This window comes from Oncorhynchus clarkii, chromosome 9 (genome assembly GCF_045791955.1).
Source record: "Oncorhynchus clarkii lewisi isolate Uvic-CL-2024 chromosome 9, UVic_Ocla_1.0, whole genome shotgun sequence".
Taxonomy (NCBI): Eukaryota; Metazoa; Chordata; class Actinopteri; order Salmoniformes; family Salmonidae; genus Oncorhynchus; species Oncorhynchus clarkii.
In genome coordinates this window covers 66,776,799-66,848,887 of record NC_092155.1, presented here as the reverse complement: position 1 = coordinate 66,848,887, position 72,089 = coordinate 66,776,799, and the positions used below count along the sequence as shown (strand labels likewise).

The 72,089-nt window shown below is 41.1% G+C and overlaps 3 protein-coding genes and 1 long non-coding RNA gene across 4 annotated transcripts; all 4 read left to right on the top strand.

The window, feature by feature from the left end:
* Positions 1-15,094: 15,094 nt before the first annotated feature.
* Positions 15,095-16,592, top strand: LOC139416806 (homeobox protein Hox-C6a-like). Its single transcript, XM_071165881.1, has 2 exons — positions 15,095-15,516; positions 16,095-16,592. The coding sequence occupies exons 1-2, from the start codon at positions 15,114-15,116 to the stop codon at positions 16,391-16,393; spliced, it is 702 nt and encodes a 233-aa protein (XP_071021982.1). The 5' UTR covers positions 15,095-15,113; the 3' UTR covers positions 16,394-16,592.
* Positions 16,593-18,194: 1,602 nt separating this feature from the next.
* On the top strand, positions 18,195-20,040 carry LOC139416804 (homeobox protein Hox-C5a-like). The gene is made up of 2 exons (XM_071165880.1): positions 18,195-18,681; positions 19,759-20,040. Exons 1-2 carry the CDS (start codon positions 18,195-18,197, stop codon positions 19,974-19,976), a joined length of 705 nt encoding a protein of 234 aa, XP_071021981.1. The 3' UTR covers positions 19,977-20,040.
* Positions 20,041-43,972: 23,932 nt separating this feature from the next.
* On the top strand, positions 43,973-45,956 carry LOC139416796 (homeobox protein Hox-C4a). Its single transcript, XM_071165872.1, has 2 exons — positions 43,973-44,453; positions 45,030-45,956. The coding sequence occupies exons 1-2, from the start codon at positions 44,012-44,014 to the stop codon at positions 45,395-45,397; spliced, it is 810 nt and encodes a 269-aa protein (XP_071021973.1). The 5' UTR covers positions 43,973-44,011; the 3' UTR covers positions 45,398-45,956.
* Positions 45,957-47,957: 2,001 nt separating this feature from the next.
* LOC139416814 (uncharacterized) lies at positions 47,958-71,615 on the top strand. The gene is made up of 3 exons (XR_011635130.1): positions 47,958-48,107; positions 71,138-71,239; positions 71,435-71,615. It is a non-coding gene; the product is annotated as an uncharacterized lncRNA (long non-coding RNA).
* The last annotated feature ends 474 nt before the right edge of the window (positions 71,616-72,089 follow it).

The following is a 72,089-nucleotide window of genomic DNA, read 5'->3' as shown; positions in this document are numbered from 1 at the left end:
TTCAGGAAATAATGGCTGTATTTTGAATACTACTGTAATCCCACCCCACATAATACCGTATTTTTGGGGCACCCACAACCTTTTGACCATTAGTGGGTGCATGGTATTGTTGTTTCTGGCTCAATAGCATATTTTGAGACATGCATTGTCAGAGGCTATATTTGTTGCACACGTGAGTGAGAATGCAGTACCAATTTAGCTCCTATGTGGTTATCGTGCCCACCAACTTAAAATGTATAGGGGAAAGATTGGAGCGGCAGCAAGCCTTGAACCTTAACATTTGCCCTGTAGTCGCTACCGGTTTATAAGCCTTTGTTAAGGTCTATAAAAGTGCATGTGATATATAAACCAAATATACATTTTTATCAACTGGGTTGTTCAATCCCTGAATGCTGATTGGCTGACAGCCGTGGTATATCAGACCATGTACCATAGGCATGACAAAACATTTATTTTACTGCTCTAATTACACTGGTAACCAGTTTGTAATAGCAATAAGGCACCTTGGGGGTTTGTGGTATATGGCCAATATAGCACAAAACACAAATAGGGCTGTATCCAGGCACTCCGTGTTGGGTCTTGCATAAGAGCAGCCCTTGGCCGTAGTATATTGGCCAGACACCACACCACCTTTGGCCATATTGCTTAAATATGCTGCAATGTTAGTAAACACGTTACCTAGCAGCCAACCTGCTTGCACCAATCCCTCGCAATTACAGTAAAATAATGTGAAATACAAACTCCTCCCCTCAATTTCATTCATTCCGATTATTGTAGCCTTGCCTTTTTTTCAGTATAATGCAGTCAATTGTATTGTATTGTAGTATGTGTCGTTACACAGTACTTGCTGTGATACCATGTTTATATTACAGTAAGTGTAATATGAAATGCAGAATTTTACATGCCACCGAGGTGCCTGTAAGCTACTGTCAAAATCACAGTAACCCCATTTACAGTGTAGTTTACAGAGCAGACAAGGGCTGCCCAATCCTCTTACTGGAGATCTACCGTCCTGTGTGTTTTCAATCCAACCCTAATTTAACACACCTGATTCTACTAATTAGCTGATCAACAAGACCTTAACTAGCAGAATCAGATATGCTAAATTAGGGTTGGACTGAAAACCTACAGGACAGTAGACCTCCAGGAAGAGGGTTGGGCAGCCCTGGACTAGACAATACCCTCAAAACATTTTAGAGGAATGGCACACTGTTGATTATTATTGTGCCAATACCCATTAGACTACACTATAAAAAGTAATTGTCAAACTCATTAAAGAAATTGAGTAGTGGCTACTCAAACATCTCCAACAGTCAGTAGAACTCAAATCATAAAAGTTGTACTAACTCAGATGTCAACAAGATTTCTTATCACTTCATGTTTTTGAGTACAGTTAACAACTATTAGGTTATTGAGTAAGTATAACTTCATTTATTTGTGTTCTGCTAATCTAAAGTGATTGAGATTTTACAAGTCATAATTATTTCATATTTTAAAGTAAATCTAATGTTTATTAAATAAGTTGCTCTTGCTTGATTCTATTATGTTTTGCATCTGTACTTAAATTAGTAAAGTAAGAGTCAAACACATTGATATTTTAGTAAAAAACACTTCTGTGTTGTGCTGATATAGAATTATTACGTATTTGCAAGTTATGAATATACTAGTGCTACGCGGTTAATGTATACATGTTTTTATTTATGATACTTTCACACAATGTTGTATGCATGTTTAAAGAAAGAAATGTATATTTCTAAAATAGTATTAAGCATGTGTTATGCTACAAGTTGTAATTGATCATGATGAATAGATATCAAAACCGTCAGGCAAATTGATGTTGAATAACGAGACAAGTCATTTCCACCATCAACAAGGTGTGTAGCACTCTTAATGATAGAGGCTAATGCAGCTTCCTGTAATAATTTCGTCCTCTCTCCAGTTACTGCTAGAGGAATGAGCACTGTGCTCAACAATGCCTGCTATAAAGTGGAACAAAATGACAAATGGTCAAATACATAAAACAATGTTAAACATTAAGACACGACCACTGAAAATTACTAATCAGAATTTAAAATCAGAACCAAAACACTTCATTACTTAAGTATTGAACACTGAAATACTTTCAGTTCAGTGGAGGCTGCTGAGGGGAGGACAGCTCATAATAATAGCTGAAATGGAGTAAATGGAATGGCATCAAACACATGGAAACCATGTTTCATATATTTAATACCATTCCACTGATTCCGTTCCAGCCATTACTATGAGCCCGTTCTCCCCAATTAAGATGCAACCAACCTCCTGTGTTTGAGTTGGGTTAGTCAAATGATTCTTGGCAACAGGTTTCCACGACAATGGAAAATTGTTAGCAAAACAAATTACTTTTTACAGTGGAGCTCTGATGCAATATTGCCACTTAACTTGAAGTTGTACTCGTAGCCTGCATATTTCTCCATAGTCCACTTTGACGGCCAGAAGCTTCTCAGTGTCACAGCCCCTTGACTTATTTCACATTTTGTTGTGTTAAATCCGGAATTCAATTTTTTAGAGATTTTTTTTTTGAGCATTAGGGCAATTATTTTGAGATACTAGCTCTATTGTTGACTGTGTCTCCAAGAGACCGATAGAACAATTCTCATTGTACATGGTACTGGAAAACTATCGCTCAAAACATGTCGAGCCACAGAGTGTTTGTCTCTTGGTAATATGAGTGATGGATTTCTAACTCTGAATGAAATGATTTATTACACCTACTGGTCATTTCAATGTAAATGGTGATTAAAATGTTACTAGATGTAACTGCAGAGTCATTATATCAATAACTAATATGGTTCAGACTTCCCTGTTCACATTACACAGTGGAACAGGTCAAGTGTAGCCCTATTTTGTTGTGTTACAGCCTGAATTTACAATTTATTATATTGAGATTGTGTGTCACTGACACACAATACACCATAATGTCTAAGTGGAATTACGTATTAAGACATTTTTACAAATTAATTAAAAATGATAAGCTAGATGGCTAGATGGGTAAAACAAATATACATACATGTATTTGCCTTTGAGCATGGTGATGTTATTAAATAAATGTTGGATGGTGTATCAATACATCCAGTCACTACAAAGATACATGCAGGCATCCTTCCTGACCCAGTTGCTGAAGAGGAAGGAAACCTCTCAGTGATTTCACCATGAGGCCAATGGTGACTTTAAAACAATTACAGTTTAATGGCTGTGATAGGAGAAAACTGAGGATGGATCCACAACATTGTACTTACTCCATGATGGGGATCCCGAGTGGTGCAGCTGTCTAAGGAACTGCATCTTAGTGCTAGAGGCATTTACTACAGACTCTGGTTCAATTCCAGTCCCATAGGGTGGTGCACAATTAGCCCAGCATCATCTGGCATTAGGGTTTGGTTGGGTAGGCTGTCATTGTAAATACGAATTTGTTCTTAACTGGCTTGCCTAGTTAAATAAAGATTTAAAAAACAAACATAGATAACAGAATGAAAAGAAGGAAGCCTGTACAGAATAAATATATTTGAAAACATGCATCCTGTTCGAAATAAGGTGCTAAATAAAAACTGCCAAATATTTGTGAAAGAAATTAACTTTATGTCCTGAATACAACGCGTTATGTTTAGGGCATATCCACACACATCACTGAGTACCACTCTTCATATTTTCAATCATGGTGGTGGCTGCATCATGTTGTGGGTATGCTTGTCGTCAGCAAGGACTACAGAGTTTTATTTAGGATAAAAATAAATGGAATAGAGCTAAGCATAGGAGGAAAACCTGGTTCAATCTGCTTTTCAACAGACACTGGGGGACAAATTCACCTTTCAGCAGGACAATAACTGAAAACACAAGCTCAAATAGACACCGGAGTTGCTTACCAAGACGACATTGAATGTTCTTGAGTGGCTTACTTACAGTTTTGACTTAAATTGGTCTGAAAGTCTATGGCAAGGCTTGAAAATATCTGTCTAGCAATGATCAACAAACAACTTGACAGAGGTTGAAAATGTTAAAAAATAATGTGAAAATGTTGCACAATCCAGGTGTGCAAAGCTCTTAGAGACTTGCCCAGAAAGACACAGCTGTGATCGCCGACAAAAGCGATTTTAACATGTAGTGACTCAAGATATATTAGTGTTTATTTGTCATTATCATTATGTTTTTTTTTTATTGTATTTTTTTTTACAAATGTTAGTATTTTTCTTCCACTTTGAAATGATTTAGTATTCTGTGAACATCCTTGACAAAACAAGACAAATCAATTTAATCCCACCTTGTAACACAACAAAATGTGGAAAAGTCAAGGGGTGTGAATACTTTCTGAATGCATCAAAAAAGGGTTCCACTATGTTTACAACCCTGTTATGGCGTTATAGAACCCTTTTTATGGTTCTTTATAGAACCCTTTTTATGGTTCTTTATAGAACCTTTATGGATAATGCTTTCTCAATCTCAACGTTTCTTTGTAGAACCATGCTGGGTCTCGTTTAATAGCTATATTATATTGTTTAAATTCCATAGGTTCATCATTGTGTTTATTAACACGTTTAATCAGGTGTGCTAGCTCTGGAACAGCTGGAGGTCCTTGAGGAGAGAACTAGGAACTACTGACTAGTCAACTGTTCTCAATAGACACAAGACCATACTTTCACAACACACCGTCACTGGCCTCAGTCATATCAAATATAGTACAGCGCAACACAACAGATTGGATTAACTGCAATCGCCCCCACATTTTAATTATCACTTAAAGATGAGAAAAACCCTTTTTTGAAATGCAAAGAAGCATTGAAGGGCTCTAAGTGTTCTTTGGGTCAGTATGGTTCCACATAGAACCATCACCCTTCCTAAAGAACCCTTGAGGAACCCTCACTTTTTTGCGTGTAAGGTGACCAATGTATTTGTATACATTCATACATAACTTAAAATAAAATAAAAACACTTAATGCACTCTGCACTTGACAGTATCACTGATTTATTGAGGTTAAATATTGACCATGGCCTCAAAGCCTTCTTCAGAGCATTCATATACATAAACATGAAATACATTTATACATACATACCTCCACATGCATAAACATTCATTGAAGTTGCAGGAAATGTATCGCCTCTCACCACCCTCAAAAGAGGTAAGGTTTACAGACTGCTCCTCACCATACTGTTAATCATAATTATGATGGCTGCAGGCTGATTTCCCAGAGACAGCAGTGACTTACTTTAGATTTATGTGTGAACACGTGTGGAACATTGGAATTTAGATGTTATCAATCATAACTTTTAAATATGGAGTTAAGACAAACCCCAGTCTTCTGCATTTGGACCATTGAGTATGGTTCTATGAATACAGGGACTGAAGGTCCAACAGTGGAGAAGCAATGGTTCAGCCCATAGAATCAGAGAAAATAATAGTCCTTCTATATTGCTTCATCAGAGAAAGACATTCTTATTTTTTTCTGTTCCAATCCTCCCAAAGACAAACACACCGCACATTGGGAGGAGCACAGGGTCAGCTGCAGTGTAGCATGCCAGGAGTTAGCTAGGGGTTAGTAAGTGTCTTGCTCAAGGGCACAAAGGCAGCCAATTGTAGCTTGGTTCTGAAACTAGCAGCCCTCCAGTTGTGGGTTAGTCTCTCCTATTGCCTGGCCCGGGATTCGAACCTTTGGGATAACATCATTGTTTATGCATTGGTGAATGGATCATATAAAACTGCAGTGTTGGAGACAACAACATCAGAAGGAGTCTGTTAATTCTTGAGAGATTAGAGCTCCCACATCTTGAATAGAAATGTGTTTATGAACCAATCTGGTAATGTTATATTGTTATTTAGGAAACAAGTGTGTCATACATTTGCTTTCTACTGTTTGATCAAATGTTCTCAGAGAAAGATAAAATCCCCGTAAAACAAGGCCTATTCCACAGGGATTAGTTTTGAGTCCGGGGTTGAGGCCCATACCTATTCTGCACTCCCTATTGTAGGACTTGAACTGTGTGCTACTGTACAGCTTTGGTAATGTATGGAGATGTATAGGAATCACCCGCATCAGAATGTGTTTGCCGTTTTCTTTTCATAACAGGAGTACTGCTATAAGATGTGTTTGGGGCATCTCGAGTAACCTGGCTATCTCGAACCATTTATTTATTTAACCTTTATTTAACTAGGCAAGTCAGTTAAGAACAAATTCTTATTTACAATGACGGCCTAAATGTTATAACCAGTTACTACATGGAAATCAACCTCAATATACACCATCATAACTAGTCTCATACTAAAAATAAATATTGTTTAACTTAATTAATTGCAGCAATATGCATCACCTCAATAAAAATTGGATGTAAACATGTAAACAACAGTAGTCCAAAACACAAATTATATTCAAATATTATCCCAAAATGTAATTCAAAATGCATCTTAAACATTCAAAACTGATACTTCACGATTTCGTTTCTGTGTTGATATGTTTCTGTAAATCGAAAACAAAAGAAGAATGAGGAGGATAATATTTTAAAGGCCCATAGCCTATTCTCTAAAGCCTACTACTATAAGATACCTACTTAATAAGTTATTGCACAACTTGTTTTTCTCAAATAAAATGATGCTCTCGAATGAAACGGCTATTCAATAAAAATTCAGGAACTTACATGAATGCACATTGTAAAATGTAGTTCGAATCTTCTCGGTTGTCATTCCAAAAGTAGCACAAAAAATATAGGCCTCTCAGTGTTTTCATCTTTTTTCGTATCCTACTGATAAATGACTTGGCATTAGGTAAGGTTATTTCTTTTAAAACTATTATTGCATGCTTGTAGCGTATTGAAAATACAGGAAGCTTCCGTGCAATGAACAATTATCCGTAAGAATTGTCTGACCGTCGGGCTTTTGTGTGTATACTTTTAACAGATTCCCGTTTAGGTTTAGTCTACTTGCCATAAACTTTAATAGTGCTATAAATGGGGCTAGCTATATCCGGAAACACGGTGTTTCTCTTTTTATGGTGTGCAATGTCGACTCATCCTGCGACATGGCACATGGCCTGCACAGACAAGATGCAACTTGCCTCGGTGTATGTATATAATGTATTTATATCTTAATCATAGCTGTGGAATTTACAAAATAATCTATCTTTCTTTCTTATCTCACAGAGAGACTAATGATATAGCCTTTGTCTATGTTAAGCGACAAGACTAGATCTATTTGGAATGCCAAGAGGATGGAAAATATTGTAGGTCTGAAAAAATGTAATCAAATATTGTAGGCGTATAGTATACCTACTGCGAAACAAATCAAACGTGTTTCTCTCCAATATCACCGCCTGCTCTTTTGAATTATCCGAGAAATGTACTCTTTCAACTTTAAATGCCATAAGACCTGGGCTAGATCTTCACATTACCTCATCTTTATTCGGAACCTTTCTATTTTACAGTATCCTAAAAGAGGTCTGCCTACTGACTTGGTTTGCTCAAATGGGCCTATATCCCTAGTTCCGTCTGATTTTCAGATTTACACTTCACTGCAATGTTCTGTCTAACATTTTCAGCGAATAGGCCTAAATGTTTAAATTCACATGTGAAGCTTTTCCAATCTTCTATATGTTCTTGGACGGAAAGGCTGAATCAAGCTTTTGGGTGTGGGAAATATCTAACACTTACCCTATATGAAGTATTCATGAGAATATGAAAAACGAAAGGATATCATTTTCACACGTTATAGGTCTGTGTCGTTTCTCTAAATTAGGAGTATTGTAGGCCTGTGCATATAGTAGCATATCTTTGAATCGAATGAATAAAGATTAATCGAATTAATTGATCCTGAGCATAAACCTACTATATTGAAGGTGTTGATTGAGGTGCATGGCCTCAAACTATATCTACTTAACTAATAGGCTGTCTGTGTGTGTGTGTGTGTGTGTGTGTGTGTTTGTGTTTGTGTTTGTGTTTTGTGTTTGTGAAGCTTCCAATAGTTTATTCATTGCCAATGTTCACATTGGTGGATACATTGAGATATTGATATAAAGTAGCATATTGGGGAATACTCTCACATCATTGAGGTGGAACAGGTATTTGCATTGCTTCCGTTTTGCTCTTTATTAAACCAGAAATATTAAGAAAATATTTAGGTCTAGAGAACTTTATCCTCAAGAAGGAGAAAAATACTAGGATGTGCAATACATTCCTAGTTGTTTTGGGGATACATTTACAGCTGAGTAATCAACGTTTACGACTAAATCCATTCTGGGATTGGTTGCAGCGAGCCACGTGGCACACCCGCTCGGTGAACATGAACTTTATGCTGTTCTCTATTCCTCGGATCTCACGTTATATAAGCAGCTCTCCCAGCAGGGGCTTAGAAATGATATCGCCAATACATTATTTTCCTTCAGTATAGACTAAATAGCAGTTAAGCTTTTGGATATGGAACGCATTTGGTCTAGGCTACATTCCCTTCCCGACGTGCTCCTGCCTCGTCGTTGGAAATGGCTTCACGACAGTCACAGCCTTTACCAGCCCCTGTCTACGGTAGCCTATCCTAGAGGAACAATAACCCAACGGTTGCACAAAGAGAGAAAAAGAAAGCAGCGGACAGTAAATTATGCTGGTTACCAAATTGTTCAATTTAGTTTTTGCTTTTCGATCCGTCGGCAGATTTGGAGACATTTGCCAAGCGCGGTGTAGCGGCGTAGAGGTCCATTTGCCAGGATCACCGACATACCCTTCCACTGGACCAGTGATCCTGCGTCACGGTCACTACAAACAACTCCGAGAACGCAGATGCAGGTAAGATAGCGATTCCGTGATCCTTCCTCACTGGCTTGAATCTGGATATGAACCGTATCTGTTAGAAGGGGCATTTGAGACGTTATGCCATTCAGGCTATATGGTATCAGATAAGTGAGGGGAAAGACATTGGATATGAATGCTATTGATGTATATTTTGCGTATTCGTGACCTGACCTGCAGGCTACTGTAACCTCAGTTGTTTCCCTATAGTAGGCAAGACTGCCTCCGCTTGTAAATTGATACTTCAGTAGTGCACTGTTCAGAAAATCAATGACGCACCGTCTAGATGTAATCATATGTTATGCTAGAGTGTGGTTTGTTTTGTCGAAGATAGCTTGCCTTGGGTGGGTAAATATTGCGAGAGGATCCACTGGGGGGACCATGTTGTTTTGTGGTAAGCAGCGCGCGCTATGTTCATTTGGGGCTTGAATCTTTCTTTGCCATTCTTCCAGATTATAGAGATGACATTGAACTGTGTTTTGGACACACACACACACACACACACACACACACACACACACACACACACACACACACACACACACGACTGTTGTTCACTGCTATTAACAGTGCCCCCTTGTGCCTACCGCTTCCACGGCGGGGGCGAGGGGTAGTGTAGGGGGAGTAGTGGGGTAGTTGGTATTGGGGAGTATTTGGTATTTTATTAGGATCTCCATTAGCTGTTGCGAATGATGCAGCTACTCTTCCTGGGGTCTAAACACAGCATGGAACATTACATAATACAGAACATTAATAGGCATGAACAGCTCGAGGACAGAACTACATCTGTTAGTAAGTCTGTAGGCTGGCTGTATACCACAATAGTGTGGATATAACTTCATATAGAGCTGAAATATGTGCATACCAAAATGACTGAACCTGTCACCAGCATGCACGCAGCTTGGAATATCGTATGAAATATTTCAACCGTCCCCATTTTGAAATGATGTCGGTATTTGTGGGTTGTGAGACGGCCTATGAGTAGAAAATAAACCTGTTATTTTCTGATACAATAATAAAGCTGTACACAACAACAAGGATTCAATATTTAATTATATTAATTGAAGGAACACCAGCAACAGCAAACATGGTCAAAATCATAATAACAAAAATAACAATAAATCATTATCAAAATAATCGTCATGATCACATTCCCTATAAACAATCATATGCACACACATAGGGCAGAGTCCTTGCTTAAGATATCCACGCCTAACTAGTCTACAACTTGCGCGTAAATCAAATTGCTAAGGTTTACGCACGAGCTTCGTTAAACTTCCTGCAGGAGATTTTACGCATGAGCGTCATCATTTTTGGATCACCAATAGTCTATACTGAGCTCCATATGATATAAGCCTTTACCTGTGCATAGGGGGGGGGGGGGGGGGTTGTGTTACATATTGTGTCTTTTCTATGTATTTCTATAGCCTAAAGTAAAGCCATTATTGGGAAAAGAGGAGTATTTGATCACTTCAGATGTTGTATTAGGCTAATTGAAACTAGAGCATGTCAATAGACATGCTCGCAGGTGCGTTTAATTCATACTGGCACCTATCAAATGTCAGGTCATTGTGCGCGAACCTTTTTTTCCCCATGGTTTCCTATTGTGCTTGTCATGGGGGATACATCTTAGCTCTTCAGTGGGTTATCCTTGAGAGAGAGAGAGAGAGAGAGAGACAGAGTGAGAGAAATATATTTCAAATAAAAAATTCATAACACAGAAGCCATATATTACTAACATGCGAACTCGCTTCCCCAACCCCTTGTAACTAACGTTACACTTCAAAATCTTACATCAACGATTGACCCAACTCACTTGTAAAAATTAAAAGAGTGTATAATATTCCAGATGTCAGTTTGCAGATATACACTGGCTTTATTAATGCAGAAAATAGTGATTTATTGTTTGTCTGTATTTGGCTGCTTTTTTAAAGGTTTATCAAAAAACCCAATGGATATCACACATTTTTATATTTAGAAAATATAGCAAACGCCTATGGGGTTATTTTTATTGTGGATTTGAAACTTATAATAGGGCCACGCGCTGTACAGTCAAATGTTTTAATGTCTATTACACATTGTTATTGAATCAGCAATCAAAATAGAATATATTTGCTAATTAACATGATTTACGATGTGTTTTACTCACCTTAAACAGCCTCATCTCTCATTAGCCTTGTGCATGACAGGCATAAAGCCTATACCCCACTGGGCTAAAACTGGTTAAATCAATGTTGTTTCCACGTCATTTCAACTCCCCCCAAAAATCTGTGATGACGTTGCATCAACGTGGGAAACGAATTGGATTTGGTAAGGGTATTTCGTATTTTTTGTCATCCAACTTTTAACCTAAATCCAATGAAATTGTGAATTTTTTGTTGTTGAATTTACGATAGTTAACAACTCAACCAAATGTAAATCAAAACTAGACGTTGAACTGACTTCTGTGCCCAGTGGGAAGCGAGTAGACATACTCTTTATACCCAATCTCCGCAATATGTTAACATTATCTCATCAAAGTTTGTTCAGAGCTAGCATTGAGTATTAACTCCTCATGTTACAGTAAGAGATAGCGGATACAAAAGCATTGCTTCAGGCCCACATGATCAACACATGTTCCTTTGTGCTTCAAATTGTTGAACATGGAAAACTGAACACTGTACTGTATGTAGCCTTGTCTATAACTCAACATAATTTTGATATTTTCTATTTTATTATGTTGTTACAGCTTAAGATCAAATGTTGCAACAGTAGGCTATTACAACCAACAAGCTCTCAGTCTCACTGCAGAAATATACGTTATTGTACTTATGTCAAATTTCGAAATTGCTCCAAAGTCAACATTTGAATTGTTTTTGACACCCCGAGTTGCTCCTCCTGATTACAACTACAAGTGTGTGACACCATTATTTGGCCCAATTGGACTGTTCTGGCTTGTTTCCTCATTTACTACTACTACTAAGAATGATCATTAAAATAATGATATCGTTTTGAGTAAATTATTAGTATTATTATCGGCAGCAGTAGTAGGCCTAGTAGATAATAGGGTAGTAAGCTACACGCATATAGCCTATAAAGTGCAACAGTGCAGATGTTCCTCTTCAAAGAAATACAGGCCAAACGGGCTCTTTCCTCTCTGCTTCAAAAGCACGTAATTTGTGGGCTGCCATAAACCACTTAGGCATAGGCACACAGCTCATTCTCCCAGCTCACATCACTATACCGCATACCAACAGCTCTTGTGAATTATGCAATGGAACTACCACAAACTCCAGGGTATAAAAACAAAAATCATCATAGTTGGTTTATAAACAATTATGTAAAATACTTCGGTCATATAGGGGTAAAATGTATAGAGCCTATAAAGGGTATAAAAAGTGAAATACCGATGTAGTGAGTGCAGTCATATCATTGAGGTTCACACTCAGTCATCTCATCAGTCACAGTTGACAACACATTGAAGTACGTGATGTTGATACATTGTGAGAATTGCTGATTTCGGTCGTGCGCTCGGCTATATGGCTATCATCATTTGCTAGACACCCAGACTTATGTAGCCCAAGCAGTAGTCCTATACAGTCTGCGACCATTTTGGCTTAGTTGAGTGTAGGAGGAGAATCCTAATTCTATTCACAGAATGGGGACACTATTTATGCACTTTCAACTGCCTTTCATTTCCTCAAGTAGTTAACACAATAACACACATGTAATACTGTTTACAATTAGAGGTTTTTGAGATGAAATATTCCTTCTTGGTTTTCCTATTTTTTCTCTCCCTGTTTGCCAGTCTGCGGATGTCACATATGGCCACTAATCCAGTGGGAAACATTTATTGCACCACAGACTTCCTCGTCTTTGTTCTGTCCTCGCTTTTATGGCCTGTTTAGGCCAGAACAGGAGCATAGACCTACATCTGCAAGTTAAAGATTCGTTTTGTCGTAGTTTGTATAGATATCCCCTTGTCAAATACATTTGTATACATTTGTAGTTTCAATACTGTGAAATATCAATGTATTGTCAATACTATATATTATTACTATTGATTATTGAAAACAATTTGGAAATATCGTCAATGTTTAGCTCGTTCTCTAATCAACGTTTTGTTATCGAATAGCTTGAAGGTTGTTTGAACAATCAAATGAATCAATCTGAATTGATTTACGTGCAGGTCTGTGTTGAAGCTGCAGATGGAAAAGGCTTTGCAGTAGTCTATTGTTGAATGAACTTTGCCACACACGGAGAACAAAAGACTTCAATGTGGAATATTGGTATTCTATCTGCAAGATCATAACAGTTGTGTCGAGTTTGTACCCCATTTTATCCGGGTATTCATTCAATGATTAATGACTCTTGTTAATGATAAATTAATGACTCAATTCCCTCAGTTATGCACGAGCTCATGTCATAGGCCTACATATAACACAATTATAAGTCTATTTTTGATTTGATTTGCCGACGCCAATGGCAACATTTAGTAGTGCTGAGGTCCGACACATAACGAAAAGAACATTACAAACCTCATACTTTACAATTTACATACATATGGTGTAGAGCGTAAGTACTGGGCTATTTCAAAATATACATCCTTGTTTAAGATATAGCCTACATCATGTCACCGATACTAAAATCATATAAATACCGTTCATTTATGTAATATTTGTGTGAAGGCAACACACATAACATATATTTAAGCAATAACGTGTGGTATATGGACAATATACCACGGCCAAGGGCTTTACTTAAACACGACGCAACGCGGAGTGCCTGAATACAGCCCTTAGCTGTGGTATGTTGGCCATATACCACAAACTCCCCAGGTGCCTTATTGCTATTATAAACTTATTACCAACATAATTAGAACAGTAAAAAAAATGTTTTTATCATTCCCGTGGTATATGGTCAGATATACCATAGCTTTCAGCCAATCAGCATTCAGGGCTCTAACCACCCGGTTTATAATATGCAATTTGGGACTGATATTACAGTATTTGGTGAGAGAGTATTGTGGTTAGGTGAATAAATACCTAGCTCTAAATTTCTAAGATGTGATTGTATCCGTAAAAGTGCGCTGTGTATACATCCTCTGACATAGCCTGATCAATGCTGTACTCACGGTTGATTGTGGGATTATCAGGATAGAAGGTGGAAACAGTTAATAGCGTAGTAACTTTAAATAAAAAATATTCTAGTATTTTTCTTTGAGATTATAATCCAACACATTCGTTTCAGAGGCTCGAGATTTATACATAGAGTTATTTATTGGTGAGCTGGGCAGCGTCAGTTGGTTTTATTGCCCATCACAGAGGAGACCCTAAACGCATTCTTAGCATCCCCGACCTTCCCCCTAACAATCGGAATGACCAGTTCAGAGCCGAGGCGCGATACTTACCTACGTCATGTAATGCATTTCATACACGATCTAAATCATGGAAAGAATGTAAGAAATTCTTGCTTCAGCAAAAACACAAGAACCAACAAAGCACGCGAGTTTTATGAGAGTGCTACCGATACATAAACGTCTAAATGTACAACTCACCCTGAAATGGTGTACAGTGCTCAGGTCAAACAATTACATTATACAAATATATTTGTACATTGTACTTGTTAGTGACATTTACAATATGCAAAATATGTGCTTGCAAACTACCTTCTCTCTCAATTCAATTCAATTCAAGGGCTCTCTCTCTCTCTCTCTCTCTCTCTCTCTCTCTCACACACACACACACACACACACACACACACACACACACACACACACACAATATTCCACTATTCCCCATAAGCAGGCTAAACAGATGTAAAGATATCAATTGAGTTGTCCCATTTATAAAATGACATAAACTGTATTCTGGTTTTGGACAGGCAGCAGTTTGATATTGCTGACAGATACACGTCACTTATATGTTTATATTGTCTTGTTTTCTTGCTGAGTAGCAAGACCCACTAACTTCATGCATGTGTTTTCTGACTGTGTTGTTAGAGCTAAAGCTGGTTATCTAAAAGCTACGGTTTCCTTTTAACTCCTTGCTCTCAATTGGTGGAGAAGGGTCAGCTGACATTGTCATATTTTCCCTCTCGGAGCCTCAGCTAAAACACTCGGGTTAGTGCGTCTTACTGGAAATTAATAATATTGAAATCTCAAGGAACCGTCCATTTTACAGAAGCAGATAACGTATAAAAGGAAGGTTTTGCAAAGGTGTGTGATATAGACAGAGTATAAAGAGAGACGGGAAGGGGGGGCTACTGAGAGAGGGAAGTGAAGAGAAAAAAAGACCGATAAAGTGGGGAGAGTTAAAGGAGAGGGTTACAGGCAAGGTATGAATTCGTATTTCGCAAACCCGTCGCTCTCCTGCCATTTATCCGGTGGTCAAGATGTTTTGCCAAACGTGTCCTTAAATTCCACAACTTATGACACAGTGAGACATTTTTCCTCGTATGGGGCCGCTGTGAACCAGAATCGAATATACTCAAATCCTTTCTATTCTCCCCAAGACAATGTTGTTTTTGGGCCGAGCCGGGCATCCTATGAGTATGGATCTAATGTGTTTCTTCAAGACAAGGATGGGGGTCTTGCCAGTTGCAGACAAACAAGCAGAGGGCTGAATGCACAAAGCCACAGTGCTCAGGAGTACAGCTTGGATCACGCCAGAGGAGGATCGCAGGAGCAGAAAGCTAACGTCCAGATTTACCCCTGGATGCAGCGAATGAACTCTCACAGCGGTGAGTTTTACTACAACAAATAAATTAAGTAAATGGGTCAGTTTTACGATATGTCTTAGCAACAGAGCAACTTCGTTTTTATGGCCCCATAAAACATCATTGTATCGTCTCGCCCTGGTGAAAGGCCTCCTTTCTGAGTATGCGTAACTATTCTAAGAGTTGCCCCAAATTGTATGTTTTGTTTAACCTGAATCTTATATATTTAATTTAAACAATTTGCATAAACTATGTATATTTTACAAACAGACGTTGGACATTCATATTACGTATCATGGTTTGGAGAACCGCTTGTTTATTTCACTGCATGCCAGATGCGTTACTACCCGGAGCAGAAATAGGCTATTTTGGACATGAATCGCTGCCATCACATTGTCAGTACCTTTGTAATGTCTAATCTAGATTATGGTGATTAAATCATCTGATATCAGAAACATTTACAGATTGGTTATGTGTGTGTGTGTGTGTGTGTGTGTGTGTGTGTGTGTGTGTGTGTGTGTGTGTGTGTGTGTGTGTGTGTGTGTGTGTGTGTGTGTGTAATCCACTACTTTGTTTTCTTTTCTTTTCTTTTAACTGCACAGGAGTTGGATTTGGATCAGACAGACGCAGAGGACGCCAGATATACTCCCGTTACCAAACACTGGAACTGGAGAAAGAGTTCCATTTTAACCGCTATCTAACCAGACGTAGACGTATCGAAATAGCAAACGCTCTCTGTTTGACAGAACGTCAGATCAAAATTTGGTTCCAGAACCGTCGTATGAAATGGAAGAAAGAGAGCATTCTAACGTCTACGGTGACAGGGAGTGAATCAACAGGGACCTCCGTGGAGGAAGGAGACGGTGTGGAGAAGGAAGAGGGAAAAAATAAAAATAAATGAAAGAAAGACATTTAAAACGAAATCATGAAACTACAACTAAACTACCTAGCCATTCTAGGACCAGAAACTCTAATGCATGATATTATTCTGCTATTTGCCCACCCCCCATCTATGTATCGGTTTGGATCACTTCAACCAATTCACATAGGTCATTCATAGGCATGGTTTACAAACACAATATGCATAAGCATTCCAAATGTGAAGGAAATGCGAAGGCACACTTATTTTGTTTTTGATAATATAGGTATTTGAAGCTTTACTTTCCCATGAATCCCATCGTAATTTTGTGTTGTGCAATATGCATCTAGCAAATATCCTGAAAGCTCTCATGGGGTGAACAACACTACCTAAATTGTAGATATTCCTGTATATATTCTATGTACGCTTATGTGTACCCTGTGTAGCTCAAATGGACGTTCTCATAAAGTGGCACTTACCACTGTTTAGCCTAATAACCGTTTTGGGTTACCCAAGACTACCTAATAAAGAGAACAAATAATACACGAGCAATCACGTTGTTTAGGTTTGTGAATTTATGTTTGATCATAATTGTGTATCATTGAATAAAATGTTTTCAAAACATGTCCGTCCCTGTCTTTTGTACAATTCTGAGCAACGGGTCATCACAATACCGATCACTAACCTCCACTACAATCCAGATACGACAGTGATGTTGTTCTGCACAATTTGTGTGTTTAGTCTGGCAAAGTATTTCATGTATTACAGGTAGCCTACAAAGTATTAAGTGAATGGCTCTTTCCATGTATGAATATTACTTGACATATTACTGTTTAAGAAAGCATCCGTATTGTTTCTATAGTCATAATAGCCAATCCACATTTCCAAATGAAGAAGCAACGGAAACAAGTTTTGGATACCAAAATAAACTCAAACATAAGCCATAAGCCATATTGTACTATAAAGCTGATAGCTAGTCCAACCTTTAGGCAATCGGCCTATAAACAATGGCTTAGAGATTCTTTATGCTGCTCAATAAACGTTGATATGGGCAGTTTGGGCACAGGGACCTATTTCTTCCGCACTTCCGGGATGACTATCAACCCGATTTAAACCAAATTAAGAGAAACCTACATAGCATAATGGCGCCTCAAATAGCACAGCATTTTAATATAATAATAATTATAATAATAATAATTATTATTATTATGATAGCCGACTATGGAGCATTTGTCGTTTTGTAATGCTCAATCAGTGTTACTGTTGCTGTTCATAGTGCCTCTATGGGGCAAACCGCCCCACCCCCACTAGAGGCTGGTACGCTATGTAATGCAGCAGGGCAAGGGAAGTGGGCCTATGGAGGGGCATAGATGAGATGACCGCCCTGGTCTGCCCTACACCAGACACCAGATGACGCTATTGTCTTACAGTCTCGCCCTTTTCCTCACCCAGACCCCACCACGGTCCCCAACAGCCCAAAGCACAACGTTTACCGGGCACATTCCCCCTATTCATCAATATACCCCCGGGAATATCGAGCCAATGCATGACTGGCCAACATCAGCACGTGATCCTATTCAGATTCCCCATATTTGGGCATTGCACGTCGAATCAAGAAAAAAACATATATGAATGCCACCACCTATAAACCGTGGTATTAAAAAAAAAGATACCCCTTGAACTTCCAAAGAGCTTCCTATGAATAGCAACAACTAATATAAATAACAATATAACAGCAAAATATTTAGCCCAGGCTACTCTCGGATACAATATGTATTGTTAGTCTATTGCCGTTTTTACTTCATGAATCCCTTGCGCACGGTTTTTGTGTGTTTCGTGTAAGATGAGCTCGTACGTAGCAAACAACATTTTTAAGGAGCAAACGCACGAGGCATCCTCCTTTAACACCATGAATAGTTTTGGCAGTTATGGCTCTCTCTCTTCCCTCCATCAAGCCAATTATGCCTATAACGGAGGTCTTCATTTCAACGGAACATTCACCTCCTCCGATTCCACTGCGAACTCTCTGAAACGAGAAGAGATGGAAACTAGCCTGCGAGGCAATACGGACACTCAACCTCCACCACGACTACAGTCTTGCTCAGCTGCGAGCTCCCGGAACTCCGTGCAAAACTGCCTTCGTGATGGGATACTGAGCAAAGGGACTGGAAGGCCAATGGAAGTGGTCGAAAACCCCATGACTGAAGAAAACGCAATCAAAGTCGAAACTATGCAACCCGTGAAATGCCAAAACCATTCGAAGAAGCACCAAGACAGTCAACAGCAACCGCAGATTTTTCCCTGGATGACAAAACTACACTTGAGCCACGGTAAACTGAAAAAAAGTCTATAGCCAACTTAAAGCCTACTACTTCCCTCACTCACTCACTCTCTCTCGCTTGCTATCCTGCTTTGTCCATTCACCGTTTTTCGTCTTGAGTTTTATAGGCCAAACGCAGGAAATAATAAAACTGGCGGTCATAAATTTTATGACAAAGGCGTCTATTGCTCGTAAACCTGTTCTGTTACTGTGAAGAGGTGATCTGCCACGGTTAGATTTATGGCTGCATAATTGGATAAGAGAAACAAAAATATTAGAAAACGATAAACGAGTATTCTTTTTTACGTTAATGTATTAATGCTTTTCAGCTCCTAACAGGTTATTATACTCTAAGATGAGTATAGGCTATAGCCTAGTTGAACTCGGAGGAAAAGTATGTGCCCTGACCTCCGTGTGAACTTTTCACCTTGGAAAGCTCCAGATATAATTGAAAGATGGTATTCATGTCCAAAATCCACTATTGCCCATTAGGCTATAGCCTACTGCTGGAGTTACCACTAAATATTACCACTGCATTTGGTGGTTTATTAAAGACTTTTAAAGACCAAAATTATAGTTCTGCGAGTGTTCTTCCTTATAATATTTATCTGGATTTCCCAGTGCAGCAAATGCTGTTTTTTTTGTTTTCCAAGAATCATTTGAAATGAACAAACGCCAGAATAAATAAGCTTTTGTATTCAATAAAATATAATTAGAAGAACATTCATTTCACTGTTACTTTACACCTTTTACACCTGCAAGGGACGAATACAATTTCATTTCATTCATCCAGAGCTTTTGTCCCATGATTTCAATTTCATTATTTCGTTCAAGCAGTTAATTTGAATTGAAATAGTTTCACTTCTTTGGGGCTTAGTCACTTGAACGTTTCATCATTTGTAAACGATTTGAATCATTTTAGATGCTGCAACTCAAAATAGAGAGGCAGTATCTTCATCTCACGTCATTCGACATTAACCTTGACCTCAGGTTATTTTTTATATGAATTAAGATTTTATAATATTCGATAACTCTTGAATTTTATTAAAATGTAGGCTAATGCATATGTTCTCTAATACCACTTCAGAATCATCTGACGGTAAACGCTCTCGAACCAGTTACACCCGCTACCAGACTCTGGAGTTGGAAAAAGACTTCCATTTCAACCACTACCTCACCCGTCGCAGGCGCATTGACCTCGCCAATTCCCTCTGTCTGAACGAGAGACAAATCAAAATTTGGTTCCAGAATCGACGTATGAAGTGGAAGAAGGATTCGAAACTGAAATCAAAGGACTCAATATAAACATGGAGTTGATGACTGATCTGGAGACGAACTGCTAAAAGAAGTATGCAGAGGGAGACCATTATTCGAAACGTGAAGGCCGTTTTCATAAATCAGCACTTGTGTTACGGACTATTACATTATTAGCATATTACGTGTTTGTAACTTTACATGTGGACTTTTATTCTTTGCTTGATGGATGTAAAAATGGAAGGAAAATATTGAACAAAAATATAGTAATGTGTTGTCTAAATGTAAAGATTGTGTAAAGAAAGACCTTTGGAAGTCTTAGGGAGGAGCTGTGGACTATAAGGCTACTCCCTCTTTCCTGTTTCAATGCAAATACATTAACATTCTGCCTATTCTTTTATCCTTGAGATAATCATTAAGAACATGCCAGTGAGTGGTAATACAATCAAAGCGAGGAGACCTAACTGTTCGTGTCTCTTATAATGACGAAACATTTTTTATTTTATTAAATGTCTTAAAATTCATATTTGGGCGCTGAGTGACTTTGTTGTATTCGGGCTTACAGCAAACAGACGGTTGACTTTTTGAACTATGGATTATGACCAACCAAATATGTAAGACTTTCGTGATGGTATTTGAGGACAGCACCCATACCTATAGGCCTACCATTCCATGTCTTATATATATGTTCGCAGTTGTCTGAACCAATCGAAACAGTGTACATATTGAATAATCTGCCACCCCCATAGATGCACAATAATTGCATATGTACAGAAGGCCTATTGTACAATTGTCTGAATAAGTTTGTGATTCAATCAAAACGCTTACAGGTGTTGAGAAAACGTTTGAATAAACCTCCCATACCGTATTACCAGCACATTCGTGTCGCAGTTTTGTATCATTACACATGTATAGGCACTTAGTATTAAGAAATAGATTCGAGGTCCCACACGTCTATTCAAAACATTTACAGTAGGCCTATCTATCCCTGGCAGACAGACGCATGCACATACACGTTTAAGCCCCCAATAAAACTGTATTACTGTGTTTCCACCTCTCCACCACAGATATAAAATGGTTCCTGTTTTAACATGATAGAGCCAGAGAGCATAGCTAGCTGCTTCTAAATTCATATGGGTTGAGATGTATAGGCTAACTTTCTCCATAGGCCTAGCCACTCACAGACTTGGATGTTTCAGTGGCCTACTCACGGACCAAATGTAAAGCTATGGTTATGAAATATGTTAAGAGTATGCTATATGTTTATATTCAGTCTATATCAAAAGTTGTTTTTTTAAAAGCTAACAAAAAAACGGATTATTAATATAGCTTTAAGTAGAAATTTTATCATGTGAGTCAATATTGTACGCTAGTGTAGTAGACAAAACCATAAGTTGAAACACAGCTATGCATTGACCTGTATTTGGCACACTGCTGGCCTAACTATTGCAGATTTTAGCCTAGTTTCACTGCTATATAAATACAACAGAGCATGGACTGATATCTCAATGGCACTTTCGGGCCTAACCGTGCTACATTGTTATATAGGGCTATCGCATTCCCCTTTTAGTGTCTCTTTCTTTTAGTATTTTAAAGTTTGAAATGTCATTTATGCCAATTGCCTCGAGCAGGGCCTGTGAATGGTGCACAGGGAGCACGTGGTGCCATTAAAGTGGGGTTTATGGCCTGGAAAAACTGACAAACCTTCGATATATACACATCATATATAATCTTGTCCTGGATCGCAGCTGCTGGCTTCTATTACCTGAGGAAGAAAGGGCTTTGTCTCAGTTAGTGTGGATTACCCTGGCCAGGACTAGTCCGTCTGTAGTGGTGGTGCTGATCTCTCGGTCACAAATGGATCCTTAAATGCTCCGGTAAGTTTATCATATATTTACTAACATGCATGTTGCGTCAACCTATAGCGTTTCTTTTGTATTTGATGTTGTGGTTCGGTTGGCTTGATGTTTTCGATACAACAGAATTTGTTCAATTGTTTTTGTGGTACACATTCCTTATAATTATTATAACCAATCGTAATGTTATATCTGGCTCTGCTTGCTGTTTGTTTGTCCGTAGAGGAGATATGTCTTCCAATAGATTACAAACATGTTAATGTATGGATCATGCATGGTCCCTAACCCACTAGTAAAATAGAGTTACTTCTGAAAGACAGTTCTGTTCTAGCTTTGGGTTCTGGGTTCTAATTTACTCTCCTCTCATTCATTAGGCATACGATACATCTTTAAACAGAACACAATTTATTAATTTAGATAATGGTCTGCACATTGTCAAATGCTTCATGTTACTGTTACACAGTTGTCAGATAACCAAAATAAGAGTTTGTGTGTGTGTGTGTGTCAGTGTGTGTGTGTGTGTTGATGTCCTATCATACAGTACTAACTGAAGCTACTATGTACAGCTATGCTCCCACAAAAATGCAGTCAGGTTTCAGAGCTGGGATGTGTGTATAAATTACAAGTTCATACTTGTGCTTGAATAAACATAGCAACCCACTTTTCAGGATTGTCTTGGTAAGATATTGCTAAATCACACTGTTGACAGAGAAACTGATGAGTGTATCATGTTCACTGCTCAATGGTTTGACTATCTTTAACTTTGTAGGCCAGTCCAATTGATACCTGTCATGGTATAGCAGTCCATTGGATAAATGTCATCCATCCCCTGCCATCCCATAATCAACACACAGATGTTATACTGTTTATTTTTGTAGTTGAGGAATGGAATGTTAACATAGAAATTGTTCTGGAAGGTTCTGGAAGCCAACATTTGTTTAAGAGCAGCGTGACAAGTTAAATCTCAATTGTTACATTGTATCTCACATCACCTAATATAGAACTGGCAGGATTTTCCATAGACCGTCAGGACAGAGCAGCTACGTCTGGTAAGACAAGGTGCGAGGGTGTCCAATATTAAAGAAGTCTCGAGGTATTGCTCGCCGTGATGGCGCCGACAGCGATGGTCGCCTCGCTTCGCATTCTTAGGAAACTATGCAGTATTTTGTTTTTGAATCTATTATTTCTTACACTCTTACCCCAGGAAATATTAAGTCTTATTACATAGAGCCGGGAGGAACTATTGGATATAAGAGCAACGCCAACTTACCAACATTACGACCAGGAATACGACTTTCCCGACTTTTCCTCTGTTTGGACCACCACCCAGGACAATGGATCGGATCCCAGTAGACACGAGACATATATGGCAGGGTCTACAGTCAATCACGGATTACAAAAATAAAACCAGCCCCATCTCGGACACCGATGTCTTGCTCCCAGACGAACTTAACAACTTCTTTGCTCGCTTTGAGGACAATACAGTGCCACTGACAGGGCCAGCTACCAAAACCTGCGGGCTCTCCTTCACCGCAGCCAACGTGAGTAAAACATTTAAATGTGTTAACCATCGCAAGGCTGCCGGCCCAGACGGCATCCCTAGCCGCATCCTCAGAGCATGCGCAGACCAGCTGGCTGGTGTGTTTACGGACATATTCATTCAATCCATATCCCACTCTGCTATTCCCACATGCTTCAAGAGGGCATGTTCCCAAGAAAGCTAAGGTAAACTGAGCTAAATGGCTATCGCCCCGTAGCACTGACTTAAGTCATCATGAAGTGCTTTGAGAGACTAGTCAAGGATCATATCACCTCCCCCCTACCTGACACCCTAGACGCACTCCAATTTTCTTACCACCCCAATAGGTCCACAGACGATGCAATCGCAATCACACTGCACACTGCCCTAACCTATCTGGACAAGAGGAATACCTATGTAAGAATGTTGTTCATCAAGAATGCTGTTCATCAATTACATCAAGTACCCTCCAAACTCGTCCTTAAGCTCGAGACCCTGGGTCTCGACCCCGCCCTGTGAAACTGGGTCCTGGACTTCCTGACGGGCCGCCCCCAGATGGTGAGGGTAGGAAACAACATCTCCACCCCACTGATCCTCAACACTGGGGCCCCACAAGGGTGCGTTCTCAGCCCTCTCTGTTCACCCATGACTGTGTGGCCATGCACGCCTCCAACTCAATCGTCAAGTTTGCAGACGACACTTCAGTGGTAGGCTTGATTACCGACAACAACGAGACGGCCTACAGGGAGGAAGTGAGGGCCCTTGGAGTGTGGTGTCAGGAAAATAACTTCACACTCAACGTCAACAAAACAAAGGAGATAATCGTGGACTTCAGGAAACAGCAGAGGGAGCACCCCCCTATCCACATTGATGGGACAGTAGTGGAGAAGGTGGAAAGTTTTAAGTTCCTCGGCAGACAATTCACGGACAAACTGAAATGGTCCACCCAGACAGACAGCATGGTGAAGAAGGTGCAACAGCGTCTCTTTAAACCTCAGGAGGCTGAAGAAATTTGGCATGTCACCTAAAACCCTCACAAACTTCTACAGATGCACAATTGAGAGCATCCTGTCCGACTGTAGCACCGTCTGGTATGGCAACTGCTCCGCCCACAACCGTAAGGCTCTCCAGAGGGTAGTGAGTTCTTCACAACACATCACCGGTGGCAAACTACCTGCCCCCCAGGACACCTACACCACCCAATGTCACAGAAGGACAAAAATATAATCAAGGACAACAACCAGGTGAGCCATTGCCTGTTCACCCTGTTATCATCCAGAAGGCGAGGTCAGTACAGGTGCATCAAAGCTGGGATCGAGAGACGGTAAAACAGCTTCTATCTCAAGGCCATCTGACTGTTAAACAGCCATCACCAACATTGAGTGGCTGCTGAAAACATACTGACTCAAATCTCTAGCCACTTTAATAATTAAAAATTGGATGTAATAAATGTATCACTAGTCACTTTAAACAATGCCACTTTATATAATGTTTACATACCCAACATTGTTTATCTCATATGTATATACTGTACTCTATACAATCTTTTGCATCTTGCATAAGCCGTTGGGCCATCGTTCATCCATATATTTATATGTACATATGTACTTATTCATTCCTTTACACTTGTGTGTATAAGGTAGTTGTTGTGAAATTGTTAGACTTCTTGTTAGATATTACTGCATGGTCAGAACTAGAAGCACAAGCATTTCGCTACACTCACATTAACATCTACTAACCATGTGTACCTTATGATAAGCTGTAGACCACACTATCTACCAAGAGAGTTCTCATCGATATTATTCGTAGCCGTCTATTTACCACCACAAACCGTTGCTGGCACTAGACCGCACTCAACCATTTGTATAAGACCATAAGCAAACAAGAAAATGCTCATCCAGAAGTGGTGCTCCTAGTGGCCGGGGACTTTAATGCAGGCAAACTTAAATCCATTTTACCTCATTTCTACCAGCATGTCACATGTGCAACCAGAGGGGGAAAAAAACTCTAGACCACTTTTACTCCACACAAAGAAATGCATACAAATCTCTCCCCCGCCCTCCATTTGGCAAATCTGACAATAATTCTGTCCTCCCGATTCCTGCTTACAAGCAAAGACTAAAGCAGGAAGTGCCAGTGACTCGCCCAATACGGAAGTGGTCAGATAACATGGATGCTACATTACAGGACTGTTTTGCTAGCACAGACCGGAATATGTTCTGGGATTCATCAAATGGCATTGAGGAGTACACCACCTCAGTCATCGTCTTCATCAATAAGTGCGTTGACAACGTCGTCCCCACAGTGACCGTACGTACATATCCCAACCAGAAGCCATGGATTACAGGCAACATCCCCATCGAGCTAAAGGCTGGAGCTGAAACTTTCAAGGAGTGAGACACTAAACCTACTACACCGGCTCTGATGCTCGTTGGATATGGCAGGGCTTGAAAACTATTACGGACTACACATGGGAAACCCAGCCACGAGCTGCCCAGTGGCATGAGCCTACCAGACGAGCTAAATGCCTTTTATGCTCACTTCGAGGCAAGCAACACTGAAGCATGCTTGAGAGTTCCAGCTGTTCTGGACGATTGTGTGATAACACTCTCGGTAGCCAATGTGAGTAAGACCTTTCAACAGGTCAATATTCACAAAGCCGAGGGGCCAGACGGATTACCAGGATGTGTACTCAAAGCATGCGCGGACCAACTGTTAACCTTTTACGACTAGGGGGCAGTATTTTAATTTTTGGAAAAAAACGTTCCCGTTTTAAACAAGATATTTTGTCACGAAAGGATGCTCGACTATGCATATAATTGACAGCTTTGGATAGAAAACACTCTGACGTTTCCAAAACTGCAAAGATATTGTCTGTGAGTGCAACAGAACTGATGTTACAGGCGAAACCCAGATAAAAATCAAATTAGGAAGTGCCACATTTTTTGAAACCGCCTCATGCCAATGACCCCTTATATGGCTGTGAATGAGCTACGAATGAGCTTACGTTTTCTACGTATTCCCCAGGGTGTCTACAGCATTGTGACGTCTTTTTACGCATTTCTGTTGAAGAATAGCCATAAGGGACCACATTTAGCAAGTGGTCACATGATGTCTCCCGCAGAAAATCTTGCGTAAAATACTGAGGTAGCCATTTTTCCAATCGCTTCTTATGAGAAACCAATTGCCTCTACGGATATATTATCGAATATATATGTTAAAAACACCTTGAGGATTGATTCTAAACAACGTTTGCCATGTTTCTGTCGATATTATGGAGCTAATTTGGAAAAAAGTTTGGCGTTGTAGTGAAAGCATTTTCCGGTCGATTTCTCAGCCAAGCATGATGAACAAACGGGAGCTATTTCGCCTACAAAAATAATATTTTTGGAAAAAAGGAACATTTGCTATCTAACTGGGAGTCTCCTGAGTGACAACATCCGAAGTTCTTCAAAGGTAAATTATTTAATTTGATTGCTTTTCTTATTTTTGTGAAAATGTTGCCTGCTGCCAGCAGAGCCTAGCATAGCATTATGCCATGATAAACTTACACAAATATGTAACGCATATTTGAAAATCTGAGATGACAGTGTGATTAACAAAAGGCTGTGTCTCAATATATTTAATTTGTGATTTTCATGAATAGGAACATTTTCTAGGGGTATTTATGTCCGCTGCGTTTATGTCTGTAGCACTCACGTCGGTAACCATGAAGTGCTTTAAAGGCTGGTCATGGCTCACATCAACAGCATCGTCCCAGAAACTCTAAGACCCACTCCAATTCGCATACCGCCCCTATAGATCCACAGATGACGCAATCTCAATCGCACTCCACACTGCCCTTTCCCACCTGGACAAAAGGAACACCTATGTGAGAATGCTTTTCATTGACTACAGCTCAGCATTCAACACCATAGTGCCCACAAAGCTCATCACTAAGCTAAGGACCCTGGAACTTAACACCTCCCTCTGCAACTGGATCCTGGACTTCCTGATGGGCCGCCCCCAGGTGCGGAGGGTAGGCAACAACACATCTGCCACACTGATCCTCAACACAGGGGCCCCTCAGGGGTGTGTGCTTAGTCCCCTCCTGTACTCCCTATTCACCCATGACTGTGTGGCCAAACACGACTCCAACACTATCATTAAGTTTGTTGACGACACGTCAGTGGTAGGCCTGAACACCGACAACAATTTTTTAAAATTTTTTTTTTATCTCACCTTTATTTAACCAGATAAGCTAGTTGAGAACAAGTTTTCATTTACATTTGCGACCTGGCCAAGATGAAGCAAAGCAGTGCGACACAAACAACAACACAGAGTTACACATGGAATAAACAAGCGTACAGTCAATAACACAATAGAAAAAAAAGTCTATATACAGTGTGTGCAAATGGCGTGAGGAGGTAAGGCAATAAATAGGCCATAGTAGCGAAGTAATTCCAGTTTAGCAAATTAACACTGGAGTGATATATGAGCAGATGATGATGTGCATGTAGAAATACTTGTGTGCAAAAGAGCAGAAAAGTAAATAAAAGCAATATGGGGATGAGGTAGGTAGATTCGGTGGGTTATTTACAGATGGGCTATGTACAGCTGCAGCGATCGGTTAGCTGCTCAGATAGCTGATGTTTAAAGTTAGTGAGGGAGATATACGTCTCCAGCTTCAGTGATTTTTGCAATTTGTTCCAGTCATTGGCAGCAGAGAACCGGAAGGAAAGGCGGCCAAAGGAGGTGTTGGCTTTGGGGACGACCAGTGAGATTTACCTGCTGGAGCGCGTGCTACGGGTGGGTTTTGTTATCGTGACCAGTGAGCTGAGATAAGGCAGAACTTTACCTAGCATAGACTTATAGATGACCTGGAACCAATGGGTCTGGCGACGAATATGTAGCGAGGGCCAGACGACTAGACCATACAGGTCGCAGTGGTAGGTGGTATAAGGGGTTTTGGTGACAAAACAGATGGCACTGTGATAGACTGCATCCAGTTTGCTGAGTAGACTATTGGAAGCTATTTTGTAAATGACGAGTCGAGGATCGATGAGACAGCCTATAGGGAGGAGGTCAGAGACCTGGCAGTGTGGTGCCAGGACAACAACGTCTCCCTCAATATGATCAAGACAAAGGAGCTAACTGTGGTCTACAGTAAAAGGCGGGCTGAACAGGTCCCCATTAACATCGACGGGGCTGTAGTCGTGTGGGTCGAGAGTTTCAAGTTCCTTGGTGTCCACATCACCAACAAACTATCATGGTCCAAACACACCAAGACAGTCATGAAGAGGGCATGACAACACCTTTTCCCCCTCAGGAGACTGAAAAGTTTTTGCATGGGTCCCCAGATCCTCAAAAAGTTAAACAACTGCACCATCGAGAGCATCCTGATCGGTTGCATCACCACCTGGTATGGTAACTTCTCGGCATCTGCCCATAAGGCACTACAGAGGGTACTGCGTACGGCCCAATACATCACTGGGTCAACCTTCCTGCCATCCAGGACCTATATACTAGGCAGAGGAAAGCCCCAAAAATTGTCAAAGACTCTAGTTACCCAAGTCATAGACTGTTTTCTCTGCTACCGCATGGCAAGTGGTACCAGAGCGCCAAGTCTATGACCAAAAGACTCCTTAACAGCTTCTACCCCCAAGCCATAAGACTGCTGAACAATAACTCAAATGGCCACCGGATTATTTACATTGACACCCCGCCTCTCCATTCATTTTTTTACACTGCTGCTACTCGCTGTTTATTATCTATGCATAGTCACTTCACCCCTACCTACATGTACAAATTACCTCGACTAACCTGTTATTACTGTTACTAACCTGTTACTAGCCTCGTTATTGTTATTTTATTGTATTTATTTTTATAATTATTTACTTTTGTTTATTTGGTAAATATTTTCTTAACTCTTTCTTGAACTGTGCTGTTGGTTAAAGGGCTTGTAAAGTAAGCATTTCACGGTAAGGTCTACTCATGTTGTATTTGGCGCAGGTGACAAATAAAGTTTGATTTGATTTGTTCTGCCTCTGTTAATTTGGGAAAGTTATGTGGTTGATTTTGTTAAGTTCCTTTGTCAGTAAGATCCTGTGTTGACCTGAGTGTTTTGTTCGTGTGACCTGCCCATGAACTCTGGGCCCCTTGTAGTACCTTGTAATTATGGCCCAGAGGTTTTCCTGGTCAGTTCCCAGAAGGGCCAGGGAGGAACTCAGCGGTCTAATGATGTAGTGAGTTGATGGGTTCACGTTCCTGAACAGCTAATCAAAGGGCTACCCAGACCCCTCTTTTACGCTGCTGCTACTCTCTGTTTATAATCTATGCATAATCACTTTAACTCATAGTCACTTTAACATATTACCTCAATTACCCACCCCCTGTATATAGCCTCGCTTGTTATTTTACTGCTGCTATTTAATTATTTGTTACTTTTATTTTCTATTTATCTATTTTTTACCTTACACTTTTTTTTAAAACGTTTTGAAGTATTGATGATTAAAGGCTTGTAAGTAAGCATTTCACTGTAAGGTTGTATCGGCACATGTGACAAATACAATTTTATTTGATGTTGAGTTTTAACCCCTTACTTCCTGTTAGATGAAGAGAGTGGAAAGCAATGATACACAGTCAATAGGGGGTGCTATTAAACATGCTCCCCCTCCCAATAGAGAATAATGATGCTATAGAGCAGGGTATCCCAAACTCGGTCCTGGGGCCTCTCATGAGTGCATGTTTAGATTTTTGCCCAAGCACTACACAGTTGATTCAAATAATCAAAGCTTGATGAATTGGTTATTTGAATCAGCTGTGTAGTCCTAGGGCAAATCCCAAAAGGTGCACCCAGGGAGGCGTCAGGACCAAGTTTGGGAAATGCTGTTATAGAGGGGATTCGCCTGCATTATAGTGCATTGGGGTGGCTAAGTTCTCCACTGTTCTTAAGCTCGATATGTTTTCCTTTCGACTTTTTCTAATCTTGTTGACTGTAATCGAGCCATGGTATTCCCATGGTTGGCAAATAATCATCCAATAAGAAAGCCACTGTCTTGTCTAGATCATGAGAGAGTGTTACCTGGCAATGAGAACATTGCCTAATTGTTGGTAGAGGGACCCACCTCCAGAAGCCCAAACATTTTTAGATGAACAGAAAACTCTATTATGCTTTTTAAGCTTATGCATTTGTTTGTAGACTGAATGGTTTATTATATTGTAATGTATTCAGATTATATTAATTTCCCTTTATGAAAATAATTTCTTTATGAGATGAGATTGCATAAAACACAATAGAGAAGGAAAGGGATGCCTAGTCAGTTGTTCAACTGAATGCATTCAACTGAAACGTGTCTTCCGCATTTAACCCAACCCCCCCACCCCGAGTCAGAGAGGTGTGGGGGCTGACTTAATCAACGTCTATGACATTGGCACCCGGGGAGCAGTTGTTGCTGGGGGTTATCCTCTTAGATGTAATGGCAAAATGTAGATTTATGCCTAAATAGACATACCCAAAAGTAACTGCTATTCATGTGTAATTACATGATTCTGACATGCCAAAACTTGGTATGTTTGGAAAGAAGACATCTGGGAGATAAGGAAATCATCAGAAAATAGATTGGAGTTACGTAGTTCAGAATACACAAGATTAAGCACACACAAAATAACCATTGTTTATTTTATTTTTTTAAGTATTCTTTCATTGACAAGCTATAAGTGAATTATTGATGCCCAGATCTGGAAACACATCAGATGGCTTCTACAACATGTGGAAACATGTCAGATGGTTTCCACAACATGTGAACAATATCAGGAAACAAAATGGAGTTGATAGACCTAACAACTAGAAATGGGCAGATGTTTTAGTAAGTGGTGTCAGGTGTGGTCACAGCACATTTACAAGTGTCCCTAAACCTCTCTAAAGTGGCATGTCTGTAAATTAGATCATTTCAGTGCTATTACATATTTGCAATCCCTAAATGCTATTTATTCAGTATAAAAACAATTTCTACCATATCAACCTCTCTCAAACATTGTGGTGGTGTCTGGGGACATACAGGGGATATCCAAGTGCTTTTTAAACCTCTCCATAGTGCCTGAACATTTAACCTAGGCATAAATAAATAAATAATTTTTAAAACATTTTTAAAAAAAATCCAATGTATTGGTCCCACATAGAAATGACCTGTTTACAAAAACAATAGAAAAGCAACAGATGTACAGTACCAGTCAAAAGTTTGGATACACCTACTCATTCAAGGGTTTCTCTTTATTTTTTACAATTATCTACATTGTAGAATAATAGTGGAGACATCACAACTATGAACTAACACATATGAAATGATGTAGTAACCAAAAAAGTCTTAAACAAATCAAAAATAGATTTTAGATTGTTCAAAGTAGACACCCTTTGCCCTGATGACAGCTTTGTACACTCTTGGCATTCTCTCAACCAACTTCATGAGATAGTCACCTGAAATGCATTTCAATTAACAGGTGTGCCTTGTTAAAAGCTAATTTTTGGAATTTCTTTCCTTCTTAATGCGTTTGAGCCAATCTGTTGTGTTGTGACAAGGTAAGGACCAAGTCCATATTATGGCTAGAACAGCTTAAATAAGCAAAGAGAAACGACAGTCCATCATAACTTTTAGACATGAAGGTCAGTCAATCTGGAACATTTCAAGAACTTTGAATGAATGAATGAAACTGGCTCTCATGAGGACCGCCATAGGAAAGGAAGACCCAGAGTTACCTCTGCTGCAGAGGATAAGTTCGTTAGAGTAAACTGCACCTCAGATTGCAGCCCAAATAAATGCTTTACTGAGTTCAAGTAACAGACACACCGGGTGCCGATGACGTGGATGTTGATTAAGGCAGCCCCCTGCACCTCTCTGATTCAGAGGGGTTGGGTTAAATGCGGAAGACACATTTCAGTTGAATGCATTGTTGTACAACTGACTAGGTATCCCCTTTATTATTATATTTTTTTAACACCAACTGTTCAGAGGAGGCCGTGTGAATCAGGCCTTCGTGGTCAAATTTCCGAGAAGAAATCACTACTAAAAGGACACCAATAATAAGAAGAGACTTTCTTGGGCCAAGAAACACAGGCAATAGACATTAGACCAGTGGAAATCTGTCCATTGGTCTGATGAGTCCAAATTTGAGATTTTTGTTTCCAACCGCTGTCTTTGTGAGATGCAGAGTAGGTGAACGGATGTTCTCCGCATGTGTTGTTCCCACCGTGAAGCATGGAGGAGGAGGTGTGATGGTGTAGGGGTTCTTTGCTGGTGACACTGTCAGTGATTTATTTTCAAAAATTCAAGGTACACTTAACCAGCATGGCTACCACAGCATTCTGAAGCACTAGCCAGCTCATCTGGTTTGCGCTTAGTGGGATTATAATTTTTTCAACAGGACAATGAACCAAAACACACCTCCAGGCTATGTAAGGGCTATTTGACCAAGGAGAGTGCTGCATCAGATGACCTGGCCTCCACAATCACCTGACCTCAACCCAATTGAGATGGATTGTGATGAGTTGGACCGCAGAGTTAAGGAAAAGCAGCCAAAAAGTGCTCAGCATATGTGGGAACTCCTTCAAGACTGTTACACTTTTTTTGGTTAGTACATGATTCCATATGTGTTATTTCATAGTTCCGATGTATTCACTATTATTATACAATGTAGAAAATAGTTTTAAAAAATCAAGAAAACCCCTTGAATAAGTAGGCTGTGTCCAAACCCGACTGGTACTGTACATCAAATTATAAAATGTATTTTCAAACACAAACGTGTACTTCACTAAAAAAGGTGCAAAAATAGAAATAAGCTTAACTATTTACAAATGGAATTTGTGTTTGTTTTACATCCTAGGTGTAGATGATTAGATTTCACCATAGCTCGTGCATGTCGTCATAGTCTTTGAAGCAGTCCCTCTTTGCCAGGAAAAAAAGCGAACTGGAATTTCGGACAGAAGATCTGGCATTTCCCCCCTTTTCCCTCCCTGTGTTTTGTGCAATGCTTGCAGTTCTTCATTTTGTCTTTTGGCATGTTTTTTGGATAGCTACGCTACGCTCACCTTGAGTGGGGGGTCTTGTGATGGTTGTGAGGTTGCTTTGGTCCCCCAATTCAGACAATTCCAACACCAGCTGCTCTCGGAAGGCCAACTGGGAGAGAGGGGTTTGACCTTCTGCTTGTAGAAAATGTCATAATTTACTGTATCAATGTCCACAAAATGGTAAAAAAAAGTAATACCACTTACTGGTCTTGTGGAGGACCTGGTAGTAGCCTAGCAGAGCATCAGATAGGTTGACACCCCCAATGCTGGCATTGTAGTCCTTCACAGAAACAGGAGACCTTTTTTCACCCTCCTTGAGACATGGTCGTTATTGCATACCTTATGCTGTGTGGTGAGCATGGTTACTTCCCTAGTGTCCTTCCATTTCACAAAAAGCAGCTTGTTAGTCCTGATCCAACGTATGGTCCCCCTCTCCGCTGTCTTTGTCGTGTAATTTACCTTGGTCTTGGGGAAACCAATTATGTTAGTACGAATGGTGCCACAAGCCCCCATTTTATTTTTCAAGAGGTCTATGAAAAGTGGATGTAGAACCATCAGACGGGTGATTGACATAGCAGTGGGGGATGAAGACCTTGACCGGCGGGGGCGCTAGCTGGGGAGGGGTGGCTCCCAAACTTCATCATCCAAATCATCTGCATCCTCCACTCTGTTGTGAATAAAATAAAGGTATATACTGTTGTAAGACACACAGAATTACAGTTGACTAAATTTACAAAACATTACTGTAAAGTAAAAACACCAAGCCTAAACTTTACCTGTACAGTGACTCACATAGAAGGTGTGAAGCACACACACACAAAGGCAAAGGTGAGAACCACAAATAAACAGTGGCCATGAGAGTTTAGTGGCCTCTCCAAAGTTACAAGGAACAGCAAACAGTGAACTAATATGAAAAATAGACAACTACATTGGCATTATATAACATTGAAATGACTTGTTACATAGGCCAATGTAAACTTAATCCAAAGCACAAAAAGCAGACAACTAATAAAAAACGAAATACATATAGTAAATTAGCTATATAAAGTCATGAAAATAATGTACTAACAGATCTAAAAGTGGATCCAATCCTTCTAGAAGGTAGTCCTCATCGGCCGAGTCGAAATCCTCGTTATCCAAATCGCTTCACTTATCCGAGTCTGACGGGTATTTTATTCAAAGCTTCTATGTCGGTATACTTATTCATAGCTGCCTTATTTTTAGCTTCCTGTTCGATACTCTTCGTTTTTACATTTTCCCCCTTTGAGAAAACCAGCTTTCATGCTAAAGCGATGAAATCGGTTTACAATGTAGTGTAACCTGCTCGATGCGTCTCGTCTCTGAGCCAGGTAGCGATAGTTCGCAATACGCATTACACATTAAAGGTTCTAGGCCTTGCATTGTCCCACCCAGGTCACCTGCATATCCCTGGAAAGCTTATCCCATTGGTCAGGTGCCATAGTAGCCAATCCCCTGTGTAACGTCATATTTTTAATGCGCAAGGATATAGTCACTCCGTGGACATTCAATGTTTCCATTAAGTCATACATCATCAGATAGCATTGGCAATAGATTAGATTTGTTCCTACCAACCTAAGGATTAATTTCATACCTCCCCATGTATCTATAGCTCAAACACAGACCAAATGGAAGCTTACCTTGTAGATGTTTGGTGAAAACGTTGTGTTAAATAAACATTTTGACTCTCGGGGTTGGTGATCAATAACGGTAGGTCACTGACAGACAAATAAGACATCCTCATGATCTGTTGAGTCCCGGCTTTCGGTATGTATCGACTTATTCCGTGTTTATTTCGTATATGCTTCACAACATAAACCGGAATGTAGGTAGCAGCCATCTTGAAATTAGGTAATCGGCTCGGCCTGCCTATATACATTCGTATGCCCATATATGGCAGTAAATGACACAAACGATTTTAAGGCAAAGATTAATAGCCAAGACACAAAGCTTTCCACAGACACCCTGCTTTTACAGATAGGGGCTACCGTTCTCATTTTTATGTATTTATTTTTTATTTCACCTTTATTTAACCAGGTAGGCTAGTTGAGAACAAGTTCTCATTTGCAACTGCAACCTGGCCAAGGTAAAGAAAAGCAGTATATACAATCAATAATACAGTAGAAAAGTCTATACAGCATGTGCAAATGAGGAAGGCAATAAATAGGCCATAGTGGCGAAGTAATTACAATATGGCAATTAAACACTGGAATGGTAGAATGTGCAAGTAGAGATACCAGGGTGCAAAGGAGAAAGATAAATAAATAAATACAGTATGGGGATGAGGTAGATTGGATGGGCTATTTACAGATGACCTATGTACAGGTGCAGTGATCTGTGAGCTGCTCTGACAGCTGGTGCTAAAGCTAGTGAGGGAGGTAAGAGTCTCCAGCTTCAGAGATTTTTGCAGTTTGTTCCAGTCATTGGCAGCAGAGAACTGGAAGGACAGGTGGCCACAGGAAGAATTGGCTTTGGGGGTGACCAGTGAGATATACCTGCTGGAGCGCGTGCAACAGGTGGGTGCTGCTATGGTGACCAGTGAGCTGAGATAAGGCGGGGCTTTACCTAGCAGAGACTTGTAGATGACCTGGAGCCAGTGGGTTTGGTGACGAGTATGAAGCGAGGGCCAGCCAACGAGAGGGTACAGGTTGCAGTGGTGGGTAGTATATGGGGCTTTGGTGACAAAACGGATTGCACTGTGATAGACTGCATCCAATTTGTTGAGTAGAGTATTGGAGGCTATTTTGTAAATGACATCGCCGAAGTCGGGATCAGTAGGATGGTCAGTTTTACGAGGGTATGTTTGGCAGCATGAGTGAAGGATGCTTTGTTGCGAAATAGGAAGCTGATTCTAGATTTCATTTTCGATTGGAGATGTTTAATGTGAGTCTGGAAGGAGAGTTTACAGTCTAACCAGACACCTAGGTATTTGTAGTTGTCCACATATTCTAAGTCAGAACCGTCCAGAGTAGTGATGCTGGACGGACGGGCAGGTGCGGGCAGTGATCGGTTGAAGTGCATGCATTTAGTTTTACTTGCATTTAAGAGCAGTTGGAGGCCACGGAAGAAGAGTTGTATGGCATTGAAGCTCACCTGGAGGTTAGTTAACACAGTGTCCAAAGAAGGGCCAGAGGTATACAGAATGGTGTCTCCTGCGTAGAGGTGGATCAAAGAATCACCAGCAGCAAGAGCGACATCATTGATGTTCCAGAGAAGAGTCGGCCCTCCAATTGAACCCTGTGGCACCCCCATAGAGACTGCCAGAGGTCCGGACAACAGGCCCTCCAATTTGACACACTGAACTCTATCAGAGAAGTAGTTGGTGAACCGGGCGAGGCAATCATTTGAGAATCCAAGGCTGTCGAGTCTGCCAATAAGAATGTGGTGATTGACAAAAAAGTCGAAAGCCTTGGCCAGGTCGATGAATACGGCTGCACAGTAATGGCTCTTATCGATTGCGGTTATGATGTCATTTAGGACCTTGAGCGTGGCTGAGTTGCACCCATTACCAGCTCTGAAACCAGATTGCATAGCGGAGAAGGTACGGTGGGATTTGAAATGGTCGGTAATCCGTTTGTTAACTTGGCTTTCGAGGTAGGATAGATATAGGTCTGTAGCAGTTTTCCAATCTTTGGGAATCTCAGACGATACGAAAGAGATGTTGAACAGGTTAGTAATAGGGGTTGCAACAATTTCGGCAGATAATTTTAGAAAGAGGGTCCAGATTGTCTAGCCCGGCTGATTTGTAGGGGTCAGATTTTGCACCTCTTTCAGAACATCAGCTATCTGGATTTGGGTGAAGGAGAAGTGGGGTGCCTTGGGCGAGTTGCTGTGGCGGGTGGAGGGCTGTTGATCGGGGTAAGGGTAACCAGGTGGAAAGCATGGCCAGCTGTAGCAAAATGCTTATTGAAATTCTCAATTATAGTGGATTTATTGGTGGGGACAGTGTTTCCTAGCCTCAGTGCAGTGGGCAGCTGGGAGGAGGTGCTCTTATTCTCCATGGACTTTACAGTGTCCCAGAACTTTTTTGAGTTTGTGCTACAGGATGCAAATTTCTGCTTGAAAAAGCTAGCCTTAGCTTTCCTAACTGCCTGTGTATATTTGTTCCTAACTTCCCTGACAAGTTGCATATCACGGGGGCTGTTCGATGCTAATGCAGAATGCCACAGGATGTTTTTGTGCTGGTCAAGGGCAGTCAGGTCTGGAGAGAACCAAGGGCTATATCTATTCCTGGTTCTACATTTTTTGAATCGGGCATGCTTATTTAAGATGGTGAAAGGCACTTTTAAAGAATAACCAGGCATCCTCTACTGACGGGATGAGTACAATATCCTTCCAGGATACCCGGGCCAGGTCGATTAGAAAGGCCTGCTCGCTGAAGTGTTTTAGGGAGTGTTTGACAGTGATGAGGGGTGGTCGTTAAATCACAGACCCATTACAGATGCAGGCAATGAAGCAGTGATCACTGAGATCTTGGTTGAGTACAGCAGAGGTGTATTTGGAGGGCAAGTTGGTTTGGATGATATCTATGAAGGTGCCCGTGTTTACGGATTTGGGGTTGTACCTGGTGGGTTCATTGATAATTTGTGTGAGATTGAGGGCATCAAGCTTAGATTGTAGGATGGCTGGGGTGTTAAGCATGTCACAGTTTAGGTCACCTAGCAGCACGAGCTCTGAAGATAGATGGGGGGCAATCAATTCAAATATGGTGTCCAGAGCACAGCTGGGGGCAGAGGGTGGTCTATAGCAAGTGGCAACGGTGAGAGACTTGTTTATGGAAAGATTAATTTTTAAAAGTAGAAGCTCGAATTGTTTGGGAACAGACCTGGATAGTAAGACAGAACTCTGCAGGCTATCTCTGCAGTAGATTGCAACACCGCCCCCTTTGCAGTTCTATCTTGTCGGAAAATGTTATAGTTAGGAATGGAAATTTCAGGGATTTTGGTGGACTTCCTAAGCCAGGATTCAGACACGGCTAGGACATCCGGGTTGGCATTGTGCTAAAGCAGTGAATAAAATACATTTAGGGAGGAGGCTTCTAATGTTAACATGCATGAAACCAAGGCTTTTTCGGTTACAGAAGTCAACAAATGAGAGCACCTGGGGAGTAGGAGTGGAGCTAGGCACTGCAGGTCCTGGTTTAACCTCTACATCGCCAGAGGACCAGAGGAGGAGTATGATGAGGGTATGGCTAAAGGTTATCAGGACTGGTCGTCTAGTGCGTTCAGAGCAGAGAGTAAAAGGAGCAGATTTCTGGGCGTGAGAGAATAGATTCAAGGCATAATGTACAGACAGTGGTATGGTAGGATGTGAGTACATTGGAGGTAGACCTAGGCATTGAGTAATGATGAGAGAGATATTGTCTCTAGAGACGTTTAAACCTGGTGATGTCACCGCATATGTGGGAGGTGGAAGAAAAATGGTAGTTTAAGGCATATTGAGCAGGGCTAGAGGCTCTACAGTGAAATAAGACAATATTCACTAACCAGGACAGTAATGGACAAGGCATATTGATATTAGGGAGAGGCATGCGTAGCCGGGTGATCAATAGGGATCCAGTGAGTGGTTGGGTTGGCTGGAGACACGGCGATTCAGACAGCTAGCAGGCCGGGGCTAGCAAAATAGCAGAAGGGCCTTACAGCAACATCTCGATGGAGGAAAGTCTGTTTTAGCCTCCGCGTGCGGTGATGTCAATAGACCAGTCGTGATGGATTAGTAGGGTTCCGAGTAGCAGAGAGGTCCAAGTCCAATTGGCAAAATAGATGTAGTGGCCCAAGAAATTGGCCGATGGATCTATACAGCTAACAGTCCAATATGCTCTAGACAGCTAGCGGGCCGCAGCTAAGCTCCAGGCTAATTGGTGCTTGCTCTGGGACCGACGTTAGCCAGTAGACACTCGGCTAGCTAGCTGCGATGATCCAGGTGAAAATGTCCAGAGCTTGCGGTAGGAGTCCGGGGATATGGAGAGAAAATAGGTCCGTATGCTCTGGTTTGAGTCGCTTTGTACAAACTGGCGAGAGCTTTCCGAGCTAAACTGTTAGCTGATGACCGCTAGCAGTGGTTAGCTGACTACTAGCTATTAGCTAGTGAGCTGGATAGCTTCTGTTGGGGGATTCCGGATTCGAGGTGAATACAACTACTTTAGAAAAAAACATATCCGCACCACATTGGGTGAGGCGGGTTGCAGGAGAGTGTTTTGAAGTTAAGGTTTAGAAAATTAAAAAAAAAGATATGCGCATAAAAAGATATATACAAGGGGACACGACAAGACGAGGACAAAAGACGTCTGACTGCTACGCCATCTTGGATTGTACCAGACTGAATTGAATTAAAAAAAATCTAATAGGGTCCCCAAATTCAAGGACATGAACATTGTTCCTTAATGGGGAAAGTTAAATGTGGTTTGTATTTTCCAAATACATTTAGAACTTCAGGGAAAAGAGTGATGTCGTTAGAAATGGGGATTTGTGTCGTATGACTTGATTTTTGTCAATTGATTTTCGATGACAAATTAACAAGTGTTTAGCTATTTCAAACCTGCTAATTTATTAGATAATTCTCCAATAACGATCATTTTGTGGTTTATGAAATTCGAAAATACTGCAGGCTATCCTGGCCCTCCATTACCAATATCGTATGTTGTTTTTCATGCCATCATAGGCTATTCTATTTCAGAGCTTTTATTAAAACCATTCCGAATAATTTGGGGTGGGAATAATATATACTTACGCATATACTTACGCATTTTAACTCCCACTGATCATCTAATTTGATATATTTTTTCAATTTTGCAGACAACAATCGAGGACTGAGGCGGAATGAAGGGGAGCATGTATGTATCAGTAAGTTGTTTATTATTTTGTACACAAATAGGCTACTTGCCCTGTCCTTTCCCGTGCGCAGAACCAACAGAGAGGGCAGTGTTCCCTGATAATGGCTATGAAGCTATTTGCTCTCATGATAGTTGGTTTCATCGAAGCCTAGACATATGCACACAAATTCCATTGTGCAATGAGTTTATTATTAAACATTGCATTTCACACAGTTTGGCCTCACCGGGCCTCACCATGCACACGGTGGTCAATTTATTAACGGTCTAAGGCACTGTATCTCAGTGCAAGAGGCGTCACTACAGTCTCTGGTTCGAATCCAATTGGCCCAGTGTCATCCGGGTTTGGACAGAGTAGGCCGTGATTGTAAATACTAATTTGTTCCTAATTAACTGACTTGTCTGTCTGGTTAAATAAATACAAATAAAAAACATTATTCAGTGAAAGAACAACGAATCTTTTCTCATCCTACCATCAATGTTGTAGCCTACATGTGTTGCATGCATATCGTGTGTTACAGATATGCATAGCATTTGTGTGTGAAAGAGAACATGCTGAGAGGTTTTCATTTAACAGAAAAGCAAATGTTAACCATTTTTCCCATGAACAAATGGAACATCAAATTAGTTCGCCTATGGCCCTCGTTTTTCTGTAGTTCTACATTATAACTAGATATTGAACTAGATGAGAGATGAAAGCCATTTGTGGGGAGAATTTATTTATTTATTTTCGCCCATCAATAATCCTTGGCAGTGAACTATTGGAAGTAGTCAAACGCGAGGGTTTAAACGCAGGTCAGGCTGTCTAACGAATATTAAAATGCGTCCACAACACTGGAGCTGGGGTGAGAGGGGTGTGGGGGCGTGCACGGGGCCTGTGAAGGCGTGGGCGGGGGTGGGGCGTTTGTTTGCAAAAATTATAATAATATGCGGAGATTTGCAGATGCTAACGTAAGATGAGAACGAAAGGGTCCTTTACATTTTGAGTATGTTTTCTACTTCTCTTGTCTCATGGTTACCAAGGTAGCTGACGTATTTTGCAGGCCTACCTACACCTTTTCGATTATTTTCTATTATATTCTAGGTATACCATTTTATCAAGTTAAGTGAACATGTTATTGTTTTGATTGCTTACAAAATAAAACATTCTATTGGATTCTATTTCAAGACTATATATTAAATATATTCACTATTTCAGTAGCCTATGTTTGCCCCTCTGGATTATTGAAACAGGTCACATTCACACCATGCAGGATATAACATTTTTCATCTCCGTCTTCTCATTAACTTCTGCAGTGGCAGGAAGAGAGGTTACGGAGCGGTCAGTATGGTAATGGCGAGGCATGCGAGCACAAGAAATCGTTGGGGACAAAATAAACGTGTATTTCATCTGCGCTGTCACGCGGTCGCTCGCTTTGTACCCGTAGTGCACGTGTTTTTCCTGAATATTCATAGTTTAGAGAAGTTACCTCAAAGGCAGGGTTTTGATTGAATCTGAAAGAGAAAAACATATTAGCCAGGAGACTCGTGTGTGTGAGAGAGAGAGAGAGAGAGAGAGAGAGAGAGAGAGGTTTTCACCTAACTGAATTCTTCCAGTTGGAGCTCTTCTTTTCAGGCTGCAATGGAAAAGACTCATTAGTTGCCTATATGTACCCTGTAGAACCGAATTTGTGTTAATAGATAACAATCGCAAGTACGTCTCTACGGGAATACATGGGTTACTGAAATCCCACGTATGTCAAGATAATCGTCTGGTCAACCCTCGCTTCTATCCAGTAGGTTATAGCTGCATGCAGTGTTAGCAGGAATAATAGGGCACGAATATCATACATCTCAGAAGAAGTCTGTGTGCGGCATACACAGTATGTGTTCAACCTCCACATAAGTAGCCTAAGCATTGTCAGGACGTCCATAGGCCTATATTGTGTACAGTAGGCTATCTGGAAGCAAAGGGCTTCTACGAGTATTCGGTCCGTACCAGTAAGCATGTAAAAAAAACAGCAATCGTTTAAAGCCGACTGATTTACTGCGTTTTACGGCCCTATAAAACGCCTGAAACATCGCTGCCAAAAGTAATAGAAATGGCGGGCGCGGTCTACACATAAACAAACCATAAACATCTGCCCTGTTATGTCATTTTCACCTGCTCATATAAGACTAAAAGAAGGCCACTACCGCTACATTAGATGATGATTAACAGGTGATTGACCTCGTATTATAACCCTTGTTAATATAATCTTATTATAATCCATCCCTAGTATGTAGTAGGTCCTACATGTATAATATATTTATTTTATATAAATATTTAATATTTAAATATTTAATATTATTATTATGAACTCCATTGACTCACAAAGGTCACATTGATTATATAGGTCTACATTCCTGTGGTTTGTGGTGTCGTGCATAATTGAAGGCATGGAATTACAGCCACTGACAAATTTAGCCAGAAGTTAATGACAGTATAATAGTACCTGTAAAGCGTCTGTGGCAACGGATAGTCTACCTGACATAATTGACAGCTTATCTGCAAGAGTTTGTAATGGACTCACTCCCCCATCTAGGTTTAACATCAAATTAATAACCATACACGTGCACTTAGACAACCACTAGTTTTGATGGAGATAAACTTACGATTGGACAAAACGTCCCTACGAGTCATTTCAGGGCACGTAAAGCTGGTTTCATCAACATTGCAGCCTTATAAAGATTTGCATTCAAATGCTTCCTTCTCTAAACATGGAGAGAGAGAGACAGAGACCTCAATGCAATATCCAATAATGACAGTGATATAAACATTAGAGATATACCATCATTAAAGAATATTTGCCTTCCCTTGTGTCCATTGCACAAGATAGCAAAGTAGGCCTATTTGACAACTATGAATGCATTTGAAAAGTATGAATGCATTTGAAAAGTATTAATGCATTTGAAAAGTATGAATGCATTTGAAAAGTATTAATGCATTTGAAAAGTATTAATGCATTTGAAAAGTATTAATGCATTTGAAAAGTATTAATGCATTTGAAAAGTATTTGGAATGCTATGTTTGAAAAGTATTGGCACAGTTTTGAAAGTTCTCAAATGCAAAGCAAAATACTCATTGTGTGGTTACTTCACTGATACGGTGCCCATTTGGTGTCCACTTTCTTCTCATATGAGCCAAGCTCAGTTCTAGTTAAAAAAATATATATATTCGAACTGCTATGTGAAAGTGAATTTTACGCGTATTTTTATTTTTTGACCTATTTAGGATTTGGCCAACATGTTGTGTTGGATTATTTTATATTTGAGAATAATATTCTTAGAGAGGGTCATAGGCCAACTTTCTGTGATCTAGGCAGGCCTAATCATTCTACTTTTTTATTGGTTATTATTTTTACTATTAATACTTATTATTATTATTATTTACTGCTATTTGTACCTCTGAAATTATGCTAATAATATAACTATAATGACACTGGGTAATTCACATAAGAAGTGTTTGTGTTGCAATTTTTTGCTGCAATATCAATGGCATTGGCAACACAACAAGGGAGAGGGTGAGAGAGAAATTAAAATTGAATTCAGAGAGAGCAGTGAGAGAGAGAGAGAGAGAGAGAGAGAGAGAGAGAGAGAGAGAGAGATATTATGCACACAATGGCGACCGAAGATATGTTTCAAAACCTTTGGTTCCTTATCCGGGGACTAGCTCTCACTCTGCCATTGGGCCGTGGGGTCACGTGGTAAAACTAACTTTACAAGGGCTGCTCGCAAGTAGGAGGGCTATATGGAGCAGAAAAACGACAAAGCTAGAAAAATAAATTTCCACTGCAGAAATTAATGATCATGAGCTCGTATTTGATGGACTCTACCTACATTGATCCGAAATTTCCTCCATGCGAGGAATATTCACAAAACAGCTACATCCCCGAGCACAGCCCCGAATATTACAGCCGCGCCAGGGACCCTAGCTCTGGTTACCAGCATCACCATCAGGAGTTATACCCTCCGCGGGCGAGCTACCAAGAACGCCAATATAATTGTGCAAGCATCCCTGAACCTGACACGCAAAGGGGACATGGACTACCCCATTCTGCGCACCTGCTTGCAGGGAAAGGGCAGCCAGCCTCATGTGAGACCCCACAGTTACCCATGTCCCCCATCACTCCACCAGCTGCATCCTCCGCCTGCAACCAAGCTACACCGGAGCATCCAAACAGCTCAGCCTCCTCCAAGCAGCCCGTGGTATACCCATGGATGAAGAAAATTCACGTCAGCACCGGTAGGCAACTTGTCTGTGTTTGTCTGTTCTCTCTCTCTACACTCTCCTACTCCTTTCTCTTCCTTTCCCTCCCTTTATCAGTGCCTCTGACTCCCATCTCCTTCCCAGCCCCTGCTAAGATAGGGGAGAAGCCTTTGAAATGGCACAATTGAGTCGGATTTACGACTCGGCGTCGGTAATTACACCCGCCATAAATTTTATAGCAGAGGTATACTCTGGGCAGCCGTATCACCATGTGGCTTCTGCTGTTATGTATGTGCGGGATGGAGAGAATAGGGGGAGAGATGAACGGAAAAAAGACTGGCTTTGGAATCTTGCATTAATAATTTAGTGCATACTTGGATGTGAGTGTCCCCTCATTATGGAGAAATAGACAAGTTCTTAACTTCTCATTTCTATGATTTCTAATACCATAACTAGCATATCTAGCCATTCCTTATGCCCTGCCCATCATATGTCTCAGTTGAGGACACTATTGTTTACCCACTCCTTCCCTCCTTGTTTTTCTCTCTCTCTCTCTATCTCTCTCTCTCCCTCTCTCTCTCTTTCTCTCTCTTTACTTCTCCCCCTTTACAGCGAACCCGAATTACAATGGACCGGATTCCAAGCGGTCTAGGACAGCTTATACTCGACAGCAGGTCTTAGAGTTGGAGAAGGAATTCCACTATAACCGCTATTTAACTCGGCGGAGGCGCATTGAGATAGCCCATACCTTGGTTCTCTCCGAACGACAAATCAAGATTTGGTTTCAGAACCGCAGGATGAAGTGGAAAAAAGACCATAGGCTTCCTAACACCAAAGTGAGATCCTCCACCGCGGGCATATCCTCCGGGTCCAACACAACCTCATCAGCCGGTGTTGTCGCCACTTCCTCGGCCACTGGTAGCATTACTCCCGATGAACTGTCCGGAGTAGAGGATGGCGAGGATATTACAAGGTTATAAGGCGAAAAGAAAACCACTTTAAGAAGGGGGATAGAGAATGACTGATTATTTATAGTATATTATATATTTTGTTTTCGTAGGTATTTGTGCGGTTTCATTTAAGTCCAAAGTTATATAAAATGCATGTTATATCGCATGGATTTATACGAATACTGATGAGTTATTTTTACGTGACACAGGGTTTAAGTTATTTAATGCTGAATCAAGATTATGTTTTTTTTATGAGAAAAATGTTTTGAATGAAGGAAATTATTGTACATTTAATCTAAATGTTATTGTGAGCTGTTTGTTTGCCCTACCGCCCAAGTTGAAATGCACAATCTATTTATTTCAAGCTCAACACTGGAAGAATGTCATTATTAGGCAATCATAGTTATTTTTGGTAAAAATGCTGGAACGTACCGATGGAACATTGATCTTGAACGCATATGTTTAGGATTATAACAAGGTGAATTAGCTCCTTGCTTTCAGAAACAGGATTTTTAATTACAATCTAGTTTGTGGTGTGTTTAGCAGATTATTGTGAAATGCAATACACAGAGTTTAGTGTATTTGTTATAATCATATTGGTCAATAAAACAGTGGGTGTACTAGTTTTACGCGCGTTTGGATCGATTCATTCATGGCCAACAGAGTGCCTATTGTTTTGGTGACTGTGGGAATTGATGTGGTGGCCGTTATATAAAATAGTATAGTCACAATTTACCAAGTTCTTTATTGATGGTTCAGCCTAACAACGCATTATTTGTTTGGCAATGTTTAGCTATAAATTGTTTAGCCTATGCCAAATATGATACTGACGATTTGAAATGTTCCTTTAGAATCGTTCTCGAGGTCGGCACGCGTATACAGATCCACCGCTCATATCCCCCCGAATCCAATAATAATCCATAATTCTACTCCAAATAAAGGGTTATGGCCTGGCTGCATGCATCATATTATCCTACATGTAGCTCATTATTCTCAAGGACATTCAATTAACTTGGCAAGCCATTCCACCAGGCCCTCAACCATGCCCCTTCAGATTATACTGGCTGGCTGGAGCCCTGCTTCCTGCTCATTACTGAACATATGCACATACCTTTTGGAAATCAATTTCAGATTGCCAAAATATGACACATAATCAGTTGTGTTGATGGTATATGGGCTCCTATTTATTAATTGTTTAGCCCCAATTGCAGGTTGCTTCTTTTCTTCTAGTAAAGTCAATAACTCGAGGTCAGATTCTGAAAGGCCTAAGGCCTTGAAGGACTACATCGCGGACTATAAGTGAGAATATAGCCTGCAAAATATTGTATTCGGATTATATCTACCAGCAAGACCTGTTGCCTCTTAAAAATATGCATCCAGATTTTCCAAGATGATCTTGTATAAAGCAATAGTTTGGATAATAGTGCTTTATATGCATGCACGTAGGCCTTCTCAATATGCAATCATTTGTACCCTATATACAATGGAATGTTAGTTGTAAGTTTGAGATGTTCACCAATTGTCATTCGTATAATAGTCTATGTTTGTTGCGCCCTGAGACCTCCCCCGTCAAAGTGAAGAATATGCTTTTAAAAAGTGGCGCTTGAGGCAACGTCATCGTGACCTCTGCTCTTGGTAAGTATAGCCTATACTGCTCAAGCATCGTGGGGGGATTTTCGATAGGACTATGGCAATGTTGTGGACGTGTTGTCACCATGCAACTGTAATAATACATAGGACAGTCATATTGCGCCTTTGATCTTATCTGGGCCCTAGCCACGAAACAGGCCGTCCAATTAACAGTTCTCCATAACGAATTTCATTGTAGAATAACTTTTTCTTATTCTGCTCAAAATGTTGTGCAAAAAAATGCAATGTTTGAAAAGAGCGCAATAGTTTGATAGATTATTTAAACTGTGTGACTTGAATAGAAATGATAAAACGGCTTGCTAGGTGGGGGGCAAAGAGCACAAAGGGGAGAGGTATTCTAAACCATCAATCTTAGCGCCGCAGAGTAACGAATTATTTGGGTCTGAATATATTAATTTGGCAACAGCCTCTCTCAGAAATAAACCCAAATCGCTAACTAGTAATTTTACGAAATAAAACTATCAGGGCCAAAAAGGAAACTTAACACCGTGACTTGGACATGACTTTGGAATGGCAGTTGGAACGCCCGTAAAGCCCTAAAACATGCAGAATTCCAGTAGCCTTTATGTAGCTGCCTGGACAATTTAGAGAAATTAATGTGTAGCTACGCCACAGTCTCACCATCCCTCCAATCTCTTTCTAGATCCTGTCGCCTCCATGTAGCGAGTCTGAAAAGGTACTTTATTGAAGTTTGGGATCAACCGCGAGAAGGCCGAGTTCAGTCGGAGGGCACATTTTCTTTCCCATTAGGTCCGTTTCAGCCGGGTTGGCCGACCTTTGCAACCCCCCGTGACCTGACTGGGTCTCTATACTTGTACCTTCTGTGTGTGCCCTCGTAGGTCGTCCCCGGTCCTTGCGTGGCCTCGTCAGGGCTCTGGACTTTCTTTGTGTGTTTTTCTACTTGAGGGGCCGGTAGAAGGGCACCTCTGAATGTGTTGCTCTTTTGTTGCTCTCAGTGGTGACCCGAGAGTGCGGTGAACTGTCGGTCACTTCTCTTCCATTGTGCCTAGGACCTAGACCCTTTGTAGGACATCCTACAAATTTTAGGGACTTCCAAGCGGTTACTTCGGAGCTTATGATCGGTCTGCATGTGAGTGTTACTCATGTCGAATGCATTATTACCTTTTTATATTAGAATTATGTACATAACAAAAATAGTTTTCATGTGCATAGCTTCAATGTAATCTCACGAGTACATGTTCGAGGATAGTAATTCAATTTCAATATGATTCAATTAAGGATTAGTAGACCTAGACCTATGTATATATGCACTTTCCGGCGTAGTATAGGCTTAAGCCTACCTACATTTACCATTTCAAATGCAAATTTGTTCCTGGACATGCCTTTGATTCTTACAATAACATAACCAGTTCTTAAATAAATAAAATCATTTTTTTAACAGAAATATTTTTTTATCCATATGCTGTTGCTATGTATCATTTGTAGGCATATTGTGTATTTTATTACAAACTTTTGTACCTCATGTAGCAACAACCTATCTTTGCAGTTGACTGAAGGTCAGTTTAGGATCTTTGGTCAAAGTGGGCCTACGAATTGACAAATTGCACGATTGAATCCCCGAGCTGACAAGTTAAACATCTGTCGTTCTGTCCCTGAACAAGGCAGGTAACCACTGTTCCTAGGCCGTCACTGAAAATAAGAATTTGTTCTTAACTGACTTGCCAAGTTAAACAAAGGTCAAATATATATTATGAACTGTATTTAGAGGATTGACGTTCAAATGGACTTTTTAGAAGTATTTAACACAAAAGAGTGTTTTTTCCGAATAGAATGAACGATATTTAGATAATGCTTTGAATTGCTCCCAACGCGATATTAAACCTACTGTAGTCTATATGGCACAAATAATGTGTCTATGGGCCTACAAAATGTCAAGCGATATTTTATAGGATGCATACCACATTTTATAGGACTTGATATAATTTGGCTTTCGGTGCACTTTTATGAAACCCTGTAGAACCTGTAGAACGCCTGTAGAACCTGTATAACCACCGTAGAACCTGTAGAACCCCTGTAAAACATGTATAACCCCTGTAGAACCCCTGTAGAACCTGTAGAAACCCATTTCCAGCTAACTTACTTTTCAATGGCCTGTAGTATTCGTACAACCCTTTCAAGCTAACATGCAACTATTTTTCTTCATCTGTGTATCGCATATTGGAGTTCTTACACGTATAGGCCTATTCGTTATAAAAATGAATAGTGTAGCCTAAACTTGGACCTCTGTAGATTGTGTATAGCTCACGAATTTATAGCTAAACCTAGCTACATCTTGCATCCGGAATTTGACATTAAGGCCAGGGATATACGGTTACAACTTCCTCTGAGGGGCTTCTTCTGAGCATACAGTCAACGGCATCTAGTTAGCCACCTCGCCACTGACCTCATGGCCTGAAGATATCTGGAAGTTACAGTATGTGACAACTTTTATTTTCACGATGTCCAATATTATTTGAGTAAACACAATCAGCATGAAACACGTTATTGTTTCACTTCTGACTTTAATTTAATTGAGTCATTGTACTTTGTGACACAATGCGAAAAGACACGGTCAATTGAAATAAAATATTATTGATACTGCTCAGAAATGATGGAGAACGTGTTTTTAACAGACATTCTCTCGGGACTTAAAAATGCAAGCTGTCCCATCATACACCAGCTGCAACCTAATGTCAATTCAACTTGATTTGAAAAGCTTTCTATCAAATTTACATTTGAATGTAATTAATAAGAAAACTAATTTGAACGTAGAAAATGTAAATAATTATGTGGGTTTACATTTAAATGAATTACGCACTAGCTCAAATTAAATGTTTTATTTACTTTGTAACTAGCTCCAGGCTAAGATCCGTCTTTTCAGAAATTGTTTATGTTCGTTTATTATTTGTTTGTTTAATTGTCTAACTTCATGTCATGTATTTCAATTGGTGTGATTAATTCCCCAAAAGTAAATAAAGAATACGTTGCATTTGTACAAATGTAGCCTATAGTGATATTTATTTCTTAAATATAATGATTTGATAGCATTCCTGCAAAAGATAAGCCATTGTGAATCTTGTCTCTTCAAAGTATTTAGAGAATATTGAGAATTTTTCTCTCCATGTGATTCAAGGGAATACAGGCGAACATTCCACTCTAGAAGGTTGATTTATGGCAGGCCTTTGGCAAGGCGTGTCTCTCTCTCTCTCTCTCTCTCTCTCTCTTGGCTGACAGAAAAACGAAAACAAACTTGTATTAAATAGTTAAAAGAAGTAGAAAGCATGTAACGAAGTCACATTCATCCATAAATCCCCAAAATAAATCAACAGTTGTAATGATCATTGTGGTGATAACTCATCTGTGCCTATTTTGAGATTTATGTTAGTAATGGATTATGGTTATAGCAACATTTCCTCGTCTTAGATGAGTGTCTCGTAAGACAAAAGGGCCATGTCCAGAGTATTGTGATAGGGATGAGCTAGTCTGTTTAAATGGCAGCCATGGCAGCTGCATAAAGGCGCTGAGTTGAAACAGGGTTCACGTCACCATGTTCCAGGGATAGGGGGAATAGGGCGGCTCACTCTCACGTTGACCAGATGAGAGGAGGACGCGTCATAAATTCGTAAATCTACTCTAGAGTCTGTCGGTTCTCCACCAGAGGAGCAGATGTGTCTGTCCCGTGTGCTTCTGCGCGCGCGCGTGTGTGTGCGTGTGTGTGTCGAACTGATTCGAGAAAAAAAAGGTGCTATATAGAATCTAAAAGGTTTTTCAGCTATCCCATAGGAGAACCTGTGGAAGAACCCTTTTTGGTTTCCGCGTAGAACCCTTTCCATAGATGGTTCTACATGGAACCCAAATGGGTTCTTTCTACCTGGATCCCACCAAAAAAAAAAAAAAATCGCATGGAGACAGCCAAAGAACCCTTTGGGAACTATTTTTTCTAGAGTGTAGGACATTGCAGTCAGTGGATGGACTGAATAAACTGGGCTTTCTGAATTATAAGGGGAGAGTGATTAGTTACAATATCAAGAGAGCTACTGGTAACTTTGTGTCCTCACTAGTAAGCCCAACAGAGATTTTATTAATATGATCTGATTAAATAGATTTCTCTGGACAATGTAACAGATTTAGCACGGGTCCTCAGATCCTCAAAAGGTTCTACAGCTGCACCATCGAGAGCATGGTTGCATCACTGCCTGGTATGGCAACTGCTTGGCCACCGACCGCAAGGCACTACAGGCAGTGTCAGAGGAAGGCCCTTAAAATTGTGGTGCCCCTGCACAATGACTGTATCTGTACCCCCCTGTATATAGTCTCGCTATTGTTATTTTACTGCTGCTCTTTGTTTACCTGTTACTTTTATCTCTGATTCTTATCAGTATTTTTTTTAAACTGCACTGTTGGTTAAGGGCTTGTAAGTAAGCATTTCACTCTAAGGTCTACTACACCTGTTGTATTCGGCGCATGTGACTAATACAATTTGATTTGATTTTGATTTGATCTGATACATTTCTAAGGTTATGTATCATTCTCAGCAGCCATCAGTTCTTGTCATCTCTCCAAGTCTATGCACTAGGCCCATCGAATCAGGTGGGAGGGGTGGTGGACTACCAGTTGCATTCACTGAGTGTTCTGTAGGCTATGCAGAACTCAATGGTTCCTATTGCATTGTAGCAGATTCATGAATCATGAAAATACTCCATCAAAAAATGTATTCAGTGTTGATGCCCAGTATATTGCCCCACCACCTGGAAATGTTAGGGAATAATGGGACTGTGATTATACTCAAATTGTTTATTAGGTACACCACCCCGTTCACTAAAAATGGTCACTCTTACAGACAGTGGTCATGACTTACTATAAAAAGCGTGGTATGATCGTCGGTGCCAGGCGTGCCAGTTCCAGTATCTCAGAAATAGGGTTTAAAAAATCTATATACATACAGTGGGGCAAAAAAGTATTTAGTCAGCCACCAATTGTGCAAGTTCTCCCACTTAAAAAGATGAGAGAGGTCTGTAATTTTCATCACAGGTACACTTCAACTATGACAGACAAAATGAGAAAAAAAAATCCAGAAAATCACATTGTAGGATTTTTAATGAATTTATTTGCAAATTATGGTGGAAAATAAGTATTTGGTCACCTACAAACAAGCAAGATTTCTGGCTCTCACAGACCTGTATCTTCTTCTTTAAGAGGCTCCTCTGTCCTAAACTCGTTACCTGTATTAATGGCACCTGTTTGAACTTGTTATCAGTATAAAAGACACCTGTCCACAACCTCAAACAGTCACACTCCAAACTCCACTATGGCCAAGACCAAAGAGCTGTCAAAAGACACCAGAAACAAAATTGTGGACCTGCACCAGGCTGGGAAGACTGAATCTGCAATAGGTAAGCAGCTTGGTTTGAATAAATCAACCGTGGGAGCAATTATTAGGAAATGGAAGACATGCAAGACCACTGATAATCTCCCTCGATCTGGGGCTCCACGCAAGATCTCACCCCGTGGGGTCAAAATGATCACAAGAACGGTGAGCAAAAATCCCAGAACCACACGGGGGGACCTAGTGAATGACCTGCAGAGAGCTGGGACCAAAGTAACAAAGCCTACCATCAGTAACACACTACGCTGCCAGGGACTCAAATCCTACAGTGCCAAACATGTCCCCCTGCTTAAGCCAGTACATGTCCAGGCCTGTCTAAAGTTTCCTAGAGAGCATTTGGATGATCCAGAAGAAGATTGGGAGAATGGCATATGGTCAGATGAAACCAAAATATAACTTTTTGGTAAAAACTCAATTCGTCATGTTTGGAGGACAAAGAATGCTGAGTTGCATCCAAAGAACACCATACCTATTGTGAAGCATGGGGGTGGAAACATCAAGCTCTGGGGCTGTTTTTCTGCAAAGGGACCAGGACGACTGATCCGTGTAAAGGAAAGAATGAATGGGGCCATGTATCGTGAGATTTTGAGTGAAAACCTCATTCCATCAGCAAGGGCATTGAAGATGAAACGTGGCTGGGTCTTTCAGCATGACAATGATCCCAAACACACCGCCCGGGCAACGAAGGAGTGGCTTCGTAAGAAGCATTTCAAGGTCCTGGAGTGGCATAGCCAGTCTCCAGATCTCAACCCCATAGATACCTATGTACCTATGATGAAAATTACAGGCCTCTCTCATCTTTTTAAGTGGGAGAACTTACACTATAGGTGGCTGACTAAATACTTTTCGCCCCAAATGTAAAGAAGAATTTGGCTGTCAGGATTTGACATAAACAGCATGAGTACATCCCCCGTCCTGCCTGGGGTCAGCGGTACAGACTGGTTGCGGTGGTTTAATGATGTGGGGAATGTTTTCCTGACCCATGCTAGGTCCCTTGATACCAACTGAGAAATGTTTCAATGCCCAGAGGAAAGACTGTTCTGGCGGCAATGAGGTCCTACCCGGTACTAGATGGGTGTACCTAATTGGCCAGTGAGTGTAAATTAAACCATAGAACAGTACTACAAGAAACAGAGCCCTGCCTAACATAAGGGGTCCCTAATGTAAACTGGATCTCGTTCCTCCATTGGAAAAGTTTATAAGACTGTTCCACTTTAGCTACTCCATGCTGTTCTACTTTAGCTACTCCATGCTGTTCTACTTTAGCTACTCCATGCTGTTCTACTTTAGCTACTCCATGCTGTTCTACTTTAGCTACTCCATGCTGTTCTACTTTAGCTACTCCATGCTGTTCTACTTTAGCTACTCCATGCTGTTCTACTTTAGCTACTCCATGCTGTTCTACTTTAGCTACTCTATGCTGTTCTACTTTAGCTACTCCTTGCTGTTCTACTTTAGCTACTCCATGCTGTTCTACTTTAGCTATCTATGGTTGGTAAAAAAAAATCTTATGAAATCAAATATTGGTCACTACACAGATTTGCAGATGTTATCGCAGGTGCAGCGAAATGCTTATGTTTCTGGCTCCAACAGTGCAGTAATCAGGCATATCACAAGAAAGAGCCATCGTACCTAAACTTAACCCTTTGAGTTCTTTCTGTTTTAACCCTGTAACCATGCAGAATTACTGGGTCAAAAATTCATTAGTCAAATCCCAAAGTGAAACTTTGAATAACAATACACACATAATCCAAAAAGTTAAAAACGGTAAATGAAGAAATATATGAAACAAGCAATGTCCGGAATGTAAATATTTATATATACAGTATATATATACTATATATTCAAAAAAAAGTCAGTTTAGACAGTATGGACAGTATAGGAATAGAAAAGGTTTGTACAGCAGTAGTTATATAGGATGATCCATGACCACTGTACATACATATAAAGTGGGTAAAACGCTGTAAACATTGTTAAACTGACAACTGTTCAATGTCTCTATATACATTCGGCAGCAGTCTCTAAGGTGCAGGGCAGAGTACCTGGCAGTGGCAGTGGCCAGCTAGTGATGTCTGTTCAGTCTGATGACTTGGAAATGAAAGCTATTTTTCAGTCTCTCTGTCCCGGCTTTGATGCACCTGTACTATCTCTGTCTGCTAGATGGTAGCAGGGAGAACAGGCTGTGGCTCGAGTGGCTGAGGTCCTTGATGATCTTCTTAGCTTTCCTATGACACCAGGTGCTGTAGATGTCCTGGAGGGCAGGCAGTGTGCCCCCGGTGACGCATTGGGTTGACCACACCACAGTCTGGAGAGCCATGCAGTTGCTGTACCAGGCATTGACAGAATGTTCTCGATGGTGCATCTGTAGAAGCTTGTGAGGGTCTTAAAATGACTGAATTACAAAATGTAAACATAATATTGGCAGCTTTTTTATTTATTTTGATGCACAAGTACATAATATGCACATTTACATCACAATTTGACACATTGCATTATTTATGGCAGTTTGACAGAAAAAAAATGTCACTGGTCTTACCGTGTCCTTTGCGGGTGAGGTTCCCGTTTGACTCCATCTCCCTCTATTATGTCACACCAATGAAGTGATGTGATGTTGATCATGTGGTGTCTCTGCAAGGGCTTAGTAACAATAGTTTTGATTTTCACTTCTCAGACCAAGAGATAAACGTGTCAGGATTAAGCGGTTCCAGTTTATTTAATGTCGCACTTTTTGCATTTCTGTCTTCTGTAATCTCTTTTATCCCAACACATGATGCATTTCTGTCTTCTGTAATCTCTTTTATCCCAACACATGATACATTTCTGTCTTCTGAAATGTCTTTTATCCCAACACATGATACATTTCTGTCTTCTGTAATCTCTTTTATCCCAACACATGATGCATTTCTGTCTTCTGTAATCTCTTTTATCCCAACACATGATACATTTCTGTCTTCTGTAATCTCTTTTATCCCAACACATGATACATTTCGGTCTTCTGTAATCTCTTTTATCCCAACACATGATGCATTTCTGTCTTCTGTAATCTCTTTTATCCCAACACATGATACATTTCTGTCTTCTGTAATCTCTTTTATCCCAACACATGATACATTTCTGAAATCCTCAAGATAATAATATAACAACAAAGTGTGAATTGAATTATAATTGTGGTACAATTGGGTTTGTAATAATGGTGCCCCAGTTTATCTAACCTGCTGTCCCAGTTGACCAACTGCGGAAAAAAAATGTGGTTTTGGCTCAGTGTACACAAATGGGTGTGTCATGCCTCATGTGAATATGATACCAACATTTGTCCTTTTTGTGTGATTAGGAAACATTTTGAGGATTTTAGAAATAAATCATTTTTGGGGCTAATACTGTATGTTGGATAGATGATGAAAGAGGTAACAGAAGAGTGAAATGCAGAAAGTGTCCCACTGTTTCAGAATTCACCCTGTATCATGTTTTTACCATGTGTTTGAGAATTTGGACGTAACAATTTTGAAGTTATATACAATAGAAACGTATTAAAAGAGCAGAGAATCAATCCCAAAATAAGGGTGCGTAAAATAGAACTTCCGTCCGTGCTACATTTTGGGGTGAAAATGTAACACTCCCAGCACTCCTCTGAATGGACTGGATGTTCAATTTATGGTATAGGCCCAAGTTTCACACCCTGACCTTAGAGAGATGTTTTATTTCTCTATTTGGTTAGGTCAGGGTGTGATGTGGGGTGGGCATTCTATGTTCTATTTTCTATGTTTTGTATTTCTTTGTTTTGGCCGGGTATGGTTCTCAATCAGGGACAGCTGTCTATCGTTGTCTCTGATTGGGACCATAATTAGGCAGCCCTTTTCACACCTGTCTTTGTGGGTAGTTAACTTTGTTTGTGGCACTAATAGCCCTTAAGCTTCACGGTTGTTTTGTATTGTTTATTGTTTTTGTCGGCATCATCCTAAATAAAAGGAATATGTACGCTCATCACACTGCGCTTTGGTCTAGTTCTTTTGACGGTCGTGACAGAACTACCCACCACCAAAAGACCAAGCAGTGTGGGAAAAAGGAGGAATGGACATGGGACGACATCCTGGACGGCAAGGGATCGTGGACATGGGAGGAGATCCTGCCCGGAAAGGATCGCCTGCCGTGGGAGCAGGTGGAAGCAGAGAGGAGGGCGGAGGCAGCGAGAAAGAGGGCCCGGGATTACACAGGGTCACGGCTGGCACTAAAGACCGGGAGGCCACTCCAAAAAAATTGTTTGGGGGGGCACACAGGGAGTTTGGCTGGTTCAGGTTGGAGACCCCATGCTTACCGTGGCGAGTGTCGTACTGGTCAGGCACTGTGTTATGCGGTGGAGCGCACGGTGTCTCCAGGGCGTGTTCACAGCCCGGTACGCTACATCCCAGCTCCCCTGAGCATCCAGCCAGGGCGGATGGTGCCGGCTCAGCGCGCCTGGTCTCCAGTGCGTCTCTTCGGCCCAGTATATCCTGTGCCGGCTCTGCGCACTGTGTCTCCAGTACATCTGCACAGCCCAGTGCGTCCTGTGCCAGCGCCCCATATTTGCAGGGTGAAGATAACCACCCAACCAGTGAGGAGTCATGGCATGAAGCCTCCAACGACGGCCTCCAGTCTGGAGCCTCCAGCGACGGCCTCCAGTCTGGAGCCTCCAGTGACGGTCCCCAGGCCGGAGCCTCCAGTGACGGACCCCAGTCCAGGGCCCGCAACGAGGGTGCCCAGTCCGGGGCCCGCAACAGGCTTCACGGTTGTTTTGTATTGTTTATTGTTTTAGTCAGCGTCATCCTAAATAAAAGGAATATGTACGCTCACCATGCTGCGCTTTGGTCTAGTTTTTTCCACTGCCGTAAAACCAAGAGAGAGATATACAAATGAAAGGTAATGTCTATTGGACACAAACCAACATGCTAATTTCCCCAAATTTCACGTTGGCCAAGTAAGACAAAATAAACCGTTTTAGTCGGTTGCTTTAATGGGTTATTTAAGAGCAGCCAATGTAGCTATGGTGCAGGGGTGGAATGGGACCAGAAATTGGCCCTGGCATTTGTAACACACCAGCCCATTTTGTTCCTGGAGGTACTCACACCGGCCCATTTTTTTCCTTGTGGCCCGATTATTAGTCAGATAATGAGAAAAAACCCAAGCTTGACAAGCCCACTAAGCTAAAAATGGACCAGCCTAGGGTTGAATGGCAGGAACCCGATTACAGAGACTTACCACCCAAAACCACTCCCCTTTCCTGGGATAAATAACAGCGAGAAAGTGGTAAATTACATGAAATGGAACTGTTAAATGATATGCAGTGTCTAAATCTGGATTCTCTATAGCCTTTCTGGTCACTGCATGGTGATTCATCAAAGCTCAGGGTGGTGACTGACAGCCCATCTCAGTATGTAGACCTATCATCTCATCATGGTGACCTTTTTTGTGTTACAGGTAGACCTACATTTGCTGCAGCAGCCTATACTACATAGCCTTACTCCACCTCAAGAATTGCATTTGGCGAAAGGCTCGGCACACGCATACTCAGCCTGACTGGCTATCGTTCAGGCAAATGAGAAATAATTGCACTCACGCTATCCGGAAGGCCAAAGGTAGTTACTCTAAGGAGCAGTTCTCTCTCTGTGGGTCTAACCCCAAGAAGTTCTTGAAAACGGTTAAAGACCTGGAGAATAAACTCTCCTCCTCACAGTTGCCCATGTCCATTAAAGTGGGGCGGCAGGGTAGCCTAGTGGTTAGAGCGTTGGACTAGTAACCGGAAGTGTTGCAAGTTCAAACCCCCGAGCTGACAAGGTACAAATCTGTCATTCTGCCCCTGAACAGGCAGTTAACCCACTGTTCCTAGGCTGTCATTGAAAATAAGAATTTGTTCTTAACTGACTTGCCTAGTTAAATAAAGGTAAAGAAAAAAAAGTTGAGGTTATGGTTGTTACTGACAAGAAGCACATGGCTGAGCTCTTTAATCACCACTTCATTAGGTCAGGATTCCTATTTGACTCAGCCATGCCTCCTTGCCCGTCCACCCCTTCGAATATCCCCTTCTCCCTCTTTTTCCCCTGAGTTCGAGGTGCTAAAGGAGCTCCCTGAACTTGACCACAAAAAAACATCTGTGTCAAACGCCTTTCTTCTTTAACCTCTCTGGGTTAAATAGCCAGGGAAAATGCAGAGCGACAAATTCAAATACATTTCTATAAAAATCAAACTTTCATTAAATTACACATGCAAGATAGCAAATTAAAGCTACACTCGCTGTGAATCCAGCCAACATGTCAGATTTCAAAAAGGCTTTTCAGCGAAAGCACGAGATGCTATTATCTGATGATAGCACAACAGTAATCAATGAGAGAGTAGCATATTTCAACTCTGCAGGCGCAACACCAAACGCAGAAATAAAATATAAATCATGCCTTACCTTTGACGAGCTTCTTTTTTCTTTTGTTGGCACTCCTATATGTCCCATAAACATCACAAATGGTCCTTTTGTTCGATTAATTCCGTCGATATATATCCAAAATGTCAATTTATTTGGCTCGTTTGATCCAGAAAAACACAGCTTCCAACTCAAGCAACGTCGCTACAAAATATCTAAAAAGTTACCTGTAAACTTTGCCAAAACATTTCAAACGACTTTTGTAATACAACTTTAGGTACTTCTAAACGTATGTAATCGATCAAATTAAAGACGGGATGATCTGTGTTCAATACAGGAGCGAAACAAACTGACGCTACTTTTCTGGTTACGCGCCTCTATCAAAAAGTACACATGAAGTGACGTTCGTTCTGAGCTATGGTACTTCTTCATTACACAAAGGAAAAACCTTAACCAATTTCTACAAACTGGTGACATCCAGTGGAATAGGTAGGAACTGCAGGAAAGTTGATTCGAATTCTGGATTCCCATGAAAACATATTGAAAAGACAGTGACTTTAAAAAAAAATCTGAATGGTTTGTCCTCTGGGTTTTGCCTGCTAAATAAGTTATGTTATACTCACAGACATAATTCAAACAGTTTTAGAAACTTCAGACTAGGCAGTTCAGTTTGGGCATGATATTTATCCAAAAGTGAAAATGCTGCCCCCTACCCCAAACAGGTCGGGTTGGGGGGGCACACAGGGAGTTTGGCTGGTTAAGGTTGCTTCCCCTATCATCGCATGAAGCCTATCTCCAAACGTTTTAACCTGTCTCTCCTTTCTGGGGAGGTTCCCAATGCTTGTAAGACAGCCACAGTTTGTTCTGAATCCAGAATTCTAATCTAATCTAATCAAGGAGATCCCTACCGACCAATCCCTCCCTAACCCGGACGACGCTAGGCCAATTGTGCGTCGCCCCACGGACCTCCCGGTCACGGCCAGTTACGACAGAGCCTGGGCGCGAACCCAGGGACTCTGATGGCACAGCTGGCGCTGCAGTACAGCGCCCTTAACCACTGCGCCACCCGGGAGGGTGCTAACTACCTCCCTCAAAGAGTGCAGTGTATAAAGTCAGAAAATCTGCTGTCGCAGCCACTGCCTGTCACCAAGGGAGTACCCCAAGGCTCAATCCTAGGCCCACGCTCTTCTCAATTTACATCAACAACATAGCTCAGGCAGTAGGAAGCTCTCTCATCCATTTATATGGCCCATCCCCGGATTTTGTGTTAAATGCTCTACAACAAAGCTTTCTTAGTGTCCAACAAGCTTTCTCTACCCTTAACCTGTTGCGACGACCAAACCCGGATCCGGGATTCTATTTATAGACCTAAGCTCATTACCATAACGCAACGTTAACTATTCATGAAAATCGCAAATGAAATGAAATAAATATGCTATCTCTCAAGCTTAGCCTTTTGTTAACAACACTGTCATCTCAGATTTTCAAAATATGCTTTTCAACCATAGGAAAACAATCATTTGTGTAACAGTAGCTAGCTAGCGTAGCATTTAGCGTTAGCATTTAGCAGGCAACTATCACAAAAACAAGTAAAGCCTTCAAATAAAATAACTTACCTTTGAAGAACTTCTGATGTTTTCAATGAGGAGACTCTCAGTTAGATAGCAGATGCTCAGTTTTTCAAAAAGATTCTTTGTGTATTAGAAATAGCTCCGTTTTGTACATCACATTTGGCTACCAAAAAAAACAAAAAAAAACGAAAATTCAGCCCTCAAAACGCGAACTTTTTTCCAAATGAACTCCATAATATCGACTGAAACATGGCAAACGTGGTTTAGAATCAATCCTCAAGGTGTTTTTCCACATATCTCTTCGATGATATATCCTTCGTGGAAGCCTGGTTTCTCCTTGCTCTCAAATGGAAAAATAATTGCACCTGGCTTTGCGCTCCAATTTCGACGCAGGGACACCAGGCGGACACTTGGAAAATGTAGTCTCTTATGGTCAATCTTCCAATGATATGCCTACAAATACGTCACAATGCTGCAAACACCTTGGGGAAACGACAGAAAGTGTAGGCTCATTCCTTGCGCAATCACAGCCATATAAGGAGACAATGGAAAACAGAGCTTCAGAGATTCTGCTCATTTCCTGGTTGACGTATCATCTTGGTTTCGCCTGTAGAATGAGTTCTGGGGCACTTACAGACAATATCTTTGCAGATTCTGAAACTTCAGAGTGTTTTCTTTCCAAAACGGCCAATAATATGCATAGTCGAGCATCTTTTCGTGACAAAATATTGCGCTTAAAACGGGAACGTTTTTTTATCCAAAAATGAAATAGCGCCCCTAGAGATCCAAGAGGTTAACCTTGTTCTGAACACCAACATAACAAAGGTCATGTGGTTTGGTAAGAAGAATGCCCCTCTTCCCACAGGTGTTATTACTACCTCTGAGGGTTTAGAGCTTGAGGTAGTCACCTCATACAATTAGTTGGGAGTATGGCTAGACGGTGCACTGTCCTTCTCTCAGCACATATCAAAGCTGCAGGCTAAAGTTAAATCTAGACTTGGTTTCCTCTATCGTAATCACTCCTCTTTAACCCCAGCTGCCAAACTAACCCTGATTCAGATGACCATCCTACCCATGCTAGATTACGGAGACATAATTTATAGATCGGCAGGTAAGGGTGCTCTCGAGCAGCTAGATGTTCTTTACCATTCGGGCATCAGATTTGCCACAAATGCTCCTTCTAGGACACAACACTGCACTCTATACTCTTCTGTAAACTGGTCATCTCTGTATACCAGTCGCAAGACCCACTAGTTCATGCTTATGCATAAAACCCTCTTAGGCCTCACTCTCTCCTATCTGAGATATATACTGCAGCCCTCATCCTCCACATACAACACCCGTTCTGCCAGTCACATTCTGTTAAAGGTCCCCAAAGCACACACATCCCTGGGTCGCTCCTCTTTTCATTTTCGCTGCAGCTAGCGACTAGAACGAGCTGCAACAAACACTCAAACTGGACAGTTTTATCTCCATCTCTTCATTCTAAGACTCAATCCTGGACACTCTTACTGACAGTTGTGGCTGCTTTGTATGATGTTTTGTTGTCTCTACCTTCTTGCACATTGTGCTGTTGACTTTGCCCAATAATGTTTGTACAACGTTTTGTGCTGCTACCATGTTGTGTTGCTACAATGTTGCTGTCATGTTGTGTTGCTACCATGCTGTGTTGTCATGTTTTGCTGCCTTGTTATGTTGTTGTCTTTAGGGCTCTCTTTATGTAGTGTTGTGTCTCATTTTGATGTGTGTTTTGTCCTATATTTACATTGTTTATTTTTTATCCAAGGCCCCCGTCCCCCCAGGAGGCCTTTTGCCTTTTGGTAGGCCATCATTGTAAATAAGAATGTGTTCTTAACTGACTTGCCTAGTTATATAAAGGTTAAATTAAAAAAAATGTTTAAAAAATACTACAGTAAAATAAAGACCAAATACACGTCTGTTTTACCCATCTCTATCTGGCTTTTGGAGGTCATCTTATTTTTTTACTGTAAGGATGTTTTTACATTTTTATTGCACCTGCAGAGTTTTAAAACACTCCAATATCGTTGCTTTAAATCAAATCAAATCAAATCAAATTTTATTTGTCACATACACATGGTTAGCAGATGTTAATGCGAGTGTAGCGAAATGCTTGTGCTTCTAGTTCCGACAATGCAGTAATAACCAACAAGTAATCTAACTAACAATTCCAAAACTACTAAGTAACATTATATAAGGTAGCATTGTTTAAAGTGGCTAGTGATATATTTACATCATTTCCCATCAATTCCCATTATTAAAGTGGCTGGAGTTGAGTCAGTGTCAGTGTCAGTGTGTTGGCAGCAGCCACTCAATGTTAGTGGTGGCTGTTTAACAGTCTGATGGCCTTGAGATAGAAGCTGTTTTTCAGTCTCTCGGTCCCAGCTTTGATGCACCTGTACTGACCTCGCCTTCTGGATGATAGCGGGGTGAACAGGCAGTGGCTCGGGTGGTTGATGTCCTTGATGATCTTTATGGCCTTCCTGTAACATCGGGTGGTGTAGGTGTCCTGGAGGGCAGGTAGTTTGTCCCCGGTAATACGTTGTGCAGACCTCACTACCCTCTGGAGAGCCTTACGGTTGTGGGCGGAGCAGTTGCCGTACCAGGCGGTGATACAGCCCGCCAGGATGCTCTCGATTGTGCATCTGTAGAAGTTTGTGAGTGCTTTTGGTGACAAACCAAATTTCTTCAGCCTCCTGAGGTTGAAGAGGCGCTGCTGCGCCTTCTTCACGATGCTGTCTGTGTGAGTGGACCAATTCAGTTTGTCTGTGATGTGTATGCCGAGGAACTTAAAACTTGCTACCCTCTCCACTACTGTTCCATCGATGTGGATAGGGGGGTGTTCCCTCTGCTGTTTCCTGAAGTCCACAATCATCTCCTTAGTTTTGTTGACGTTGAGTGTGAGGTTATTTTCCTGACACCACACTCCGAGGGCCCTCACCTCCTCCCTGTAGGCAGTCTCGTCGTTGTTGGTAATCAAGCCTACCACTGTTGTGTCGTCCGCAAACTTGATGATTGAGTTGGAGGCGTGCGTGGCCACGCAGTCGTGGGTGAACAGGGAGTACAGGAGAGGGCTCAGAACGCACCCTTGTGGGGCCCCAGTGTTGAGGATCAGCGGGGTGGAGATGTTGTTGCCTACCCTCACCACCTGGGGGCGGCCCGTCAGGAAGTCCAGTACCCAGTTGCACAGGGCGGGGTCGAGACACAGGGTCTCGAGCTTGATGACGAGCTTGGAGGGTACTATGGTGTTCAATGCCGAGCTGTAGTCAATGAACAGCATTCTCACATAGGTATTCCTCTTGTCCAGATGGGTTAGGGCAGTGTGCAGTGTGGTTGAGATTGCATCGTCTGTGGACCTATTTGGGCGGTAAGCAAATTGGAGTGGGTCTAGGGTGTCGGGTAGGGTGGAGGTGATATGGTCCTTGACTAGTCTCTCAAAGCACTTCATGATGACGGAAGTGAGTGCTACGGGGCGGTAGTCGTTTAGCTCAGTTGCCTTAGCTTTCTTGGGAACAGGAACAATGGTGGCCCTCTTGAAGCATGTGGGAACAGCAGACTGGTATAGGGATTGATTGAATATGTCCGTAAACACACCGGCCATCTGGTCTGCGCATGCACGAGCGAGCACTCTCTCACAGTTTTTCTCTTTCTCCATCAATTCCATTCAATTTGCGTCCCAAAATTATAATCCTGTTCAAGATTGATATATAGGCCTATATATCGATGTCCTAGCATACCTCTTTCAGTTAATAAATTCAATGCAGTATTAGCCTTATATTTAGCTAATGAATGATGGGCTAAGCATAATAAGTCTCTAACTTATAGCCTCTGTCTCTTGCGCAATACACACACACCTGTGCTCCGCTAGCCTCCCTGTAAAAACGGCTCCTTAGCTCTTGGAGTCCCATTCAGGAAAAGCTGTACTAGAAGAGCTTGCTTGGCTTTTCTTTTTTTCTTCTTCTTTTTCTTATACTAATAGACTATTCAAGGATACAGAAGGCAATAGACCTCACGGGTAGTTTGAAACCAGAGTGATCACGCGATGGCGGTAGGCTATAACAGTTATTGAGTCAGACCCATAACCATTCATTCCTCATGAATAGAATTGAAAGCCTTCTGCATCTCAATCTAGTCCGATATTATTCAAGGATGTCTTAAGAATGATGAAGATGAGGACAACAAAACGTATTTCATTTAACTGTTGAAAGCGAGGAGGGAATGAAGAAACACTAGAGAGAGAAAGAGGAAGTAGGCTAATAACATTAAGGGAAATATTCTGAAAAATTGTAGGCCTCATGTGATGCACTGGAATCACATGTTCTCTCCCTGCTATATCATGGTTTGAACGATGTGACTAATTCCAGTCCATGTATTACAGTATAATATAATACAGCACAGTAATACAGTTCACACTCAAAAGGATTAGCCTACTGAAGCTTGTTTCATTTATTTACCTAAGAGAGCATAGCTAGTTCTATATCTATGGGCTTTTATGTTTTTATGTAATGTGTAATGTGCAGAGTCCAAGATACACTACATGACCAAAGGTATGTGGACACCTGCTCATCGAACATCTCATTCCAAAATCATGGTCATTAATATGGAGTTAGTCCCCCCCCCCCATTGCTGCTATAACAGCCTCCACTCTTCTGGGAAGGCATTCCACTAGATGTTGAAACATTGCTGCTGTGGCTTGCTTCCATTCAGCCACAACTGTATTAGTGAGGTTGGGCACTGATATTGGATAATTAATCCTGGCTCGCAGTCTGCGTTCCAATTCATCCCAAAGGTGTTCGATGGGGTTGAGGTCAGGGCTCTGTGCAGGCCAGTCAAGTTTTTCCACACTGATCTCGACAAACCATTTCTGTATGGACTTCGCTTTGTGCACAGGGAGCATTGTCATGCTGAAACAGAAAGGGCCTTCCCCAAACGGTTGCCACAAAGTTGGAAGCACAGAATTGTCAAGAACGTCATTGTATGCTGTAGCGTTAAGATTTCCCTTCACTGGAACTAAGGGGCCTAGCCCGAACCATGATAAACAGCCCAAACCATTATTCATCATCCACCAAACTTTACAGTGGGCACTATACATTCACCAGTCCAGAGAACCAATGGTGGCAAGCTTTACACCACTCCAGCCGATGCTTGCCATTGCGCATGGTGATCTTAGGCTTGTGTGTGGCTGCTTAGCCATGGAAACCCATTTCATGAAACTCCCAACAAACAGTTATTGTGCTGATGTTGCTTCCAGAGGCAGTTTGGAACTCGGTAATGAGTGTTGCATCCGAGGACAGACGATTTTTACGTGCTAATTCTCTTCAGCACTCTGCAGTCACTTTCTGAGCCGTTGTTGCTCCTAGATGTTTTCACTTCGCAATAACAGCACTTACAGTTGACTGGGGCAGCTCTAGCAGGGCAGAATTTGACAAACTGACTTGTTGGAAAGGTAGCATCCTATGACAGTGCCATTTTGAAAGTCACTGAGCTCTTCAGTAAGGCCATTCTACTGCCAATGTTTGTCTATGAAGATTGCATGGTTGTGTGCTCGATTGTATACACTTGTCAGCAGCGGGTGTGGCTGAAATAGCCGAATCCACTAATTTGAAGGGGTGTCCACATACTTTTGTATATGTTTTTATTGAACCTTTATTTAAAAGGCATGTCAGTTAAGAACAAATTCTTATTTACAATGACAGCCTACACCGTCCAAACCCGGACGACGCTGGGCCAATTGTCCGCCGCCATATGGGACTCCCAATCACAGCCGGGTTGTGATACAGCCTGGATTCGAACCAGGGTGTCTGTAGTGACGCCTCTAGTACTGAGATGCAGTGCCCTAGACTGCTGTGCCATGATATATATGATATAGTGTGTCATATAGCCTATGTATTGGATAATGACACAATCATTTGGGCTTTTTTTTTTCATTTGCCCGAAATGCCACATGGCCAGTCCGTCCCTGCTATGGTGTATTGCAGAAGGAAGTTGCTTATGTGCACATAGTTCAAGACAAGAACGCATGTTGGGAGAAAGTAAACTGACAGTGTCTTTTCCTTTTCCTCATTTATGAAGTGTTCTTATGAAGTGCTGAGTGCAGCAGCTAAGTCTCTGGTCCTTTCATTACACTCTGCATTGTTTACATCAATATGGGGCACCGGGCCATAAATCTCCCGCCTGAGCCGCCGAGACAGGACCATTTGTATGCACTGTTTTAACCGACAACATCCTCTGCCCATTAACGTCCTTCCCCACGCTCTCAGTCTCCTCTTATCTGCCCGAATCGAGCTCTATCCCCGAAAACAAATTCGCAGATCCATGGCATGGTAGCTTTTTCTTGAAAAGAGCAGTGTAGAAAACAGTGCGTTTTTGGAACAAAGGGGTTAGGAATATTATTTTTGCTGCAAGTCCAACATGGTATACATGGAAAAAAAAAAAAACATCTATTTGAGTGGAAATGCTAGTGTTGTGCGTTTGGTATATATTTTCTGTAAATATCGCCCATGTTTATACAAGTCTCCATATTCTGCCTGTTTTCATATAAGTATGGGAGAAATATTTTATACAAATATTTTTTTATCGATGTTTTCCTGAATTTGTCAGCCACCGAACCAAGAGACTGCAGAAGGCAATATGTTATACACCAACCCAAGAGCAGGCTAAGAGAGTGCAGAAGGTAAGAGGGGTTGTAAAAGGGGTTGACACCCAGAGAGACCGGCGCCCGCTTTTGTGCAGAGAGAAAAAAATGATTTATTGCCACGCGAGCGGTTCAACCAGAGTTCACTGAGAATTGTGATGTTTGCGCGCGGAGGAGATAAATGATTGTCTTGCTGAGCTAGTATATCACAGATTCTATATCCAATAGGCTACAGGCGAGTAAGTGTGCTCAACGGTTTGAGGCAAAGAAAACAAACGGAATGTAATTACTTTAGGCCTGATTTCTCCTCTCCAGATTACAGGACTGCCTGATGCTACAGGTATACAAGATGATGATGATGATTTAATAATATTAGCGTTACGCTCATAATTATCATACTAATCATATTGCCAATAGTGTACATCTAAATTGATCATTTGTGAAGGAAATTAAAAAGTGCATTAAATGAACATGAACCTCAAATAAACCTATCGAGTTCGGTTATTAGTATAATTTACCCATGTTTTAATTTATCCCAGGTTATGGAATGAATCTTCTCGCATTCAATGCACACTCCAACCAAGTCATATTTCATGTAAACTGCACCAATGTCGGACCTGTTATGTGCATAATGAATGCCTCTATCTGACAAGATCTGTGACAGCAATTCACTGAACTCTAAATAACAAAAGTTCTTAAAACAAGATTGATTTTGGAAGAACAATTGGAACGGGTAAGAAAACAACGGGCGTCTTCTTGATAAGAGCCCTGTAATAAACGCTGTATAGTATGGCATACCAAATCGAAATAAAATGTTATAAGGGTATTTTAATGTAATATGTTAAAGAAATGCATATATATCTGACTTTGTATGTTTACACCGTCTTATTCTAGACGTTAGTGAGATTGATTTATTTGTCCCAATCTCATATGATCTGAAAGAAATGTAGGCTAAATTCTCGCTCTTCGAGCATGTATTCTTAGGCTTTGAACATGACGTGAACACTCTTCTACGACCCATAAATCAATTTAGCCGAAATTCAAGTGGAGTAATTTGTTTATGTTGGTTATGCTCTCAATGAACAATTGGTGTTGCCGGTGTTAACAAGTGTTGTGCCGAAAATCTCCCCCCTGCCAGAACCCCCCCCCCCCCCCTTCGCGTTCTTTATTGCTGCGAGTTGCTTGCTAGTTGAGATTTCTGCTCTTCACTCCGTTGTCAGGTTAGCCTAAATTTCACTAATCTTAGTAGCAGAAGGCATTTTTGTCTGCAGTTTTTGGTTTGGCTATTTGTTTCAAGTGTATGTGGCGGTTATAGCTTGTATAGTGCCTGCGCCCATAGTGCCTGCGCCCGCCCATGTCGTCCTTACCTAAATCCGCTACTGATTTGTAATTAGTTTATGAATAAATGTCTTTGCCAATATTCGTCATCTCTCCCATGTCTTATTCGACTAGTAAGGATAATAATTCAGCCATAGTTGTTCTGAAATGTTTATTGCTTGCCAACATTTTACTCCCTCCTCTATGTTTAATACAACACACATACATTAATTATTCATTTCGGTTGCATATCCTGATGTGAAGTTTGTTCTATAGAAAGTATTTGACTCTGATGTGTGCCACAGAAAGTATTTGACTCTAGCCACAAAATTAAGGAAATTAGAGGGGGGATTCTGGCAGGGGGGAGATTTTCGGCACAACACCGGAAATTCGATCTCTGCCCCTCATGCTATTCGCGTTGTTCTATTGCATTCTAAATGATGTCTTGTATTTCCTTTGATTATTTGTGTTTACAATAATGATAAACACGAGATGATCATGTTGATGTTAAAATAGCTTATTGGCGTGAGGGTGTGAAGTGTGAATGCAGCTTCAGGGAGTGAGGCTGCCCTTGTGGCGGGGCTAGGAGGAGGGTGAACGGAAGAGGCATTCAATCAGAGTGGTGCTGGAGAGGCTAAGACGTCTACTGGAGGATTCTCCTCAACAGCGTTGTCGTATTATATTAGATAAATAGAGGTACTATAGGCTATACTTGTAGTAAAAGGCCTATAGAATTGAATCAGCTTTTCGAAATATATGCAGTAGCCTAATGACGGCATTGGTCCAATGTATACGAGGGTCTATGGCACTGCCATGTTCATTTGAGTTTGATATGTACACATATATTTGGTGTATATTAAGCTAATAATATTTTACATGATTGCATTATTATAATATATTTTGTAATAGCCTACAAGTTCAAAAAATGTACCCTAACACACTTCGTTAGTAGCCTACACTGTATTGCTTTAGTGTTAGCTTTGGGTTCATATGGCGACAGTATGTCATTATTCGACTACCTCTTTGTCTATTCGTCCGTATACCACACATGTTTTATCAATCGAAAACGACTCTGTAATATTAATGTTGTTTGACAGAGCGAACACATCCATGTTGCAATTGATTAGTGAAAGCAGATAAGCAGACATTTGAGGTAAAACGACTATTATTTACGATATTCTTTTCATTATCTTTGTGTGGCAATGATTTTCAAAACCCCTTGTTTTACCTCTTCCATTTAATATATGAAGTCGTTTGCTTATAGGGAAGTAATTACACTAATAACTCGGGTCTTGTCATTATTTGCATTTTCATACAACCAGCAGACATTGTATGCATAATCACGTGCAAATAGAATAAATAAATATACAAAAGTGAGTTTTAAGCCCAAGCATTGTTGTCTATATCTGGAAGATGTAAGAACACAATTCACAATGGTTTATCATCATTTTTAATATATTAATAGCTATATTTCAACAAACAGCATATAACATATTATAATTACACATTCACGAAAAATACACATTCAGTCAAAAATAATGTAAAAAATATTTTGTGATAGCATTGATATGATCCAAGTAGCCTTACATATCATTCCTTCAAATAGGCTACTAAATCAACAGTTTCCAATAGGAGCATTGCTATAACGTACCAGGAAAGTTCAAGAAACTAAGTAACTTTAATTGCGCTGGGTTTTCATTTGAATATCTTCCCAATTGTGGTAGGCCTACTCTGTAAATAACAAATAAATATATATTTAGGTCCAAATGATCCGTTCAGTGTGTGCCTCTCTGTCTCTGTCTTGTCTCTTTCTCTGTCCTACCTCTGTCTCCGCCTCTGTCCTGTCTCTGTCCTGTCTCTGCCTCTGTCCTGTCTCTGTCCTGTCTCTGCCTCTGTCCTGTCTGTCTCTGTCCTGTCTCTGTCTATGTCCTTTCTCTGTCTCTGTCCTGTCTCTGTCCTGTCCTTTCTCTGTCCTGTCTCTGTCTCTGTTCTGTCTCTGACCTGTCTCTGTCCTGTCTCTGTCCCTGTCCTGTCCTGTCTATGTCCTGTCTCTGTCCTGTCTTTGTCTCTGTCCTGTCCTATCTCTGTTCTGTCCTGTCGCTGTCCTGTCTCTGTCTCTGTCTCTGTCTTTGTCCTGTCTCTGTCCTGTCTCTGTCTCTGTCCTGTCTGTGTCTTTGTCCTGTCTCTGTCCTGTCTCTGTCCTGTCTCTGTCTCTGTCCTGGCTCTGTCCCTGTCTCTGTCGTGTCTCTGTCCCTGTCTCTGTCCTATCTCTGTCCTGTCTCTGTCTCTGTCCATGTCCATGTCTCTGTCCTGACTCTTTCCTGTCCCTGTCTCTGTCTCTGTCGTGTCTCTGTCTCTGTCCTGTCTCTGTCCTGTCTCTGTCGTGTCTCTGTCCTGTCTCTGTCGTGTCTCTGTCCTGTCTCTGTCCTGGCTCTGTCCCTGTCTCTGTCTCTGTCGTGTCTCTGTCCCTGTCCCTGTCTCTGTCGTGTCTCTGTCCTGTCTCTATCTCTGTCCTGTCTCTGTCTCTGTCGTGTCTCTGTCTCTGTATCTGTCTCTGTCCTGTCCCTGTCTCTGCCGTGTCTCTGTCCTGTCTCTGTCCCTGTCTCTGTCCTGTCTCTGTCTCTGTCGTGTCTCTGTCTCTGTCCTGTACCTGTCTCTGTCCTGTCTCTGTTCTGTGTCTGTCCTGTCCCTGTCTCTGTCGTGTCTCTGTCCTGTATCTGTTTTTGTCTCTCTAAAACAGCATACTGATCATGCACTGCTATTGTTCTCTTACTATTCATATATTCTAATTGGTTGTTTTCATCCGTAGGTTAAGAAGAAATAAACGCGTATTGCTATGCTGCCTGAAGAATCGGAGCGGGTTTCTCAGGCGCCATTAAGTTCCTTTCAGACTATTGGAGGATAGCTACAAGTGACTTCACGGTTTATCCATCTGGTTATATTCAATACAGTCTTACATCTTATTCAAAGTCATTTAAGTTCTGTGTAAAGCTATATATTTATCATGCAAAAGTTCATTCCTTCCCAACTTTTGAGGTCATGTCCATTTGAAGTGCACCCTGCTATATCTATGGACCACCACCAATCCCCCATATGTCATCCACAGGGCTACTACAACACTAGCACCTGCTGGATATGGCACTGGACACAGTAGAGGCCACGCGCCACAATTCAGAGAGATCCCACTCTTTCGTCCTACTGTCACCTCTTCTGCTTGTGTCAGCTGCACTCTGTTCCTGTCTGACCCGTTCTGAGGCACGCCTGACCAGGTGGATACCCGCCATGGTAAGGCAAAGCTCTCTTCAGAGGAAACAGGTGCATTCCATCCACCCCTTTGCCTCTCACCAAGACATCTCTTCCCCTGGATGACAGAAACTCTTCAAAAATGCAATTTCAGAATCTGGAGGGGGGTTAGGCCCCTGGTTTGATCAATTCCTTATCATTTATGTTAGTTCACAACTGTACTACATACAATACTTTCCTCCTAGATAGGTCAGATACCCAGGGGTAAATTGGGACTATAAACCCTGCACATAATACTGACAGGACTGTTGTAGCACATGTGACACTGCAGGTGATTATTTCCAGTGGTGGTCTCACTCTTTAAGTGATGAGTTGAGTTGACACTGCCATGTGTAGATTTTATTAATGCATGTGTCAGATGTTTCCCCTCCTAGACTTTGTCTTTAGAAGGGGGGAAGATGTAACACAAGATGTAACTATCCCTTGTTATGTCTCAGACACTTCCAGTACAGCATTAC

What these genes read in the sequence shown, in the direction of transcription:
- LOC139416796 (XM_071165872.1), top strand. Translation starts at nt 44,012, where the DNA reads ATGATCATGAGCTCGTATTTGATGGACTCTACCTACATTGATCCGAAA. An exon ending in GAAAATTCACGTCAGCACCG is followed by an intron (nt 44,454 to 45,029) that starts GTAGGCAACTTG and finishes CCCCCTTTACAG; the next exon opens with CGAACCCGAATTACAATGGA.
- LOC139416806 (XM_071165881.1), top strand. Translation starts at nt 15,114, where the DNA reads ATGAATTCGTATTTCGCAAACCCGTCGCTCTCCTGCCATTTATCCGGT. An exon ending in GCGAATGAACTCTCACAGCG is followed by an intron (nt 15,517 to 16,094) that starts GTGAGTTTTACT and finishes TTAACTGCACAG; the next exon opens with GAGTTGGATTTGGATCAGAC.
- LOC139416804 (XM_071165880.1), top strand. Translation starts at nt 18,195, where the DNA reads ATGAGCTCGTACGTAGCAAACAACATTTTTAAGGAGCAAACGCACGAG. An exon ending in AAAACTACACTTGAGCCACG is followed by an intron (nt 18,682 to 19,758) that starts GTAAACTGAAAA and finishes ATACCACTTCAG; the next exon opens with AATCATCTGACGGTAAACGC.